This window comes from Amblyomma maculatum, chromosome 10, assembly GCF_055883805.1.
Source record: "Amblyomma maculatum isolate TAMU_Amacu chromosome 10, ASM5588380v1, whole genome shotgun sequence".
In the NCBI taxonomy this organism is placed as follows: domain Eukaryota; kingdom Metazoa; phylum Arthropoda; class Arachnida; order Ixodida; family Ixodidae; genus Amblyomma; species Amblyomma maculatum.
In genome coordinates, this window is record NC_139353.1 from 25,344,706 (window position 1) to 25,416,794 (window position 72,089).

At 46.5% G+C, this 72,089-nt stretch overlaps 2 non-coding genes across 2 annotated transcripts; one reads left to right on the forward strand and one right to left on the reverse strand.

Moving 5' to 3' along the window:
- Positions 1-43,650: 43,650 nt before the first annotated feature.
- Positions 43,651-43,723, forward strand: TRNAM-CAU (transfer RNA methionine (anticodon CAU)). Its single transcript has one exon. It is a non-coding gene; the product is annotated as a tRNA-Met (tRNA).
- Positions 43,724-47,219: 3,496 nt separating this feature from the next.
- TRNAM-CAU (transfer RNA methionine (anticodon CAU)) lies at positions 47,220-47,292 on the reverse strand. The gene has a single exon. It is a non-coding gene; the product is annotated as a tRNA-Met (tRNA).
- Between the last annotated feature and the right edge of the window lie 24,797 nt (positions 47,293-72,089).

The following is a 72,089-nucleotide window of genomic DNA, read 5'->3' on the forward strand; positions in this document are numbered from 1 at the left end:
ATCTATCTATCTATCTATCTATCTATCTATCTATCTATCTATCTATCTATCTATCTATCTATCTATCTATCTATCTATCTATCTATCTATCTATCTATCTATCTATCTATCTATCTATCTATCTATCTATCTATCTATCTATCTATCTATCTATCTATCTATCTATCTATCTATCTATCTATCTATCTATCTATCTATCTATCTATCTATCTATCTATCTATCTATCTATCTATCTATCTATCTATCTATCTATCTATCTATCTATCTATCTATCTATCTATCTATCTATCTATCTATCTATCTATCTATCTATCTATCTATCTATCTATCTATCTATCTATCTATCTATCTATCTATCTATCTATCTATCTATCTATCTATCTATATATATATATATATATATATATATATATATATATATATATATATATATAAGGTCAGGGGTAGTGTAACAAAATGTTTCTAATTCTTAAATTATATATTGTAATATTGTACTAATCATATCCTCATTTACGTCACCAGGCAACTAATCTTGAGGCGTGGTTGTACCTGAGCCGACGCACAAGAGCAGAGAAGAATGAAGGCTCGAAAGTACTGCAATGGGATCCTTATATCATCCAAGCCCATAAAATGATGTCACGGTGCTTGTTGGGAACCAACTGAGAGCCTCGCTCCATATATGCATGCACGAAATCTCACCTGCACGTTAGTTACACCGGCGCTGCCTGTCGGCCGCGATCGTCAGTCTTCGACGAATTAGAGTATATGCAGTCTTTGACAGCTGCAACGAACCGCAGTTTAGGCTATTTTCCTTTCCCGGTTCCCGCTGAGCATAGCGTGCGTACTCTATCACCTTGTACACATTCTGTATATGTCCCTAGACGTTTTACTTCTGTACAGAAGATAAGAAGAAGCTAGGAAACGGGAAATGAGAAACCTTAACACCATACCGAGAGACTGTGCGCCTTGCACCTTTCCTTCTCCCACGAAAGACAGAAGAGAAGGACGAAGAGAGAGAAAGGAATAGAGAAAGAAAGTAAGGACAGCTGGATGGCTGCATTATAACAAGCAGGGGGTGTAAACCAAAGAATGAGACAACGAGAAAGTCGTGGAACTCGAACGACGCCGTAAATTGGACACGGCTGATCGGTTGGAGGTGCGAAAAACAGCGGTGCATCTTCTCTTTCTCTCTTTGTCTCCTTCTGCGTGCACCCGTGCGTGCACCCGTGCGTGAATACCGACCGACACACGTCGGTCCAATCCATCCGTCCAACCATCCGTCTAGTACATGACCATCCCAGCAACCGAAGCAACCGCCGCCGCCACCGCCGCCTTGTGGCGTTGCCGGGAAAGAATCTGCGGCTCCGCATCAGTCGGCTGCTGTACTTGCTTCTGGTAATGCCGCCGGGTGCTGAACGAAATGCACGCTGTTCTTCTCTGAGTGATAGAGAGAGAAGAGTCCTTCAAGAAAGACGGCGTAGAGGTGAAAATGAGAAAGGAGGAAAGGGCGCGATCGACCGTAAGCGGTGATCCATTATCGCTCTGGCACATGATTGACACCCGGTCGCGGCGTTTAACACCTCAGCCCGAACACCTTTCTGACGGACGAGCGCGCGAGGCCTACTCGCTGTTGAGCGTCGCTCTAGGCGCTGAGACGAGCCAGTCTCTTGAGCGTGGCGGCGGCTGACAAGAAGAGAGGGAGTGTGCGGTGCTGTATGGTTCGCTGGAGTAGCAAGCTTTGCGATAACGTCCTGTGGTGCGACAGAAATCCCCGAAAATATTTCTCGCAAGTGACGTAGCACCGACAGAAGTAACATAGATTCGTTGCCAGCTTTTCTAAAGCGGCAACGGTATTTCACCCCCCCCCCCCCCCCCCCCACACACACACACCTTTTCGCGCGCCCTTTACCTCCCCCTCAGCCTTTCCAGGCCGCTCAATTTGGTGTACATCTTTCCTATCGTATTTTCGAGATTCACTGCTATATACTAGGTTTGTTTCCATTCATTGTAACGCTCAGCTTCTTGGTGCGAAAATTCAGTGGAGGCAGTCTATACCGTGTTTTGCAGCATAGAAGGCCCCGACTGAGCGTTTGTGATGCGTGCGTACAGCACCTTTATACCACACATGAGTGATGGATAGTCATGGGTGACTTGCATTCGCTATGAAAGGCGTGAACGCTCAAAAGCGTTAATTTGTGTTCGCGATCATGCATCTTGGCGTAGGTGGAAAGAGCTTTGTAAAGCGACTTAAGAATTCTCTGCAGAACCCTTAAAGGGCCATCTAAAAGAAAAAAAAAAGTACAGGTACTAAGTGTAATATTAATCCGGGATTTAACTCCGCTTAAATCCATTAGGACATGTGAAAGCCCAGTTGGCATGGTTTTGCTTGCGGCATAGTTGCGGTTTATAATTGAGAAGCTGCACAGGTTGGCAAAGTGTTCAACGTGTTTAGATGGCGCAGTTTTGGGAAAAGGTGCAGTATCTGTCACTGCTTAGCGGACACCTATACTTACAATCAACGGCACACAATTGGAGGTACATGTATAGGTCGCCGGTTCGAATCCGTGTCGAAAACTAGCCTCCACCTTGACTACATGGCAGCAAATGGATGCTAAATGAAAAGCGGAATGGTATGACGTCACCCTAAACGCTGCACAAACAATCTACGCGTCACTATTTTTATAAGGAAAGTACGTTATTACTACACCATACCGTATATAAAGTACCATACCATATTATACAATATTACACCATACCATACCATACCATACCATACCATACCATACCATACCATACCATACCATACCATACCATACCACACCACACCACACCACACCACACCACACCACACCATACCATATCATACCATACCATATCATACCATACCATACCATACCATACCATACCATACCATACCATACCATACCATACCATACCATACCATACCATACCATACCATACCATACCATACCATACTATGCTATGCCATGCCATACCGTGTCATTTATCAAGGAAAGCGGCAGTCTCAGACACAGAGGAAAAAGAGTAGAATGTTTGTACTCCTTTGTTCTTAGTCTGCATTGTTTTTTTATAGGCAGCAATCATCGATAGGAAGCAGCGGTGCAATCAACTGTTACCCTAAAAGGTATTTTTCGCTGCTACACACAGTCCCCAGTTTGTCCCAACCTCTACACGAACCTCCCGTTATACGCGCACAATCTCGGTACAGCGTACAAGCCCCATTGCAACTGCGGGATGACTCCCGAGTGCTTCTCTATCCGTCTTCGATTATCCCTTGTCACATATTTTTCTTTCTCTCCTCATCGCCAGCCACGTCAACTTCTCGTCGCAGCAGTTGCGTTTTGTTCTTTATAGCTCCGTCTACCGGCGCAGACACTGCGGGGATGGATAGGCTGCCCGACAAGTGGCAGCGAAGGTGGGTGTTGCTCGCAGCACCTTCTGCTGAAGTTCCTCCGCTCTCTCCTATCTTTGGTGTATGCCGGCTTAAAAACGCGCTCTGCACGCATAGTAGTAAGTGCCGTCTTTACAACACGCCCACAAGCGACACGCTGCGGTCAAGGCGCCGCATAAAGATGTCATTCTCGTTTGAGACGCGTGCCGCCTCTGACACATGCATAGCGTTGGTTTCGTCTCGCGACTTATGGCTACACATCTTAAAAGCCTCGACGCCCGAGTAGAAGAGCAGTTCGCTTTGAGGTGGAGGTATATAGTGACTCCATGCACACACCGCCTTCGCTTCTCGCCGCCAGAGTGAGCTGGTGTCAGGCGGACGGCCGCTTATCCCATTCATGTGGGTGGGGTACGCGGCGTGCGTGGCCCTAATGTTCTCAAATGACCCGCTAAGGAGAGTGATTGCGGCGTAGTAGATGGGGGCAGGAGAGAGAGGGGGGGGGGGGGGGGTGCTGGCGACGATAACGACGAAGGACACGATTGTCGAAACGATGCTGTCTGGTATAGTGTTTTCCGGCGCGTGCCGCTGGCAATCTCTTTCGGTGTCTACCTGTCCGACTGCAGGGCACGGTCAGAATAGAAGGGGTGTGGTCAATCTGCGACAGGCAGCGATAGAACCCCGCTGTGTGGGCCACTGAGGAGTTTGGAGCCATGTGGCTCGATTTTTATACTGTGCTGTACTGTCGAGCTCGTGAAACAAAACATAATACTCAGTGCCACGTAGTACTGCATGTTCATATGTGGCAAAAAGTAAGCGCCTCTACATAGCAGTGTCAGATTTAAGGTTGGCCAAGGGGGGGGTGGGGGGGGGGGCGGTGGCGTGTTGGCTCCGCACCTTCACCCTTAAAAGCGGTTAAATTCGCCATTACCAGACAGCAGTGGTGTAGTTAAGTAATACATTTTCAATAAGAAAACTAAGCGAAACGCTATTTTTTTAGCTCTGACACAAACTCATTGCCTGTATGAGATAGCACACACTCGAGGCTCTCAGGTAATCAATAAAGGTTTGCACATTCTGGTTATCCACTACACACTTCGGCAGCTTGTTGTAGCTTACAATCGTGTTGACAAAAAATGAGTACTTAAACGTTGAAACGCTTATTAAAACGTGTATTTGCGCGGAAAACATGGGTGATATATTCATGACTATTGATTTTGATTAGATTAAACAATTTCAGTCTGGCCCTCATGCGTCTCTCCTGGAGTGATTCTATAAGCCAAGAAAATTGATTATTTGTGTTACATTTGCAAATAAAAATCATGTGTTATTGCAGCATTCATTTCTTATATTATTCCCCGTTATTATATGCTAATTTCTATTATTTACTGCCCTTGGTGATCTCTGATGTCGAATACGAACATTTATGTATCACCCTTGTCCTCTTGGACATCCGACATGCCCCAGTATTTCATAAATAAAAAATAAACTAAATTCACCAGTTTCGTGTTTACACCATAGATGTAGTCAGTCCTTGACAAACAAAGTGATATCTTCCGTCCGGACAGCGGTTGTAGCCTCCCTGAACGGGTGGTGGTAGAAACATTTTATTGCCATTGGAAGAAATAGTCTGGGCGAAGCCCCCTGCACGGCACTTGGGTGCTCCCTTAATACATGGGAGACACCCTTATAACGCAAAAGGAAGTCCTTGAAGAGCAATCCTCCTCAGCAATCCAGAGCAATCCGGCAGGTCCCTGAACGGACCTGCTGGCATGCAGGCAGCCTGTCCCTGCGCCGTATAGTGCTATAGTCATGCTGGTGTACTCCGTCGCATTGCCGTTCTGTGCGCGCGGTATGGTGTGTCCATATGCCTGAATGCGAATCTTGGAGGAGTACGCAGACACCGACCACGTACGAACCCGGATGCGCTTTGGACGTCTTACGCGGCTCGCAAGGGGCGTAACAGAGGATCCTCCCATCGCGGATTTGGGAGGAGCTGCCGCATGCCTGTGCGTATGCGTTCATCCGAGAATGCAACTAACCCCCGCTCCACCCCCGCGGCGCAAGAACACACACACACACACACACACACACACACACACACACACACACACACACACACACACACACACACACACACACACACACACACACACACACACACACACACACACACACACACACACACACACACACACACACACACACACACACACACACACACACACACACACACACACACACACACACACACACACACACACACACACACACACACACACACACACACACACACGCGCGCACGCACGCACGCACGCACGCTTCTTTTCTAGCGTCTTCTCTTTGCGTTGTTTAGGCCTAGTGGAGGGGAGCTGGGAGCTGTGTAGAACAATAGCCAAGCCGGCGCAAGAACCATCGCCTCCGCGTATGTACTATGTGGTCTATACAGGCGGCGGAGGCAGCGGAGGCAATATGCGCGAGCTAGCGTGTATGCATGAGATAGAGGGAAGATAGAAAGCCGAGTCCCCGGATGTAATTACATCTCGCAGCCGCTGCGTGTACGTTGTGCTCGCGTAGGTACAAGGGAGGCAACGAGTGAAACAGTATGAGTGTTGTAATGTCGTGGCAAGCGTGTGATGGGGGAGGGTATTGCGGTGTGTGCTATATCTGGCGCGCCCTATGCGGTTGCGCGCGCTACGCCATATATACAGCCAAGACGATGACGACGACTCGTGCCTGCAAGCATAAGAGTGTGTCCGCGTGGATTAGGACCTGCGTTACCACCGAAGTAGTGCGATAGAGCACAGAGTGAAGACGGAAAAGCAAGATGAAAAAGGGAGAACAAAGAGGAAACAGCAAAGAAAGAAGAAGGCGTAAACAAGCCAAGTATTGTGCATAATTGCTATGTGGTAAAGAATGTTAAGACCCCCCCCCCCCCCCCTCCCTTTTTCGCATGCACGCTGTGGAAGTCGTGTGCCGAGCCTTGCATGCCGTAGGAAGGGGATTAGATGCCCTGTGCTTTAGGAGTCCGCCGTGATGCGGATGAAGCTGTCTCGGTGGAGTAGAGCAGGATTTAGCTTATGGGGGCCCCGTGCTTGGCTGTGATGTATACAGGTATCCTCGCGGTATTCGGAATGGGTCGGCTTCGAAGAGTTCGTTAACGAAGTGAAAGCAACCCCATTTTCTTATCTATTTCGTGCTTTCTTTTGCTGCTTCCGTGTCGACCCTCAATGCTGTGTATTTTCTAGCGCTAGAAAACTGCAGTATACAAAAACGAACGCTATAACTGCGGAACACTCTGTGCTCATAGGGAGGGGACTACAAGGACGACTATTGGAAGTTATGAAAGATAACACTCCCTTACCATTAAGGACCACCAGAGATTCCTCCTCAATGGAATCGTGTCATAAGACTAACAAGCTTTTTAGAGAAGCTGCCGGGGGCTCTTTAGGCGCTTTTCACATCGTACATACGCATAAATTAATCGAGCTAGAAAAGGTTTTGAATGCTCTTTTTATTTGCTTTTTGAAGACTCAGTAGAATGGTATTGAGAGGCTGGTAAAAATATTATTCTAGTTTAAAGGGAGACGAGTATGCTTTTAACTTTACTTGCACAGCGGTTTTGTCAGTTCTGCGACCACAATGTCCTTCTAGTTTGGGTGTCTATTGCAGTTATTGAAATCAAGCCATGCTCGAATACCTATGTGGTGATAAAAAATTCTCAGACTATCAATGAGATTTGTTATGTATATTATAAGCGTGAGCGTTGTTTCCTGCTGCATGACAAATGTTTGTGCAAAATAAATCCTATGTGTAAAGAAATGTCAGACATATTAATGCTCGTTTCTGAATCATTGTCACAGCTTAAGCAGCGGCAATCGCACCTTCGACCGTTATGCACACAGCTCCGGCCGATGATACAATGATACCGTGAAATGTAACAGCTTGGGTGGTGAAATCTAATGAGGCGCAGAAAATGCAGAAGACGTTCACGTGCGTGCATCGCTCTGCAGTGGTGGTAAAATGAGATAAAATAATGGTCAATTGCTTTAGTATTGTTACTTTAAACTACTTTAACACAAAGGTTGGAGTATAGTGCAGCGTCACTACCACGGTCACGCCACTCCATGCAACAACTGCAAAACCACGCAGCCTCGTACGTGCTCAGCACTGCGCCTACCGAAATTTCGTAATGCCACCTTGCTCCCTTCCCTTACGGCGTGGTTCAGGTGTCAACTGAAACAAGTGTGACAGATAATGCACCTTTCCCTTCCTGTGAACCAATTATTATTATTATTATAAACGACGTAGCATAAAGTTACTGCGAACAGTTTTAATGCCAATCAGGGCAATCGCGCAGACGCCGCCGCGGAGGATACAACCAAGATGGCGTTTGGCATTTCCGGCCATTTCCGGCAAACCCGAGCATGCGCAGTGATGAAATCAGTCTATTCCGTCGCTGACGGTAGCGGCGTTTTGATGTGGCGGGATGGATAGATGGAATAACATTTCGCACCCGTCAAGGAATCAGAGGGCGATGAAAACTTGAGTCTTTACCGGCGTCATATTTATCCTCTTTTAGCAGGCTGTAATCCCTTGCGATGGTGTCCGGAGCCAGATGAATGACTTTGTTTTAGTCTTCTTTCTGCGTGGCTGACCGGGAACTGTAATCTTGTTGTATTAAAAATATTGCGAAACGATCAGACATCCGAGGGGACAATACTGCGAAGAAATGTGCGTTCACCCTCGATGATTCCTTTGATGCTTTTACTCTACTGAATGCTTCCCTCTAAGCAGATGCTTCACACACGGGACAGAATTTTTGATGGCTGGAGGTGGATATGACGGCTTTGTTTCTGGAGGGTAGCATGGCTTTCCCAAAGCCTGTTTGAATTCGATTTCGCATTTTTCGTTCCGCTGCTGAACCGGCTCTCAATGTGGAAGCCTTGAGGGTTGTATAGGTAGGTAGTTTGGTGGTGGGTGATTCTTATGGAAGGTGAAGGAGGGCGGGGAGTTGGGCCAATGATGGCTTACATGGTGGCAATTTCGAAGAAGGAATGCATTTCTCTCCGAGGTTAGACAGACGTCTCTTCTTCGAATTATATGAAAGAGCACTGAACAAGGGTAGAGGAGCAGGATCTCCGAAGTTAGACAGGCGTCTTATCTTCGCATTATATGAAAGAGCACTGAACAAGGTTAGAGGAGCGGGGAGGGGGGGGGGGGGAGGGGGCGGAGCCTCAGTTCGCAAGTCGAGCCAACGTTTCGACAAGTGGACATGTCTTCACCTGGGTGAAAACGGCGACGACAAGTCGAAGGCAAATGACCTAGCTTTCTGGATCCGTTTTATGTCGACGTCTCAAAGGAAAGAAATAAACTAGAAACAGCCAGCGCACTGACCCCGATAAACAGCTCACGATGGATCAGCTTTCGTCGAAGTCCGGGCTCACTCCCTGCCGCCCCGGTCAGAGGTGTCGGGTGTCCCTAGAAGCCGCTCACTTCTTCAGGTTTTTGACCCCTTTCTTTCTTCCCAACATCGGGGGCAATTATCACAGCGAGGGGAACGTATGCATTCGGTTGTCCCGCACGGCGTCTATTTGCGCATGTCGTTACGTGTACAACGAACGCGAGTATACTTCACACTTGGTGCGGCCCGTCTCGCCGATCTTCGCGCGGCCCCTGCACTGTGCATGTGACTCCGAAGTTCAAGGAAGTTTGACAGCGGAGCGCAACGCTGCCCGGCAGACTCGAGATATAGAGTGAATACAGCGTGCATTGTCCGCCGAATGGAGTGTGTGTATGTCACAGTGTGCTTCGGGTGTCGTCCGCGTGTGTCGCCCTGCACGTGTTGACGTCTATGCGCAGCCTGAAGGCGCACTCATGCACTCTGTCTCAGAAAGAGTGAGCTCCAGTGGTACGCTGACACAAGTGGCTTTAACGCTATAGTGCTAACTATAGCCCTGTGACGGGGATGTGCCGAGTTTACAGCAAAACAGCAACACCCACTGGCATATAATTACTCTCGTCCTGAATACATACTCCATCGAGAAGTGAGGAATAGGACGATACACAGCATCCACAGCAAGAAAAAAAAAAAAAAAAGAAAAGACATGGATGTCATGAAAGAGCACCCCACTGAGTCGGCCTCAATACTCGGCTTTCTATGTCCGTTATACCCATTTCTTCCGAATGCTATGTTGAGGTGAGGGTAATGTCTTTGCATCTAGTACTGTGGACGGCAGATAAGAAGGGATTCAGCAGACACCGTGGAGATCATAAAGAGATGCACAGCGGCTTTCTCATTTCAAAGGATCGTGCATAAACACGAGTTTCTTAAAAAAAAAAAAATAACTAACCGGACACTTTGAGACGTTCCCCCTTAAGTCAAAGTCAAGTTTATTTCCTATCTAACGGTATACAGATGGAGGAATCGTAGAAAAAAGCTGCCCTTGGGCAGCTTGACGAGTCTACAATTACTCTACAATTACGAGTCTACAATTACAATTACAAAGCTGCCCTTGGACAGCTTGACGAGTTTACAATTACGAGTCTACAATTACGAGTTACAATTACAAGTACGTTGCCAGGTAAGACCATACGTCTGGTCATGGCAACCTTGCAGGCACAGCATTTGGGGCTTAATTACTTCTTCGACCGGAGCACCTTTCCGTGGGAACGCCGATAGTTCGCCGTACACGGTTTCAAGAACTGAGACTGAGAGGCAACTGGTGAGCATGTATATCGTGCAGAACTCAAGGCTAGGCAGCTTTAGCAAAAGCCAATCCTTCAAACGGCTACTTGTCTCCGCCCCCTCCCGAAACGTTTGACTCTGGCTCTCTGTAACGCAAGCAACAGAAGCACGTAGACTCGCTGCAGCAAAGAACAAATGAGTGCTTCTTTTGTCTCCTGCTCCTCCCATTTGACACACACACACTCTCCTCTACTTCGGTCTCGTGGTTGCGGTTCATCGGGGTCAAAGGGAGGTAAAAGTGAGGATACTCAGGGTGGTCGAAGTGCTGGCCTCTATGACCTTTGACCTTTTTCTCCTTCGTTGCCAGCGCATGCCGTGTAGCTGTGGGAGGAGTCCGGTTAGCTCTACACTGGCTTTTCTTTTGGGTGTTTTTTCGTTGCCTAAAGAGGATATTTCTGCCGTACACAGCCCCTTGTGCCTTATGTATGTTCGTGCGTTCCTATGCAGCTCCAAGAAACGAGCCATTCGAACCATCTATTTTTTTCAGGCCTTCTATTCCTCGCGGTTTCGACACCCTCTCTGCTCTTTCAACTTCGAATTTCGTTATATTCTACCGTTTCAGTCCGCTTGTTTTTGTACACATATATAGCGCATGCGTTTTATTTATACGGCACTAACGGTAAACTGTTTCTTTTCTTTCTTTCTTTCTTTCTTTCTTTCTTTCTTTCTTTCTTTCTTTCTTTCTTTCTTTCTTTCTTTCTTTCTTTCTTTCTTTCTTTCTTTCTTTCTTTCTTTCTTTCTTTCTTTCTTTCTTTCTTTCTTTTTCTTTCTTTTTTTTTTTTTTTTTTTTTGCATTTCGCCGCTAGCGTGTCTGGTATTGGCAACGCGCAAGCTGTTCCGTCTGTGTACTCGTATTGTTTGAAAGTTAACAGTCGATGTCTGCGAAGCCGTGTACGCCAAAGGGAAGATGGATGACTCGAGCGTGAACTCAAATGCCTGGCATTCCTTGTTCGCTTTGCACGAGCGAGTCGATTAAATAAATTGGTTCACAGGAAGGGAAAGGCGCAGTAACTGTCACACTTGCTCTGTGGACACCCGAACCGCGCCGTAAGGGAAGGGAGGAAGGTGGGAATGAAAGTGGAAAGAGAGAAAGAGGAGCCGTAGTGGAGGGCTACGGAGTAATTTCGACCACCTGGGGATCTTTAACGTGCGCTGACATCGCACAGCACACGGACGCCACTTCGTTTCGCCTCCATCGAAACGCAGCCGCCGCGGTCGGGTTCGAACCCGGGAACTCCGGCACAGTAGTCGGGCCGGAGTTCCCGGGTTCGAATTTTGAGGTTACGGGAGAGAGCTTGTGAGTGAGCGTGGCGGAGAGGCGAGGGGTGCACTTTACGGAGATTCTTGCGTCATGAACTCTTGGCATATGCGCCGTGTATACCAGTTGATAAGGGTGCGGAGACAATAGAGAATCGGAATTGGATTAAGTGAAATGTAGAAGAGAAGAATGCAAGCAAGGCAAACTGCAGTTAATGTGACGTGCTTTAACCTTTCTTTCCTTGCACGCAGCCAATGTTTTAATTGTATACGCAGTTCGTAATGTGCAAGATGCCAAGATGCCAGCTTATATGCATTCCGACAGCCAGAAGGTCTACAATTCTCGCAATAACGTATTAGAATGTTTCACCTTCGCACATGGCAACATGCACTGATACTGCAAACTTCGAAAATTTTGACGCGCACCAAAATTTGGCGTTTTCTTTATTTACTTGCCCCTCTAATTATGCTCTTTAGTAAATTGAAGTTCCAGTCCTTGATTCACGATTTCTAATCAAACAGCGCTTATTTCATTTTCTACCGTCAGTTGAAATACCTTATCCGTCGGATTTTATTTGTTTTTATAATATGGCCTCCGTTGTATTCGTTTTTTGTTGAGCTGGGGCCTCTCCTTGTAAATACCTTCCTCCGAAAGCGCCTTTTCAAGCTGTATTGAAAACTTTAACAAAGGAGAAAACATTTCCATGTCATTTCCATTTGCATGTCTTTTTTTTTTTTCATTACTGTTGGTTGTTTTAGTTGTGCTAGTGCGTAAAGTCATAGCCGGCTCAAGACGCAAATATGCCGTTCGTTTCAAATCGTTGTTGTTTCGTTCTTGAAACTAGTAATCTGTATCGGTAGCTTGCGATGTATAATCCTGCTTGGTAAAAAGCACGGACGTGAACAGACAACTCAGTCGCTTAACTAGCAACAGTAGGTTTAACATACAGAGGTAAATGTAAAGGTCGCATAAAACGCTGAGCGCGATTAGGGCTACAATCATTTACAAGACTTTCCTATATGGTCCATAGACAGTAGATTTCTATCTATAAGGTAAAGTATCTGCAGATTTTTGTCTGCACATTATTAGACGCTTGTCTATGGACTGCCCATAGAGAAATTTGTAATTGTCTATGTATAGTCTATATGGATGAAATGAAATGAAAGCTATTATAAACTTACTCTGTAGGTAATCTATAGATATTTTGTGAGATTGACCTTACGGCAGAGTTGCGCAAATCTGTTCAGGACAAAGAATGCCAGAAGCACTCCTGCTTTACCGGTAGTGTTCTTTAGTCTATAGCGATACGTGATAGTTACGAACTTCATGGCCAACTAGACTGTCAAAAAGTCTTCACGCAATGGAGCTGGGGTTGCAGGGACTGGCTACTTATTAATCGCCGACAGATTAGGACAGGATGGCTGTGGCGAGTACGATACATATGTCACTTAAAGGGAAGCTGAAGAGTTTTTCGAATTCATTAAGATGCTCACGTGTGGATGTGGGGTCCTTATAAATCATGCGGGTGAAATTTTTTTGCAGATTCATTGCTTAGGAGCGACGTAATCGCCGTTTAAATTTACGCGGTAGCTCCGCCCCCGCCGTCCGCCGAGCGCTGCTGATGACCCTGACGATGCGAGCCGAAACCGGATTCCGCGGAGTGATGACGTCAAAACTGGTGATCGTCGCTTCGCAGCCTCCGCGACCGTACTTCTTTCTGCGTGTGTGCCTGCATAAGCTGCTTGGAGCTGCACTGTGTTTCTGTATATGTGCGTTTTTGTTGTAAGGGACAGAAACGTGTACAGTATCGAGTGACGCGGTGGACCCATCATGCCGGCGTTCTGCGCAGCCTTCGACTGCACGAACACCGGCGCCCGCGACGATGTGATCTTTCACTATTTCCCGCAATATAAGAAGCTTTCCGCGAAGTGGGTCACTGCAGTTAAGCGAAAGGATTTCAAGCCGTCAAAGACAACAGTGCTATGCTACGTGGATCAGTGCTATACTACATTTGCTCGCCTCAAAATTCACTCATTACCAAAGGACGTTTCCAATACGTGGAGGTGCTGACACTTCGCTTTCGTTCGAGTCAAAATCACCGCTTGAGCCAGCATCGTTTCTTTCTTGGGGAGGTTTGCTCTGCATAGACCGATCCCACCGACCGATTTGCGCATGCGCCGGGTTTCCGCTTGTTGTAGTCGGCTGGTCAGCGCGAGCACATACGACTACACTCTCCGCAATCTCCGCTTCACATGAACTCAACGCATACTTCCCGTACCTCACTGCCGAGAAAAATTCGTTGTCATTATTACAGTGACTGTTGATGTTACAGTGACTGTTGATGCAAAGCAAGCGCTCCAGGGGCCTTAATTTTTGTTCAACCAGTAGCCTCCGATTCAGTTGTGAGGAGCTTGTCGGAAATAAATGAGGGCTGCGTACAAAAAATCGTATCACGGTAATTTATGGTTCTGGTAATTGATGATTGATTGGTGTATGATAGGCGATGGCGAAATAAATTATTGTAATTGACTGATGAATTAAAGAAAAAAATGAATAAATTTGATAAAGAGGGGTTCAACGGCGTCAAAATGCTAAGGATTAAAAGCCGATGCATGATGATGCTAACAGAAATTTTAGATTATGTAATTAATCAATTATTTAGTGACCTAATTGAAGAAATGAGAAATTAGAGAAAGGGGTTTCAATGTTGACAAAATGGTCGTAATCAAAAGCCAGTGTTTGATGATCTAATAAAGAAAATTGAAAGTGTGCATTTGCTCAAATATCTGAAGTAACAAAAACAAAAAAAAAACAATAAATGGGGTTCAAATGTGCTAAATTTCATAAAACGAAAAGTCAATGATTGATAGACTAATCAAGAAAATTTAGAGGGGGAACTGACCAATCATTTATTCAAAATAGAGGAAAAACTGAGATTATGAAGTGGTCAAATACACAAAATAAAAGTAAATGCTTGATGATGATAATGAAAAAATTAAAGCATAAAAGTGACCAAATAAATATTTCAATGATTGTATGAAATGAAAAAGTGCACTTAACGATGTCAAACTAATTTTGACACCTTTGAACTACCTTTTTTAATAACACAGGATTTTCAATCACTTCAGTTATTTTTGATCAATTACGCACTCTAAATTTTGTCATTTAGCGCCCTCTAGCATTGCCTTTTTATCCTGGGCATTTTGACACCATTGAACCCCCCTAACTTTTTGAATTTTGACTTCTTTCAAGTATTTCAGTTAATTAACCAATTACACACTTTAAATTTTCTTTTTTAGTATCATCACGCGTTGGCTTTTTATTTTGAGTATTTGACACATGTCAACCCACTTTTTCTAATTCTTCATTTTTGAAATATTTCAATTACTTAATAGATCTATTACACACTAAATTTTCCTAATGGCATGATCAAGCATTGGCTTTAAAGTACAAATAATTTTGACAACATTGAGGCCCTGGTTTTATTTTTAATTTTTTTCATTTAATTACACAATCTAAATTTTCATAAACAGAACCATCTAGCACAGGCCTTTCATTCGGATAATAGAACACACAAGTTTTCATTTTTCAATTATTTCAACTAATTAAGTGGCAAATTACACTAAATTTTCTAAGCATCATCAAATTGTCTTTTCATCTGAGCATTTTGAGACTATAGAACAATCCATTTCCCAATTTCCTTTTTTCTCAATTAATTACATCGATTCCATTAGCTCATCGTCACCTATCAAATGCCAATCAATTATAAGACAGTAGAAGGACAAATTACCAGCGTAAGGATTTTACGCAGTGCTCCTTTTTTCCGACATGCGGTGCCAACAACTATTACTTCTACTACTACAACAGCGCCGACGGCTATTTGGCCGAACGAGCTGTATAAGCTATTGCATAAATACATAACACTAGAGTAATATATGTGCTGTTACAGTCCCCATGAACGAGACAGATGAATGTTTCCAATGCACTAAGGCATACACACGAACTAAAAATTGTTCGGAAACACGGCGCGCAGGCTGTCCGGGCGACTGGAGCAGCCGGTTAACTACATGTACCAGCATGCACCGCGACAGCGGCAGCATCGTGAAACTGGCCGGTGGGATCAGTCTATTGGTTCGAACATATAGGCCATGACACCAAGATCCTCCGGGTAATCGTCCGTGTGTTCCAGAAGCAAACCAGCAGCATCAAACCACCGTGCGCCGGCGCCGCGCTTAATATGCAGCGGCGCGACCGCGCCGGGGCCCACCGAGCAAACACCTTTGTTGACGTCACAAGAGGCCCAACCAATCACAGGAGGCAGCGCGGCGCGCGAGGTGGCCCGCCGCTGCTGCTGGACTTTTCGCCAAAATAAAATAGGTTTGCGCTTTCCTTTGCCTGATTTCGATGAGAAATTCGAATTCCGAGGGTGCAAAATAGTAAAGTGCACCTCTTCACTCAATTTTTCCGGGAAACCTTTCAGCATCCCTTTAAGCAACAACGTGTGCTCCCTTTTTTTCTCGTCAATTTAATTAACTCAGTAATCTCGCCCTTTACTGACAAAGCAACATATCGGCAGCACTCCCACCATATACGGGCTCCGCACTGTTCCCGTTTTCGATGTGGGATCATCTTATAGGCAACTGGTGCTTTTGCGGCATAAACATTTACCCTGGGATAAAGAGTGGCCCGCCTTTGGTGCAAAGGCACCGACACTATGAAGTGAGAGAGAGAGAAAAAATAATCTGGGCCGTGGATATATTAAACTAGATGTTCTTAGCGCCGGCATTTCCTGCGTGGAACCGTATACCAACGAGCCGTTTTCGCTGTTTCGAAGAACGGGAAATTTCTTGCTTCGTTGTATACAGTTTGTGTAAAGTGTGCACGCACAGCACATCAAACGCAGAAGATGAGGCGTGGAGCGGCTTTCGAAACACACTTATTGTTCGCTTGCACCTCTCGAGACGCACCTCCCTCCCAAGAGCGGCGGCATATTTGCCGAGTGACTGCAACAGAGGTGCCTGTTTGACGAGACAACACTTCGGGGGCGAAGGCTGTTTTCGGCTTGTCTTGGCCCCCGTGAGTCCGCCCTAATGGACAGCTGTCCGCAAAAAAGGTGGGAGGAGGGTACAGGTTAAGTGATTCCCTCGGCGGGCGCTACGAGGTGCTCGGTGTACGGGGCGGCCTGGCCTGTAATCATTTCGTAACACTGGCAGGCTCTGCGGCCGACGTAGCCCGCTGAGCTGTCAGCGAAGACCGCTGCTCTACTGCACCTGCTGCTCTGTGCCCTGTGGTCGATGCTAGGCGGCGCGTGCTCTGTGGGAAAGCCACCGCTTGCAGCGCTTTGCAAACTGCGTACGTTTCAGCTACAATGATTTGCTTCCATTGTCACGAGACTCCGATGATGCTCGTGATGCAGGTTACGTTGGTAGGCGCTGCATTTCTTTACAGTAATCGTTTGCTCTTTTACTGCAGCTTAATCAACGTCGCAACCGCCACATCACACTATCGAGTCTAAGCTCTCACTATAATGTCTCACTGGAGACAGGAAGGAGAGTGCGACCTATATAGATTAGGTCACTCTGCTGCCTCCAGTGGGATTACACGAGATGCATCAGTGCACTGATTTATCGCGGAATCCCACTGGAGGCAGCACAGTCTTATGAGTTCTTCATTTTTTTTTTTCTTATGGAAGAGTAAACAAGTTTCGGGCAGCATGTTGTGTGAGTTTCACTATGATGGATGGTGTCATGCGCAGTAATTTGAAGCGTACCTTGATGCAACCTTACAGCCCGCTTCAGAGCTGAAGTGACTCTGAAGACACTGCGAGGCATGAAGTTTAGGCCCCCTTCAACCGAAGCTCGTGAGTTTGGTGGTTGCTAGAACAAAATGATTACGAGAAAATCAGGCACATCTGCCGTAAACGCTCGAACTATGTTCAGCGAACTATGAGCAGTGATTCTTTCGCCGTACATTAAACCACTCTGTAGCTGTCCAGCATATGGCGCTTTGGATGAGCTGTTTTTCAATTGGCGCGGCTGTGTTTTTTATTATATCGGTCACCCACACAGCTTCAGTCTCATAATTCATCTTCTTTTCCCGCTCTCTCTCTCTCTCTCTTTATTGATTTTCAGCTTATTTGTTACACATTTCTATTACCTACCATCTCTCATTCGCTACACGGCGGTAGTATACATACGTGTCGACATAGCGTCTAACTTATAGTCAATGACAGGTATGCAGGAAGTCTTCAGTATTGTACCTATCATCTTATGGCTCACGCGAATGTGTTGTGAGATTCATACGTGCTCAATACAATCAGACAAAACGTTTATTCTTTCTTTGTTGATGTTTCTAACTCTGACACATACATGAGAAGGATCTGTTGCTCGGAACTGTCACCCCTTCCTATATGCTTATAGCCGTCCCTTCGAGGTAACTATTGTGCCGTCATACAACATTTAAAAGCAGCCAATAGAAATTCGCTGCTTGGCTTAGAGGAACAAGCGGAGAAGGAGGTTAGTCGCCGGCCCTCTGATACAAGTATCCGGCTGCACTTCGGCCATTAGCGGCTGAGGCGTTGCTCTGTCATATGTGCCTCTGTTCCATACGCCCAAATGTTCTGACAATGCTAAATTTTCTATTTTGCCGTTTTAGAGAAAACACGCTCAATATCACGAACGCGTGAATTGGCTTGACACGTGAGGGAGAGAGTTGCACGCCGTTTTTTGTTACAAATGTCCGAAGACAAAAATCACGAAAAGGGTGGTATCCACAAAAGGTGAAGCATCTCATTTCTATAGTCAGTCCCGTGTTTTGCGTTTCCTTAGCTTTGCTTCCTTTAATCCGAGTCCGATGCATGGTACACCAACGCCAACCTGCGGCAATGCCATCACTAAAGCAGATTTGTGTAACTGTGGCTGCATGACTCACATCTTCCACCTTGTCCGCAGTATAGCGCCTAGCGTGCGCATCTTGTTAACCTGCTCGAATTATTCACGCCCTTTTGAGGTGGCGAACGCACCATCAACCATCTGTCCTTGTCTGCACCTATGTGTATCGTAAGCGATGGCCGACATCTGGCTCGCACGAGTCGACCGATCATTGGCCCTTCCCGTTGACAGCTGCTCGTACAAGGGCGATGCTAGATAGTTGAAAAGAAGGTGCGGCTGCAGTGGAGGAGTATATATGGCGATAATAATTTCTGGGACGGAAACGTACGTTACTGGCCAGTATATGCGTTTAAACTTCTATGGCTACGTTCGCGAACGTGAAAAAACAAACAAAACAAAAACAAAAAACACTATTTGCATTTTTTTTTTTTTTTTTTAGCTGCCAAGGCGACCTGCAAAACATCGTGAAATTGTAGAAGCAAAGTGAATGCACATCTGAGCTGTCATCGACGGTTAATAATTACGGTTAAGAATTAGAATTACGGCGGTGGCACAGTTAGCCCAGGGTAACGCAACTATTAATTGCTTGCGTCTTGGCTACGCTGGCCGCAATATGTCTGTGAACCGGGAGGGCGGCCGGTATAGCTTGTTCGGTGTGGTTTTACCGCTTGTCTACGCACGACCATTTTGCTTTCTTTCGGTTTTATTTTGAGGCGCTGAAAAATTCATTCACGTTCACTTCGCTGTCAAATTATTGAGCTTAAGTGCAACTATACTCTGTTTCATACATCAAGTGCAACACTGCCAAAGATAGAGCTTTTTTGTTTGCACTCCCCGCATCCGCGATGAAAAATAGTGCCCGCTCTTAACGAGAGGAAATAATAGTTGCTTTGTCTGCAAGCTTAATACATCTTACATTTGCCATCAACTTCATAGAAAGCACAATTTTTAGGGAGAAAGGATGGGATTTGGTGAATTTGTATGTTTTGTTTGTCGTTTTCTTTCGTGTCTCGTTTTCGCTGCCCCGCAACCCTGCCAGCTGTGGCCTCTGCGCTGCGCAACACAGCAGCCTTGACTGCCTCTTCGGAGCGAATTTTTTCTATAAGATGCGCACTGCTAAGATGTCCATGCACGCGAAGCAAGTTATTGCAAACGTGTATGCTCGGAATCGAGCCCGTTTCCGCAGAAACCACTCGGCCACAAAACGAGCGCGTAGGGATACGCCTTTTTTTTTTTCTTGCGGACTACTTGCGTAGCTTTCGCTGCATTGCATCTGATGTATGAAACGGAATATAGTTCTATGCACACTCAGTTCTGCAAAATCTTAAAACAAAATAATAAGTGTTAAACAATATGCCCTGCACGACACCCAGTGCAATTCGTAATTGACCTTATTCAGGCGCCGAAGTAACTCTTATGGTTTCCCACCTGTGGCCTTCGAGTTAGGCGAGTGATAGGGAGCTAACGGCATACTTATTCCCATCGTCGAAAGGGCCGTAAAACCTGTCGGCCTGCATCCGCGCACCAATAGAACACTACACGTGCCCGTCGCTATTAATCACGGAACACATGCTTTATATACGGGACTGGCTGGCTGGCAGGACATCTTGTTTGCCTAGTCAATGAAAATGCGAGGCTTATACTGCCTCGAGAAATCTTGCCGGGAACAACCATCTGTCTTCTCGAGCCTCGCGATCCCGTAGTCGGGTGTACAAATGGACGCCCCGTCCATTTCCTGCGGATGCGAGTGTTGGATGTGCGAGTCAGTGGGAGGTCTCTTGAGGTAATTTGAATTCTGTCTTGAGAATTTTCGAATTATTTTTATACGGCCGCATTGCGCAGGCGCTGCCGTCTTCGAGCGAGCGCTTCATACAAGAGCGCATCCAATCGGAGTGATAAACGCGACCTTCGTTCCGACAAAGAACACTGAGAGGAAACGCCACGCAGATGTGTACGCAGGCGTGCAAAAGCCTCGTTTTGCTGTGCACGCGCTGGAAGATTTTTTTTTTTGTTGTTGTTGTTATGAAGCTGCGCAATATATACGCCACGTGCAAGACCTTAATGCATTGCATGCACTGACGGCATTAGTCACTTGCTCTTTTCGCGGTACACTACCGCATTCTGTGCATGAGAGGGGTTCTTGTCTACTCATATATATATAACGTGTGAAAACGTAAAGCAAAAGCCTTACTGGCTTCATGAGTGGCAGAAACAGGAAAGTATACCGAAGATATTACCTGAATTCGTACAAAACTTGTGACGCAGCTGTTCCTTGTGCACCGTTCAAGGGGGAGTCACCCAGGCGGCACAGACGATCCGCCCAATATTGGCACTATGTTGGTAATATATTGGTAATATGCTGGACCGGATATGGACAATACACTGCCAATATTGGGCCAACGAATCGTGCTGTTTAGCCATATCATTCCGCGGGCCCTTCCTATGTATAGCATCCATCTGGTAGTCAAGTTAGAGCAGAGCGAACAGCGGGGCATGTCGGTATAGTGCATAAAAAGGACCAGATACTTGGTTTTGAGCCAAGTGCTCGTCACGTGTGCCTTTAAGTGTCTCGTGCTTTATACGCCGTTCTTTCATCAATATAAATAAAGAAGCTAGTTTGTGATAGGGACTCGAACCAACATCCTTTTTACCTCCACTATTATGCCGTTAGTTGCAAGTGTAGGTGCCAACCTGGAAGTGATACAGATACTGTGCCATTTCCTCCCCCAAGAAAACTAAACCAACTAAAGACGTTTAACGCTTTGCCAAACTCTGTAATAGTCTCCCAGTACTAAACCACCAAGCAAAACTATTCCAAACCAAGCTGAACAGAGCTTTAATGCATTTTATTTGGTTTCAGAAGAGTTATATCACAGCTAATTTTCAGGAGTCCTCCTCTACGACACCTGTTTCTTTCTCTTTTTTTTTTCCATCACGCCCACCTACCTAGTTTCTCTCACAGTGTAGTTGAGGTGTTCATCATAATGTAAGAGTTACTGGGCTTTTAATGCCCGCTAAAACAATTTTCATTTTCATTTTGATAATGAAAACGATCAATCGTATTGCATATTAGATGTCAGCCGTTAGGTCAAAGAGAAGAAGAAACAGTCATGGTTGAAGGAACAGAGTATGAACTGCGAAAGAACAAAAAGACGAGCTGTATTGTGTAGTTATTCGCAGCAAAAGCCTGCCCTTGGGGTCGAGAATCTCAATTTCGTTTCCCGTTCATTTCTTCCCCTTTCATCGGCTAAACTATAAAATACAGCCCCTGCTCCCATTTGCATATGTGTGCTCTATTCTCGCATCCGCTTCCAAAAGCGTGAAGGCTGTTAGCCACTCCACAAGCATCCAACTGCTGTGATTCATCTTTAATCTTGCGTCATGGTTGGAGGCGAGACGTATAATGATACATGTAATGGTACAGTCCGATCAGGTATTGCCCGGCTGAGAATAAAAACAGGCGTGCGTCGTGCATGTCGACGTCCGTAATGATTCGTATTCGGGACTCACTCTGCCTTTTGTACGTAGCAGCGGCGCTCGACGAAATGTATGCCTCGCCCCACACGCACGCATACGTCAAGTCCAGCTTGTCACATCTTGTCGAGCTCTTGGAAGTTGTAGAAGTGTAGAAGCATCAGTATCACGAGGCAGCCGAAGAACAGTGAGAAGAAGATGAAGAAAGCACACATCGAGTCTTGCGTGGCTGCTTCGGATACGCCACAGTGACTGTTGAAGTCCTTATCGACGCTCCTTGCGTACGCTACGTCGTCGAAGAAGGAAGCGTGGCCTTATAGCGCGATGGTAGGTGCAGTTGTACAGGGGCGGAACTTGGAAGGCGGAGCATAGTGGTGCATATCCGGGGCATCACAGAGGGAAAGGCACCCTGCGCGCGGCGCGAGAGCTCAAGCGCTATTCAAGAGCTATCCCGAGCCATCAGTGCAGTTCGCGTGCGCTTGTATCTATCGAATGCTCTGTACTCGCTGTGCGAATTCCCACGGTTTGATGTGAGCGACACAGTTTTAAGGTGAAAACCTTTCAAGTCTCATAATGAAAGTCCCGCGAACACGAGATCTACGCGCGAGATTTCGCGATATGTGTTCTCCTCGTCTAGCGTACCTGCCTTCTCCATGCATGGCAGCGTCCGTAACACCAATCCCATACTTTCAGGAGCACTGCAGCGAACGCGCGCAACGCTCAGGCTTTCGCGTTTCTTCAGTTCGGATTCTGCAGTGCTGTACGAAGTTTTTGAAGCAATAGCTTCACTACGCGAGGTAAAGCCAAGGTCACCGTGTGATTCCGATGACCTTCAAATAGCTTCGAGGTGAAGTTCTACCTTAAGCTACAATCACTTTGTGTAGCTATGTTCCCACCAATGGTCAAGGCCAAGGTCAAAGGTCAACTGACGTAGGAAGTAGCTCAACGCGTGAGCAGATGCGTGGCGAGACACATGATCGCTGACGTCAAACTCGAGTATATATAGAGGCGCGCCGCGCGCCTCGGCCGGTGGTGGTGGTGAAAACGTTTATTGTATATTTGGAGGTTTGACGCGGCAGCGCCATGGACTCGGAGGAAGAGCAACTGAGCAGCCGTGCTCGTTACGATCGTCGATTGGCTGCATATGACGATCCGGAGGACATTGCGTTGCGAGCTGAAAATTTATGGAGAAGAAGAGAAGGGGCTAAAGCCAAAAGAGCGGCGGAAACACCGGAACAACGTGAGGAGGGTCTTGCGAAATGCCGCCGCGACGCGATGCTGCAAGGTGTGAGCGACGAGCAGCACAGATGGCCGCCGGCGCCGCCACCGCTTCTGCCTCAACACCGACAGCAACAGCAATGATCGAATTAAGCTATCGCTTCACACTAGGTTTACCTGAAGCTAAACCACGGCCATATTTTTTTTAAAATCCGATTACTACTCACAAGACATCAGTTCGGGGAGAGGTTAAAAAGAAGTGCAGCTGTGCAGTATTTCGAATTCCTCATGATGTTTCGGAGGCGTGTAGAGAACACGCGTTATCGCACAGTCCAGAGCCGTCGGCGCATGGTGTGTGCCACCTGTCATACAGGGACGGCCTCAATACAAATTTGTTTTTCGCCAGTTCTTCATTCCCGTTCGCCCCAGTTTGCTTTAAATGTAAATGACAAGTCTTCCTCCATTTACTGTTCGTCATAGAAATTGACTTTGTGGCTCTTTCGGCCGTGTTGCCGTTTCATCGAAGCAAAAGGCACACTCGTCACAGAGATGTTCGCATTTAATGGTATTCGCACCAGTGGATTCAACTTAGTGACGTCCTTACAGAAAATGACGTGTTGGAACCATTTTGAAGCGTAGAGCGGCGTGGCGTAGCCTCCGATATCCGTATTGAAAAATAAGTATTCATGCATGAACTTCATTCGCAGGATGACCTGAGGCTTAAAGGGGAAGTTGGTGGGTTAGATGAGGGTGAGGGCACCAGACATTGAAATGAAGTCTAGCAGGGCACTGACCTTGCGCTTGGCGTCGGTATTTGGGCTGTCCAGTGTTTGTATGTCTGAATGTAGTGAACATATTTGTAGGGTGCGGAGGCTCACCGTACCAGGGCAGGTCCAGATTAAGTGCTGCATATCAATGGAGTCAGCAGGGCAGTTAGGGCAGCTGATCCTGGTTCGATGCCACTGACTCACGATACCCCATGTGTACGGTGCACCGGCTCGCACCTTGTAAGAACTTGGGTGGGCGAGAAAGACCAGAAGGAATCGGAGGGGTAATGTAGGAGACAAGGTCCAGCAACAAACCCCTCCGCTCATGCTTAAGACGTCTGACAACAGAGTCGGGTATCATGACGGGGATGACAGGATAAGGGGAGGGGGGGGGGGGGGGGCAGCGGTCCGAGTTGGACTGGGTCACGCCAATTCTATGCAGGCGGTCTTTTCTATGCATGCGGGCCAGTGGTCTCATGGGCAGTCCTGTTCCCTGTCCCTTGTGCGTGATGTCCAGATGTCCAGTGAATGCATACGGAAATTTGCGAAGTCTCTTGCAAGTAGCGGCAGTGTTGTTTGACGCGGTGTTGCACTGATGTCTTGTAAGAATGGGCGTTCAGTTTTTATAGCCTCGCTGTATGTGGGTGGTACAATCTGTTTCTTTGACGCGGAGTTATTTCGCAACTAAGTGCTTACGCCAAAATTTTTTTCTTCTTAGTACCGGTTCTCGTCCGAGAAAGGTATTGGCGCAAGCACTTAGGTGCGAAATGGGGTGGTAGATTTCGCCACTTGTGTTTTGCTTTTGTTTTGTGCTTTTATAACTTTTAAATACTCCGTTTTTGATCCGATCTCTTTGTGATCATGATGTGGGACGTACCTAATTGATGCGGGCAAATTCGTATCTGGTTCGGTTTGTTTTATGAGGCGTCACGTTTCAAAGCGACTCAGGCTATGAGGGACGTCGTAGTGGAGGGCTCCGGAAAGTTCGACCACCTGGGGTTCTTTCACGTGCACAGCTATTGCACAGTGCACGGGCGCCTTGCTTTTCGCCTCCATTGAAAAGCAGTCGCTGCAGCTACGATTCGATCTCGCATCCTTGGGTCCAGTAATCGAGCTTCCTGTAACCCCTGAGCCACCGCGGGCGGGGCCAACTTGTATCCGTCCCAATAGTAGCACTAAAGGAAGGTCCCGGCGGGACGGATACCGCTAATGATGAGGTTCTTGTGTTGACGCAATAGTTGAGTTCACTCCGCCGTTTCCCATTGAAATGACAGCCGCTACTGGCGTCGCGCAGATCTACTGATGTGCGGAAGACAAATGCATTGTCTGTATTTCCAAAAAGGCATTATAGCAAGGGCCGTCTTTATGAGGGGATAATGGCCAGCTTTCACTTCTTCCCAGTCGAACCCTCGACGAGCTATGTAACTGCGTACAGAATGAGACACCCAGCAAATGGGCTCTACCCAGTCATATGGTCGAGCGCATAGCAAACGCATCCCCCCCCCCCCCCCCTTACCCCGGTGACCGGAAGCTCGCAACTACACGATGCGGTTTATTTCACGGTTCTTCTGGAAGGAGCGTCCGGTGCTGCCATCCTGCGGGCCGCACCTTTCCACGCTGCCACTCAGTGTCTCCGTCGAGGGGTCCGGTTCTTTGTTTTGCGCTCTACTCTTGCCCACCGCATACAGCCCAAAGACGAAGGCGAAAATACGACCGTTGCTTCGTATAACTGATACCGGGGGTGCCAACTGGTCGTTTTGCCCTGATATATGTGGTGGGGGAAGCCGCGGCAGTGTTTTTGCGAGTCGAGCTGAGTTGCCGACACCGTGGCGGAGGTTGGGAATTAAGCGACAGGGGAAATTTAATTTATGGAGGCAGCGGCTACACGTGCGAGTGTGAGAGCTGATGAGAGAGTGTTAGTTGCTCTACAACACGTTGTTCTGTACATACCCCCAGCCGCGAAGCTCAATTAAATTGTTTCTTTTGTGTTCACACCAAGCAGCAGCTGGAGTTCTACAGCGGTGCGACGCTTCCTGTAAAGTGTCGCCGAGCACAATTTATGGGCGTACATTTCAGACCGCCACAGTTCACGGACACATGCACACATACGCGAAACAAAATTTTGCTCACTGCCTGTGACAAGGGCTGCGATGCCGATTATAGCAAAAAAAAAGAAAAAAGAGGAGACTTTCAGGTAGACGTCGTATAAATCATCGGTACAAAACTATTTGCACACTGAAAAAAAAAAAAGAAAGGAAGGGAGGAGGGACCGGGCGTAAATTGTATCGTGTTCCAGGTGATGGATCAGTTGATCCCCGCGTGAACAGCACTGGGATACGCGATACAATTAGACAGGATTGGGGTATTAGGTCATCGCATTTGTACAAGAGCATCTGCCTCGTAGTCGGGGGTTATCGGTTCGATTCCCAGTGTCGATCGATACTTATTGGCTTTCAATGGGCACAAGGTTGCTTCCGGTCAACATTGCTCGGCTATTCTGGGGTGAAATGCTTGGGACAGGGATAGCGGATCAAAATGCTGCTTTGATCTGTTGTTTAATCTTTAACATTGTCGCATGAAATCAAATTGTACCACGTGATTAATTAATCGAAGGAAGGCGGAATGGTGAGCCTGTTGGTAGGTCACTTTGTAAGGGCTTACCACCACCACCACCACCACAACAACAACAACAACAACAACAAAAATGAAGCCGCGGATACAAGACTTATCTGTATAGGGCATGGGTTAGAGAGATTGTTTTTGTTTTGTACGCAAGCTTGCCATAAGGCATATTATAGAAACTCATGTAAATGGTTTTCCGTGAGGAACCGGAGCAGGCTCCCGCTCTTAACGTTGTCGGTGAGCCGTTTAGAAAAGTCCTCTTCCCTTGTTGTGGCTAGTCCCACTTGCGCAGAATCTGTGTCCTTGATGCCCTTGTCCCTGCACAAGACAGCTGAGCCGTTTTGATAAAAGCAGACCATCGAATAAGGGCGATGCATACATGCGTCAAGTGGCACAAGGATTCTGTAAATAATGATTTTTAAGATATAATAATTTTTTCATTGCCTTATAAGCGCTACCGTACGCACGAAACCCTGTTTTGTTTTTTGGAAGACTTCAAGCTTTCCCTTTAGAAGCCTATAATGCCCACTCACTGCACATCAAGGAACATTTAGGTGTTTTTTTTTTTAATAGTGCCAGTTTTGTGATCTAACAGAACACACCCTATGGATTTGTAGTTCAACTTTCCAAATTTGTTTTGTGCATTACTGAAGTGTGTTGTGATATAGTGCCCTGTTATCATACGGTCTGCCAGTATTATTGCGCTTGTTTAGCATTTGGACCAATCACTAGTCTTAAGGCTATGGTCTTGCCACCATAGCTATGGGCCATGCCAAATGTATGTGTGCACTGGTTTTTAAAATTGCAGTGCACGATGTACGACGTCCAGTCAGTTCTTGCGCCTTTCCTCCATTCGCAACCTAATACCTTACGCCGTTAACGGGACGTCCGAACGAGCATATTGAGCTTGCCTACAACTTGCGTATGGACTAAACTCGTCCCGGAAGTAGATGAAAGAGGAAAAAGAGATGAGTCTCGGGAGAAAGAAATGCCTTTTTGGCGTCTGTAACCATTTTGTAGCCGCCAATTGCTTTAGATAGTGTTGCCATCTGCGCCGTGCTGTCTACCTTTGTTGAAAGCAACGGTGATGACAGCTGCTGAAGCGGGCGTTAGCGCCAAACCGCGGTAGTCCCTGCCTCGCCTAGGTGCATATGCATCCCGGCAAACAAACACACAAAAAAGCGTTTCGCTCTTCTTGTGCAGGGTGCCTCGATTCGTCACGCGTTTCCCGGGCTTCTCTGTCTGGCGTGTTGTTAGTGTCTTCCCGAAGCCAGCCTTGCGCGCTTGCTTTCCAATCATCGCCATGACTGGCGGCTTACCGCGGCACGCTTCTTTCAGCGCTTCATTCGTTCCACTTTTGACTTCATTTTCCCTCGCGGGTCGTTAGAGGCGTCCAGGTTTTCATTCACGGCGCATGCGCTCTTTGTGCACACATTCAGCTACCAGAGCGTGTGGTTTAAACGGTTTTTCGTTCCGCTTTCTAGAGCCCGTGTTTGATTGACTGAGCGACAGCAAGAGCCTGTTTATAAGCGTTCCTCCTAACACGTTGTTCAAACGAGGTGCGTTTTTACGCTCGTGCTACGGGTCCTCCTTGAGTCTTAGCTACAAAAACCTCTGCCTTCTTCCGCGCAGTAGTTGATAGAGCGCCTTCATTTTAGAGCAGTTTTGCACCCCTAGAGGTCAGGACGCTTACTGGGAACCATGTTAGAACGCGCTCGCGTAAGAAATTTCGTAAGCGTGCATCAATTGGATTGACGCTTTTGACGTCACTGTTTGAGTTTTTTATTTTGTTTTTCTTTGTAGGACGTACGCAACAGACTGCGCTGCACGTTCCCGTGTCATTTGGTGAATCCTGACCCTGTTCCAAGCTGAAAGCATTCTATACCGTTTGTGGTAGCGCTTGATCTCTTTTTTTTTTTTTTATTATGATTACCAACAGGCTAGTACTTCGTTATATTGCTGCAGTACGTGTACTGACGCTCAACATGGACTATATCCCTAGCGACAAAACGCTATGAGTCACAATATAACCTCATTCAGAATTCTCATACTAAACATATAGTAAACTCATATAAATCTCATATAATCTCATACAAATATCATTCAACGTATAAAAAATATATGAGATTGTATGAGATGTGCATGAGTTTAGTATGAGTTCAGTATGAGAAATCTGTGTGAGGTGATTGTGACTCCTACGATTTTTTCGCTAGGGATGAGGGACGCCTTACTGAGATCTACGTATTAGTTTTGACACCTGGGGTTTTTATTGTACGTAGAGGGTGATCCACTTTTAGCTACAACACGGTCACTGCTTTTAAAGCAGCATTGCGTCGGATGCAGGCGCTTATCGAAGCAAAACGATAGACGCGGAGGTGATGCATGGCATGGCCTGCCGCCATAGCTTTATGGAATGGCCGAGTCGCATGCAATGATGCTTTGAAAGCCGTGGCCCTGTTATAGCTAGAAGTGGATCACTCTGTACATCGACCCGGCTCAGCGTCACATGAGCGAAGTTTGGCTGCTACCGAATTGAGGCGCCGCAGGACTCGACCATGGATTTGAACTCGCGACTTTAGTTAGGATGAGATCAGCAGCTAATGCCAAAGCCACTTGGCCAGCGCGGCCGCTTGGTGCTTAGGAATACGGTGAAAGCATTTCTTGGCTCGTGGTGAAACTCTCGCATACGCGAGATTTCGCGGCCGCTTAGTGCTTAGGAACACGGTGAAAGCCTTTCTTCCCTCGTTTGGTTTCGTTTGGGGGGTTTAACGTCCCAAAGCAACTCAGGCTATGAGAGACGCCGTAGTGGAGGACTCCGAAAATTTCGACCACCTGGGGTTCTTTAACGTGCACTGACATCGCACAGCACACGGGCGCCTTGCTTATCGCCTCCATCGAAAAGCTGCCGCCGAGGCCGGGATTCGATCCCGCATACTTGGGAACAGTAGTCAAGTGCCGTAACCACTGCGCCACCCCGGGGTGAAACTCTCGCATACGCGAGATTTACTTGCGAGATTTGTTGGCGAGCTTGGTCCGCGGGATTCCGTGAGATCTGTTCTCCTCGTCTAGCGTTCCTGCCGTCTGCATGGCAGCATATAGGTCCCCTATATGCTGCGACTAGCGACGCCGTACCGCCAATCTCACACTTGCAGGAGCACTGCAACGAATGCATGCCAAGAAGGCAAAATTTCCACTGTGTGGCACGAGCCTGGGCCTTGCTAGCAAAAACTATGCAATGGGCCCTAGATGTACCGTGCGAAGCAGCAACGCTCAGGCTTTCGCATTTCTCCAGTGCAGATTCTGCGGTGCCCTCGGAAGTCTTAAATATTGTTACGTGGTGACAAGCAAGACGACGGCACAACATGGCGACAGGTGAAGGATGATATAATGGTTGGCCTAGCGCGAGGGCTTCCCTCGCGCCACTGCCGCTCTTCTGCGCAGCACTTCCTGGGGCCAACGAGCGATCGTCCCGATCTGTTCGTTGAAGACGGTGGTGGCGTGACGGTGAGGATGTTCAAGAAAAGATAGAAGAGAATGATGCGCTCGCCACCATGATGACGATGCCAACGATAATGCTTGGTTGATCCTTATCCCCTGGAGCTCTTCAGCCATCCGCCACCAAAGCATCCATGGGACCGATGGCTCGAGGTCGCGTCGGGCGGCTGGGCGGGGCGCGGGTCTTTCGGTTCTTTAGGGTCCGTCGAGTGTTTGCACTGTTCTGGTCTCAGGACAGTTCATTTGTGCGCCCTGTCTTGAGATCCGGGCTGGGGGCTGGGCGGCGGTAGTTGCGGCTGGTTGGGTCTGGGCAGGAAGGGCTGGGGCGAAGCTGCGCGGCGATATCCCAGGGCTCTCAGTCGGTGGTCCCGGCGTACGGTTGGCGTCAAGGTGAGGATGGGGATGACGTACGCCACACCTCCAACCAAAATGCTACGTGGTTACAAGCAAGACGACGGCATAACATGGCGACAGGTGAACGATGATTGAATGGCTGGCCTAGCGCGATGGCTTCTCTCGCCCCACTGCCGACCTTCTTTGCAACAATATATATATATATATATATATATATATAGGTGGGAGGATGAGGTTAAGAAGTTCGCAGGGGTCAAGTGGATGCAGCTAGCAGAGAACCGGGTTAATTGGAGAAATATGGGAGAGGCCTTCGCCTTGCAGTGGGTATATATCTTCGTGCGTTTTTTGTGTCGTTTTCAGTACCATCACTGCAAGAGCCGTTCCACCGCTTTGCTCCAAATTCATCAAATTTAAAAATGTCAAAATATAGCAGCGCCACATTTCAATCGAATGTCATTTCGTGCCCTTAATATCTGACTGATTTCTGGCGTTTCATACAAGTATTCTAGACCTGTACCCAGCGTGTGGCGTGGTATAAAATGTATGTATCGGGTATCAGGATATTGGGGACATCGGGTGCTTTTCTGCCCAAAAACGTCCGACTACAACAAGAACATGTGAACAGTCTCAAAATTCATCTTGTTAGCGCAGAAGGACAGGACACACAGAAGGAAGACACACCACAGGCGCTACTCACAACTGATTTATTGAAGTCTTAAATACGCATATATATATATATATATATATATATATATATATATATATATATATATATATATATACCGGGTGTCCCAACTAACTTGAACCAAGGGATACAAAATAATTCATTTGAGGTAGGTCAGTGAAACCAATTGCACTCAACTGCCAGCCTCCTTGCGCACTACAGGCGATTTTTTGTTTCGCAATTACTTAATTAGCTAATTATGTTAATTTTTCTAATTTATTAAATATCGGCTTTAGACCAAACACGTGAATTGGAAACTTGTAGAGCACCTTCAGAAACCCCCATTCCATTAATTGCGATAACAAAAGTCTCAGGTGTATCTTTTTTTCTGGGCTATAAAGAAAGCCCGCGAAATACAAATAATACCACGTGACTAGTGCATTTGTGCGCCGCGATTGTGGTGCTCTCAGTCGTGGTTTGAGCGAACGAAATTAGCTGCGGCCGTGTCTCCTTTGCCCCGTTAAAGCGGCAGGCCGATATGCCTGCGATGGCTTCTTCGCCCGCGTCCGACTGCCGGCTCACGTGATGGTGCAAGTAGCACCGAGAGCGGCGAGCCGACACCACCGGGATTCTAACAAACTCTCCTTCTCTCCCATCAGCGAACTTTACGGCAAACGGATGAGCGATAAGGTATCAGCCACTGAATCTGCGCATACAGGCTTGGGTAAAGGGGCGAGGTGACATCTGACTCGACTAAAATTAGCGCCGAACCTTCATTTGCTGGTTCTTTATCGTCATCCGCCTGTCGGGATGTAGGCTGCTGTGGTGCACAGGCCTGGCCAATATCGCGGTGACGACGGGCGAGCTCGAGCTCGCTCCAACCATCGCCAACATTTCTGCCTGCCGCTGCAACGGGACCATCGGGTCACGGCCGCAGCTGATTTCGTTCGCTCAAACCACGACTGAGAGCACCACGATCGCTGCGCTCAAATGCGCTAGTCACGTGGTATTATTTGTATTTCGCGGGCTTTCTTTTGAGCCCGGAAAAAAAGATACACGTGAGACTTTCTTTATCGCAATTAATGGAATGGGGGTTTCTGAAGGTGCTCTACAACTTTCCAATTCACATTTTTGGTCTAAGGTGAATATTTATTAAAATAGAAAAATTAACATAATTAGCCAATTAACTAATTGCAAAACAAAAAATTGCCTGTAGTGCGCAAGGAGGCTGGCAGTTGTATTATTTTGTATCCCTTGGTTCAAGGTAGTTGGGACACCCGGTATATATATTGTGGTTTCTACGTGGTCATAGGCCACCAACCACCGCGGGTTCGAGCGTCGCGCGAGCCGAAGCCCCGATCAGCCGTCACCACGCGCACACTGAACTGCAGCGCGCACTCAACCTCCAAAGGAAGGAGAGCACTGCGCTGCAAGGACACAAACCTCCAAGTTCACAAAGGAGACGTTTATTGAAACGCCATCCTCCAGCGGCACACACACACACACGCACACACATACACATATTTACAAACGCACATACGCACACATATATTTACAAACGCACATACACGCACGTACGCACACACATACACATATATACAAAACGCACGTACACACACATACGCAGTCACCGTGTCAAGGGAGCGCGCGAGGAGCTAGGCTCCCCTGCGCGCACGAAGTGACACGGAGTGCGCGCCGCAAGCACGCAAGGGCGTGCTGTGATCTCTCTCTCGCAGTAACCAAAGGGTTCCTTTGAGAGAGATTGGGCAACCACCGCAAGGTACGCCTGTCGCGGATCGTTGGATCACGATCGACAGGCTCGAGTTGCGCTCTCAGGTACGACCCGGAGCAGACGAACTCGAGTACACACTGGTCTGCGCGGACAAAGGCCGGCAGACAAGAACCGTTGCGTACGCACCTTGCGATGTCTCGGAGGGGTCTCTCTCTCTGAGCTCCGCTCGGACAGTCGCGCGAGCGCGGCTGTCGAAGCGGTGCCGTGTTCCCGCCAAAAGGCGCCAATGAGAACCACCACTGGAATGCCAGGGCGGAGCTGTGGCCCGAACGACAGTGACAAGTCGCTCGAGCCCCTCTCCGCCGCCTCAGGCGGGAGAAAGGGAACGGGGAGAACAACTGGGAAGCGGGCGGCGGCCGCGCAAAGGGCAGCCGCAGCAAGCCCGAATCCCACAATATATATATATATATATATATGTATGTACTCACAGGCTTGCGCGCGTACAGCCTAGCAAGTAATCCGAGTACAGCACGCAGAAAGTGGTTGCTCGTGACGCGAAAGAAATTCCATCTCTGCATTTTACAGAGCAACTGAGGTGTCACTAACACAATCTTGACCCGCTTTTCTGATAAAGAATGCCTCCAAAGTTTCACGGGCGGTTTTTTGCATACTTCTGCCTAGAATCTTAACCCCACGAAAACAAGGTCTACAGTTCTACGTGAGACCCACTTTTATTTTTCAGTGAAAACCCTCCCAACTGCAGTCTCGCCGCTTGTCAGAATGTAGCCGTAGTGCCAGGAGTGTTTCATTTCATTCGATGGCAGGTAGCCAGACTGCGTCGTAGCCTGGTTGGATTCCACGCGTTTCTTTACTCGAGCGCAAAATCGACCAAGGTCACATCGACCGATTCTGCTTTGTTTGAAGTTTCTGTAGTTTTTAATCGATTACGAATACCGCGTAGAGATACGACGCAACGTATACATACGCATCACTTATCAATCTCGTGTTTGAGAGTCGACTGGAAAAGATATGCAAAACCAAATTGGGACTAGTATAGAAACGATATTTGTTTCGCCACAGTAGCCACCATTTTTTTCTTTTACCCGTGCACAGTATTATTCTAGTACACTGTTACAGTATGAATGAGTTTTGTCCGCGAACTGAAACTGAAAGATCGCAGCACAAAAATAGACTTCTAATTCAGCCGTGTGCATAAATTGTGGCTGACAGGAGGGCTGAACTGCTTTCAGTTGTCATCACGGAAGGCCAGAATGTAAAAATTTAAATGTAGAAGTAACAGCAGTCATCCGTGCCTGCATTCGTGTCAAGTTCTTATGCTTCCGTGACGTCATCACCGCAAATTCTGGCGTTCTAATCAAAGGTGCAGCTCTAGAGATATGCTTTAGGCGACAGTCTATCGTGGTCCCTATAAAAAAGAATGAATAAACAAAACAGAGAGGACAATGTACATTTCCTGCCGCACTACTTTTGACCACTTGCGCAGTTCTTGGACACCCATCTCGGCCTGTGGTTTTCTTAGTGGCGAGCTTTTCTCTCTGCATTCGTGCTCCTCTGTATACGGGCGCCGGTGCCGGGTGTCAGAATTATAGATGGCCCCAAATTTATCGCGTCCCTCGGCGGAACGCCATTTGGTCGCGCGGCCAGCGTGAAATTAGTTTTCTCCTCTCCCACGGAGCTCCACACTGCGTGCTTCTGTGTGCAGCCCCATATGAAAACGAGTGCTGCTGGTGGATTACAGAGTCGAGCTGGCTCTTTTTGCTTCGCTCTGACGCATAGGAGCCGCGGTACACTCATTTGATGTGGTTCTGCAGAGCTTCCTGGGAAGTTGTGCGCTTGGTAGAACGTGCCCGAGCCGCTGGATGTCACTGCGGTAGGGAATCACCTGCTGCGCACTCAAGCAGAGTGCCCATAATCGGTTGAGAGTTATCCACTGCGGGCGTATGTTTCTCTTGACACGGCTATCTTTTCGTACCAGCGGAGTAAGTGTATTTTCTGACACGGATACCTTGGACACATGCCGCGCTGATCCAAAAAAGAAACGATGAAAAAAAAAAAAACCGTCCTTAGTGGCTCTTTTCGTTCATCCAAGTTCAGACGCATGGTGTACGTGCTGCGTTAGATCCGAGGATATATGTGTCCCCGGAAATCATGAATGACGATCACTATTTTATCTTAAGTATCCGCGGTAAATATTCTTTGTATATTAACACATTTCATTATTTTTGCATTCTAGTGTATTAATATGCGCGCACAAAGAGGAGTGTTAAAGATAATAGCCTCTTCACTCCGTCACCCACCGCGGTTCACAAGCTGTCTGCACAAAGGTGGGCTACCTGATGAATGATCATTGGTTCACAGGAAGGAAAAGGCGCAGTATCTCTGACACTTGTTTCTGTGGACACTTGAACCGCGCCGTAAGGGAAGGGAGGAGGGTGGGAGTGAAAGTGGACAGAGAGAAAGAGGAGCAGTAGTGGAGGGCTACGGAGTAATTTCGACCACCTGGGGATCTTTAACGTGCGCTGACATCGCACAGCACACGGACGCCTCTTCGTTTATATCGAAATTTAGAATAAACGTTTGCAGCGGAATCTGTGATCGTGGTCACGTCCTCGTCCTTTGAGCTGCTTACATATTTATATATCATCTCAAACTTCGACTTATGGTGCATAATCCATGCAGTCGACCAGCTTCTACATCTTCGCACCTTGTTCTTCCCTAACTTAACGACCACGCTCGCATCTGCAGAAGAGACCTCTCTGCACCCGACATGTGCATAGCCCCAGCTTCAGCTCACAACCTTCTCTCATCGTTCCACGTCTTGGAACGAGGCGAGGGCGGCACTCTCACAGAGCGGAAGTGCGGACCGTGGAAAAAAAGCGAAGCAGCCAGAAAAGGACCGTTTTCATTTCCAGTCGTCGTTTTGAGTCGGCCGGTGTATGCACATACAACCGGGGTCGACAAACAGGGTGAAATGAGAGGCGAGAAGGATGAAGAAGAGGCGAAAGGACAGGCGTATAATGTACGCGCGCGGCAGTGCGGTCGCGCCCGCAGGTTCATTGGCGCTCTCCCGCTGCGAAAATCACCAGGTGTTACTTATAGCACTTTGCGTGTGATGAACGAGCGCCCGTTTCCTCTCAGCATGGGGTGCTCGCGTACCCGGTCTGTTGCGGCGGCGCAGAGCGCGTGGAATAAATATAAGAGCGCTCTCCTCGGGAGGTGAGGAGACCGCACGAGAGAGACCAACAGTGGGATGCGTTTCGTTTTGCCAACGTAGCGTGAGGCCCCACTGCATGGTGCCGGCGAATGAGCGTGCTGCGCCGGTGGTACGGTTGTTTGTCGTGTGGCCTTCCGCTGAGGCACGTGAGGGTGCGAGTTGGACTTCGCGGATTTAACATCGAGCAGTAACGCGAGAACGGCTCCCTGCCTGCGGCCGAGATTTCGGGAGATAATCATGAATCTCTAGCTTTGGTCGAAATTTTTTCGAATCGCTCGCCCTTGACCCTGTTGTTCGTAGTACAACGGTGCGAATGAAGAGCGGGAATGAATGTTGCCTACGCCGTGGTGGCGCAGTGGTTAGGGCGCTCGACTGCCGTACCCAAAGGATGCGGGATCGAATCCCGGCCTCTGCGGCCGCTTTTCGATGTTTTTTTATTTATAGGAAGGCAAAGGCGCGGTAACTGTCTCAGTTTATTTTCTGTGGACACCGCAATCGCGCATTAAGGGAAGGGAGGAAGATGGGAGTGAAAGTAGAAAGAGAGAAAGAGGAGCCGTAGTGGAGGGCTACGGAGTAATTTCGACCTTCTAGGGATCTTTAACGTGCGCCGACATCGCACAGCACACGGACGCCTCTTCGTTTCGCCTCCATCGAAACGCAGCCGCCGAGGTCGGGTTCGAACCCGGGTACTCCGGCACAGTAGTCGGGCGTCTTACCACTGCACCACCCCGGCGGGGTCGCTTTTCGATGTTGTCGTTGTTGTGGCTGTAGGAAGAAGGAAAAGAAAATGCACGGGCCTGCTACTGGCTCTGTAGCTGAGCCACCTCCGCTGCCTCGTGCAGACGGCCTACAACAGATCAAAATTCGGTGGCTGGCTAGCCCCCGCCGCGAGCGGCGTTGGCCCACCGTCCCAACCCCGTAGGGCCAGGAACTGCCACCAGGACCTGCCCAGCGTTAAAGATCCCCAGGTGGTCGAAATTACTCCATAGCCCTCCACTATTGCTCCCCTTTCTCTCTATACACTTTCACTCCCACCTTCCTCCCTTCCCGAGGCAGTTCAGGGGTCCATACCGGGGTGGTGCAGTGGTAAGACGCCCGACTACTGTGCCGGAGTACCCGGGTTCGAACCCGACCTCGTCGGCTGCGTTTCGATGGAGGCGAAACGAAGAGGCGTCCGTGTGCTGTGCGATGTCAGCGCACGTTAAAGATCCCCAGGTGGTCGAAATTACTCCGTAGCCCTCCACTACGGCTCCTCTTTCTCTCTTTCCACTTTCACTCCAACCTTCCTCCCTTCCCTTACGGCGCGGTTGCGGTGTCCACAGAAAACAAGTGAGACAGTTACGCGCCTTTCCCTTCCTATAAATAAATCAGTTTAAAAAAAAAAGGGGGTCCACAGAAACAAGTATGACAGATACTGCGCCTTTACCTTCCTGTGAACCAATAATTCTTAAACGTAAACAACATCGCTGTGTTATCAGTCATATACGATAGTGTAATCTGCTTTTATTTTGTTTCTTTTCAGTAGCCGATCGCCTTATAATCACCGAGACACAGCAGCGGATGAATCACGACCACATCACGACGAGTGCCGCTGCTGATCTGAAGCGCGTTTCAGGCCATTTAGTTTACGCGTTTATAGCATTGCGACCATCTATACACAGTCCACCTTTGTCATTTATCCATTTTTTTTTCGGCCACAGAGAACCTCACCGAGCGAACTATAGCCGCCGCACATCAACACCGCCTAGACTACTCGGTGTTGCGCAGATACACATGGCGGCGAATTTTATCCGCCACAAAAACAATGCAGCAATAAAATTTCCTCTGCCGCTATTACCGCTATTAACCTGATCTGCTGTCACCATTAAGGATAATACTGAAGCGGGTGCACATACTGGTCACAGGTGAGCTTTCATTTTGCCACTAACGTTTTGCACAAAAGATAATTTCTACAATCAAAGCGCACAAATGTGTGGGACGTTAATTTGCGCACACGCCGAGCAAAATAATGTGGGCCTGTGGGACTCAATTTGTGCTCCGCTCCGCTCGACTGGACTCTTAAATTAGTTTAGAGTGGGCGATTAGCTCTTGGGCAAAGCAGAGCAATCTTGAAATGTCTAACAGCCGAAATAGTTTTCATCCAGCTCCTCCAGCGTCGTCTAGTGAGCAGTTGTGCGACAACTCCATGGCGGTATTTTTGCTCCCTGAAAAGCTTCCTGCATATATACACGACAGTGTCAAGTTAAAATTTTGCCGCCATGATCCTCGAAACTTCCCAACTTGGTCGGTTGGTTGGTTCAAAGGAAAGGAAAGGCGCAGTATCTGTCACACTTGCTTTGTGGACACCTGAACCACGCCGTGGGGGGAGGGAGGTGAAAGTGAAAGTGGATAGAGAGAAAGGGGAGCCGTAGTGGAGGTTGGTTGGTTGGTTGGTTCAAAGGAAGGGAAAGGCGCAGTATCTGTCACACTTGCTTTGTGGACACCTGAACCACGCCGTGGGGGGAGGGAGGTGAAAGTGAAAGTGGATAGAGAGAAAGGGGAGCCGTAGTGGAGGTTGGTTGGTTGGTTGGTTCAAAGGAAGGGAAAGGCGCAGTATCTGTCACACTTGCTTTGTGGACACCTGAACCACGCCGTGGGGGGAGGGAGGTGAAAGTGAAAGTGGATAGAGAGAAAGGGGAGCCGTAGTGGAGGTTGGTTGGTTGGTTGGTTCAAAGGAAGGGAAAGGCGCAGTATCTGTCACACTTGCTTTGTGGACACCTGAACCACGCCGTGGGGGGAGGGAGGTGAAAGTGAAAGTGGATAGAGAGAAAGGGGAGCCGTAGTGGAGGTTGGTTGGTTGGTTGGTTGGTTCAAAGGAAGGGAAAGGCGCAGTATCTGTCACACTTGCTTTGTGGACACCTGAACCACGCCGTGGGGGGAGGGAGGTGAAAGTGAAAGTGGATAGAGAGAAAGGGGAGCCGTAGTGGAGGTTGGTTGGTTGGTTGGTTCAAAGGAAGGGAAAGGCGCAGTATCTATCACACTTGCTTTGTGGACACCTGAACCACGCCATGGGGGGAGGGAGGTGAAAGTGAAAGTGGATAGAGAGAAAGGGGAGCCGTAGTGGAGGTTGGTTGGTTGGTTGGTTCAAAGCAAGGGAAAGGCGCAGTATCTGTCACACTTGCTTTGTGGACACCTGAACCACGCCGTGGGGGGAGGGAGGTGAAAGTGAAAGTGGATAGAGAGAAAGGGGAGCCGTAGTGGAGGTTGGTTGGTTGGTTGGTTCAAAGGAAGGGAAAGGCGCAGTATCTGTCACACTTGCTTTGTGGACACCTGAACCACGCCGTGGGGGGAGGGAGGTGAAAGTGAAAGTGGATAGAGAGAAAGGGGAGCCGTAGTGGAGGTTGGTTGGTTGGTTGGTTCAAAGGAAGGGAAAGGCGCAGTATCTATCACACTTGCTTTGTGGACACCTGAACCACGCCGTGGGGGGAGGGAGGTGAAAGTGAAAGTGGATAGAGAGAAAGGGGAGCCGTAGTGGAGGTTGGTTGGTTGGTTGGTTCATAAGAAGGGAAAGGCGCAGTATCTGTCACACTTGCTTTGTGGACACCTGAACCACGCCGTGGGGGAGGGAGGTGAAAGTGAAAGTGGATAGAGAGAAAGGGGAGCCGTAGTGGAGGTTGGTTGGTTGGTTGGTTCATAGGAAGGGAAAGGCGCAGTATCTGTCACACTTGCTCTGTGGACACCTGAACCGCACCGTAAGGGAAGGGAGGAAGGTGGGAGCGAAAGTGGATAGAGAGAAAGGGGAGCCGTAGTGGAGGTTGGTTGGTTGGTTGGTTCACGGGAAAAGAAAGGCGCAGTATTTGTCACACTTGCTTTGTGGACACCTGAATCACGCCGTGGGGAGAGGGAGGTGGAAGTGAAAGTGCCAAGAAAGAAAGGGGAGCCGTAGTGGAGGCTACGGAGTAATTTCGTCCACCTGGGGATCTTTCGGATCAAAATCGAAGAACTTCTCAGGCCAGCGGGACAGGTCGGTCACCGCCGCTTGTTGCGGGGGCTAGCCTGCCACCGAATTTTTATCTGTTGTAGGCCGTCATCGCACCCGCCACCGCTTTGGTGGTGGACGACGGCTGTTGTTGCGGCGCGCGTCTTTCTCTTCCTTTTTTCTTCTCTATTTTCTCTTCTGTCAGCACGAGGCAGCGGAGGTGGCTCAGCTGCATAGCCAGTAGCAGGCCCGTGCATTTTCTTTTCCTTCTTCCTACAGCCACAGCAACAACAACAACAACAACAATCGTAGCTTGCACCGGGGCAAGTCGTGTACTGGGTAACAGGCACCAACAATGAACCACCGTGACTGAGTCTTGGATTACGGGCCAGTGTTGCCGTGATGTCACACTGTCACACCAACAATGAACCACCGTGACTGAGTCTTGGATTACGGGCCAGTGTTGCCGTGATGTCACACTGTCACAATGTAAAAGCAACAACTCGTTAACACGAAAAAATAAACAATATAACAGGGACTATGCATTTTAAAATGTATAGAGGGGGATGAATAAAGTTTATTATCGATTGAAAAGGTGATGACGTTGGAGAGGGACCCTGAATCTTCCGGCAGTTAGAGCGGCTCTTCGGGACTGTGGTCCACCTACTGAAGCTGGCCGTATTATACGTGTCAGAGATTGCCAGCAAGGCTTCCTATTCAGTAGGGATGGAATTTGAGATAGGAGAGGTTGCTGGAATGGTGAGGTATTTCAAGGTAATGTGATATAGAGATGAGTAGAGGCACGTGCTGCGATAGTGATGGGGTTGTCGAAAAATTAGGAGGCCGTGAAATGAAATTCTTTCAGTTTAGAATTCGTGCCAATTACGACAGCTATGTCTCGCGTTAGGTGTTTTTGCGGTGGTGGGATTCTTTGAAGGCGGTAATGAGCAGAGGATGTTCTAAGCCTTGGGCGGCGACTTCTATAGGCGCGACTATTGCAGGTTCGGACTGGCTTATTAACATCCATGGTCGCCGCTGAGGTCGTTGCGACAGATCAGGTGGACATGTGGGTGTTAACCGGCTCAACGCGAAAGGCAGGGGACCTAAGAAAAAAATTAATATTACCTCCACCTGCTCCATAGCAAGACGAATCATATATGATTCCCTTTACGGAGCAAGATCAGCGTTCACTCTGGTGTTAGCTCGCGCCAAACGCCGTAAAATCTTTTGCCCCTTTAAAAGGCACCGTGAAAATTGCTGCCTATTACGCAGAAGGCGTGGCTGTAGCCTTGGAATCCACCTTTGCATTAGCGGTGGTGGTCAAGTGCGCGGGAAGTTAAGCTTTTCCTCACCTCTGTCGTCGAACTTGCGTCCTTTATTTGCATGCATCATGTTTTCTCGCAAGACAGAGAAGTGAGTGCACGCAGCACACATTCTATTCTTGCCAATCTGCACTGTCCGTAGCAAGCCGGTGAAAATTCAGGAGAACGCTTACGCGTCCCCACAAGAGTATAGACGGGGTAGCGCCCTTCGCCTTTTCATCCGCAATTTTTAAAATTCTGTAAATAATTTTTTTTTTAATTTCTAAGAATTATTGTTTCTGTAACATCCGTACGCAACCAAAACGCACATAATAAGTCACACGGACAACGCAACGTACGTATTCAATACGTATCCCTCTAACACGCTTAGTACCAACAGCCCATCGTGGATATGTGTGCAGTAGGAGCTACATATAACTACTATATTTACAAAACACTCAGCTGAATGTTTCACTGTACGAGCAATAAATTGAAATAAACAAACAAACAAAACAACATAACTAAAGGGCTGTAAGGGTAGACACCGTGTCAGCAGTGGAAACCAGTCAGGTGGGAAGAGATTTTCGTCGTAAATATCTTTTATTTGGAGCACCGTGTGGCTAAAACAAATTCTGGGTGAAGTAACGGGTTCAGCGCAGCGGTCAAACATGCGCGTTTAAAAAAATATATATGTTTTTCATCATCATATAATAGGACTCGTAATCAGCTTCAGTGACCACGAAGTGTCGTACGCAAGAAACATTGAATAAAGAGTCGGAAATGACGTATATAGAAATCGGATCCTCAGGCGCTGTCGCTTTTGGGAGTTTGGCGGCTTGCGAAAACATCAGCGAGTGGCCTTGTGGTATATTCGGCTCAGAGCCGTATATCCCCGAAGATGATATACGGCTCTATATATCCCGAATATCCCGTATATCCCCGAAAGGGATATAAGGCTCTGATTCGGCTATTGTGAGGGACGCGAACGCGGATATAAAGAATTTACTGCAGCCGAACAAACGCCAATCGGCAAAGTTGACTACAGCTTGTTTTATCCTATGTTCTCCATGGTTCTGAAGCATTTGCGATGCATGCGTTCTAGCACGACTTGCGTGTTCATTCATCTGATGACTAAATTGCGTTTTGGTGTGGTTATAGCGAGGGAAATTGTAAAAATAAAAAAAGCTTTATCACTGTACCAATTATACCTATACGGCCCCTAAACCACGTTTTAGCCTCCTGCTTTTTACGACATGTTCTTTGAAGATCATTAATTCACAATGGACCCGGCTTTGAGGACAGTTCTGGAATGACTGTTATTACATCTCACCCAGTAAGTTGCCCGGCTTCGCGACACACCACTAGGTGCTCGCTTTGTCAGCTAGACAGCTGTCTTAAAGCTCTAGTAAACGAAACTGTCTACCCAAGACGCATTAATCCTCGTTAATATTCATTTCAAGACTCACCAATCACATTACCAGGCATTGTAGCCAGATCAATTTTTGTTGCACTTATCCTTTAAGTGCCCCACATGTTTTATTATATGTTCATGAAAATATTCGAAGTAACGCAAAAAAAAAAACAAAAAAAAAAAAAAACTTGATCTAATGGATTCGAAGTATCGCATCGCTTTTCAAGCTAAATTTTAACTGCACTCTGCCACTGAACGGTCGAGAGTAAGTACCCCCTTTAATTGCACTTCCTTTAATTTTTCATAAAATTCCGGTGATTTTTTGCTTGCTACATAACAGGAAGCTGTGGGAATCGCACTATGTTTCGTCTTCACACAAATTCTCCAATTGGCTGCTAGGGGACGCTGCTCATAGTTAACGAATTTATAACAACAGTCAAGGTATATATATATATATATATATATATATATATATATATATATATATATATATATATATATATATATATATATATATATATATATATATATATATATATATATATATATAAAAAAAAGGCCGAGCACGGTGGAAACTTCCACCCCCACGTGTCAAAGGGGATACTCCATCTTAAATGGTGCCTCGATGAAGTTCGCCTCGATGGCAATAGGAGTTAGCAAGAGACGTCTGCAAGATTGGTGGATAAATAGCAGGGAGGGGACGCATGGAAGCTAAATCGAAATTAAACAAAGGTATTAAAGATAACTCGTTAAAAGTAAAGTCATTAATGCCCAAGAGTTACCTAAATTAAAAAGCATAAAAAGAAAGGTTGATCATGGTGATGACTATCACCATCTCGTTTTAAAGGCGAAGCTCTTAACATCCATCCATCTAACATCCATCCATCCATAACGGATGCATGCTTCTCGCTCATACCGCTGATGATGAAGACGCCAGGTTTTTTGCGAAGTGAAGATGTGACTCAAATATCGATTACCACGTATCGTAATCTTCGATGTTCAGTTTTTTTTTACTTCTTTTAATAAATGCCTGTACACTCCATGTATTGTCATGGACCTGCTTGCATAATACAACAGTGATTCTGGAGACTTTCAGCAGCAGCCCGAACATCCGCCTCGGTAGCGCAGTAGGCAGCGCGTCAGTCTCATAATCTGAAGGTCGTGAGTTCGATCCTCACCCGGGGCAGGCGGAGTCATTTTTTTCCCATGGAAGTATTCTGAATCCAGCAGTAAAACTTAAATATTTGTAACGTAAGCGGCCATGTTATTATTGATAAATTTCTCATCCATTTCAGCATGATAGAAAGCGGAGGTAGGACTAGGACGCTGTGGCGAAGGAACGTATACCTTCTGGCGTGCTTGTCAAACGATTGTGCGCTTTTGGCAACATTTCCGTAAGATCTGTTGATGTAGTACACGTTCGGCAAATAAGCCAGGGAACCCGGGTCCAACACCAGCTGTGGGTGGCGGTCGGGGTCGAACCCGCGGCATCCACTATGAAGCTTGATATCATTTTGTAAAGTTAAACACGTTTTCCATATCGCACTACATATATTCTGTATATGAAATCCTCTTCACACATGCTTCCTATTGAACTTTCCAGAGTTTGTTTTCCATCCGGGGAAAACTCGTGACACAGTTTAGCAGCGAGTTGTGCTTCAGATAACTGTACTTGTAAAAAATCACATCCGACCTCATGCAATCGCCGTTGGTAAACCTCAAGACGAAAATGTTAGCAGAGACGTTCAATAGGGTGACATTTTTTCTATAACTGAACATTTTTTCTGACATTTCTGACATAACTGACGTGTTCTCCAATTACCGTCCAATCTCGGTGCTGCCGGTACTTTCTAAAGGCATAGAAGAAATATTGCACATTAGAATTACATCATATTTTTCTCGACAAAACTTTCTCTTAGACTATTAGCATGGTTTTAGGAAGCATCGATCAACAGAAACAGCCCTTTTAACGCAAAAAGAAATTATCATAGAAGCATTTAGTAAGAAACATGTAGTACTAGGAATCTACATAGATTTTTCAAAAGCATTTGACCTGGTAAATCATAACATCCTTCTTTCAAAATTATACAGATATGGTGTCCGCGGAACACCCCACGCGCTACTGAAGTCGTACCTTACAAATCGAAAGCAGTACGTAGAAATAAATAATGTTAAATCTTCTTTGCAAACTATTTACACTGGCGTTCCGCAGGGAAGCATACTCGGGCCGCTTTTATTTCTCATTTATATTAATGATATGGCACACTGTACACAGGGCGTAATTTTTAACTCCTACGCAGATGACACCGCTATCTTCTTGTCCGGGATCACGGAAATCGACATTGAAGAACGAGCAAATAGCGCTTTAATTGACTTGGATCGCTGTGTGAAAGCAAATTGCTTGAAAATTAACACGAGCAAAACAAAAGCTGTGTGTTACTCACCGAAAGGAAAACATTTATCAGGTAGCATAAACATACGACTAGGAACCGAACAAATTGAACTTGTAGATTCGGTCAAAGTACTCGGAGTGGTATTTTCGAGCCACCTGACTTGGAATGAACATATTGACCATATTCAATCGAAAGTGTCATCAGCTGTTGGCGTCATGGCTCGAATAAGATATCTTCTACCTCCTAAAATCAAGCTGCTATTATATAATGCTCTCGTGTTATCCCTTTTCCAGTACTGTAGCCTAGTTTGGTGTACCACAGGAATAATCAATTTATCAAAACTGCATGTATTACAAAAAAAGAGCTGATTTCCATCCCACCAAAAAGCTTTTTTCCAAGTATGATATACTTTCGGTGTTCCAGTTATTTGATTACAGACTTATATTGACTTATAAGTCTCACATAAAATCAAATACCAGTTGTATAATTTCACTTGCAGACATAAAAAAAAAATCCTGGAAGCAAACAAACTCGACATAAAGAAAAATACCTTGTTCCAGTACCTCGCACATACGCATATACACAGTCACTGCATTATACTGTACCCAAATTGTTGAATAAGCTACATTTTGCCGGACTTGATCCAGTTTGCGTGTCGAACCACGATGTCAGCCTCTATTGTCGAGGAGAGTTGTCATGAATTTGTATATTTTGTATATATATATTTTTTTGCATCTTTGTGTACCATTGTTTTCTGTATCAGCAGTGCTTTCCCACTTCTTACCTTGTATCTTTGTGCTGTATTTTATAACGTTCCTTCGTTCGTACAGAAGGAACAGTACAACGTTTTACCCGTTTTTTATTTGTATAAACGTGTTTAGCTATAAACATGTGAATTGATTTTTTCTCCTGTCTGCTGCTCTGCCGACCTTGTAAGGGGGCCAGGACATTTTATTGAACCCCCTCATTCTTTTCCTGGTCGGAATTTCACTAACGTTGGTGTCCAACCTAATTTCAGTATGCGCCGGGGTGGTGCAGTGGTAAGACGCCCAACTACTGTGCCGGAGTTCCCGGGATCGAATCCCGACCACGGCGGCTGCGTTTCGATGGAGGCGAAACGAATTGGCGTCCGTGTGCTGTGCGATGTCAGCGCACGTTAAAGAACCCCAGGTGGTCGAAATTTCCGGAGTCCTCCACTACGGCGTCTCTCATAGCCTGAGTTGCTTTGGGACGTTAAACCCCACGAACCAACCTAATTTCAGTATGCACAATTCCAAGGTGACCTCCAAAAACGTGACCTCCAATCGAAACGCAGTCGCCGGCGGTCGGGATCGAACACAAATACTCTGGTACAGTAGTGTCTGTTGAGATTCCCAATTTCCTGTGAAATAGTGAATGAAGAATGGTCATTAGAGAAAGTTTTTTTCTTATTTGGATGGATATCACTAGGTGAGATATAATATTGAAAGTCAATATTTCGGAATTTCTTGTAAATAAAATACACTGCACGTCTCTGTACTCCTTACAGTTCTGAAACGCCGATTAGTCTGGGGAACACAGGATATTTCGACGTATTCAAGTTTCGTTCTTATGAGGATGTATATTTAAATTTCTTAATGGTGTTCGGTGTTCCTTCGAGTTTATGCATCAAGAGACCTAGATTTCTTCTTGCAGTTGATGCCGTCAGTCCAACTAAGCTGAGAGTACATTATAACACCTTGGTATTTGTAAGATGTAATCACAGGAATAGGGCTGCTATTAAGCGAAAAGTTAATGTTTAGTTGATTTTCCTCTCTTGTTATGTGCATAAACACCTTTTTATCCGCATTAGTCACCATTTCCCATTTGTCACACCACTGCATAACGCACTTGAGCACAGTATTTAGCAAGGATTTATCAGAAGTGTGTGAATCAGCTTATAAAGATTGCAGCCATCAGCGAACAGACTAATATTAATTCTGAGATCAATGGCGGATACTATATCATTAACATGATTAAAGACCGTAAAAGGCCAGGCACAGTTTCTTAAGGAACATCTGTGGAGACAGGGCTGTGAGGTACAGGCGCAATCTCCTAAATTTATCTAGGGTTCTTCAGATAGGTGAAAATGTAATGAATTAAGGGCTAGAGGAACCCTGTTTATCCTAATCTTAATGAATAAATTATTGTGCAGTAGGTTATAAGACGCTTTCTAAAGTAAAAAAATACTCTTGTCTTATATTGTCTAAAGTAGTATTGAAATTTTGAATATTTGTAACTTATTGTGTGAGAAAAAAATATGACTCCGCCTGCCCCGGGTGAGGATCGAACTCACGACCTTCAGATTATGAGACTGACGCGCTGCCTACTGCGCTACCGAGGCGGATGTTGCAGCTGTTTCAGAAAAGTGTTCACAACTAATTAAGCAGGTATGTACATGACACAGTACAGATGCCATGACATACAGTGGTATAGTAGTGCACGCACCTTTCAATAAATAAATAGTAAAAGGCCACACTGGCCCGCCGGAGTGATGCATTGGTTAGGGCGCTCGACTTCTGTGCTCAAGGATACGGAATCGAATCCCAGACGCGGCACCCGCATTTCGATTGAGGCAAAATAGAGTGGCGCCCGTGTGCTCTGCGATGTCAGTGCACGTTAAATAACCCCAGGTGGTCTAAATTTCCGGAGCCCTCCACTACGGCATCTCTTATAGCCTCAATCGCTTTGGGACGTTAAAACCCACAAACCAAACCAAACCAGCAATAGGGAGGATGGAGAACTGCTATATCCGAACGAACATAAAGTCGACTTGCGTTTCAAGTATAATACAGCCACTCTCCGTATATTGTAAATAAATATGCTCTTCTGGGTCAGCCTGAAATGTGTTTAGGTTCTTCCGGCTGTTTGCAATTATTTCTTTTTAGAAACGAAAAAGCTAGAAGAAATGTTGTGTGTCACAGCTTCTCATTTCTCAGCATTTTTGGTATGGGTCTGTTCTTTCTTGCTGTTTTTTTTTTATACATGCTCTTGTTACTACCTAGTGCTTTCTGTTCTTTTGCATCCGCCCTATGCGCCGCCGGGGTGGTGCAGTGGTAAGACGCCCGACCACTGTACCCGAGTACCCGGGTTCGAACCCGACCTCGGCGGCTGCGTTTCGATGGAGGCGAAACGAAGAGGCGTCCTTGTGCTGTGCGATGCCAGTGCACGTTAAAGATCCCCAGCTGGTCGAAATTACTCCATAGCCCTTCACTACGGCTCCTCTTCCACTCTTTCCATTTTCACTCCCACCTTCCTCCCTTTCCTTGCGGCGCGGTTAAGGTGTCCACAGGAAACAAGTGAGACAGTTACCGTGACTTTCCCTTCCTATAAATCAATCAATCAATCATCAGCAATGTATCAGCTTGGTGTTCCATTCGGAGACGTTTCCCTCCCTTATCGAAATTTGAGTCTCGAATTGGGTCCACAAGGAGAAGAGGATCTTTATGATTTTTCAAAGAACTTCAACAACCAAGAAGGACATAAATCACTGCCAAATGTAGGCCAAATAAGTGACGCTGAGGCGGCACCCGCCTGCTTAACAATAATATTAATTGGTTCACAGGGCTCATGGTAAACAAGGGCATTAATTGGTAAACAAAGGGCTCATGGCAACAGCCTCTAGGAGCGCATTGGAATAATTGCTGCGCTATTTGGACAGTGTATATTATTGAAGCCGTCTATATAATAAGTTTTTATTTCTGACAGGATTTGTAAAACACATACGAAGAAGTCATACATATATAGTCCAAACTTCATTCAAGAAGCAGATTAAAGATACGGCAGCCCTTATGAGCGGGAACAGATGGTTCTGGCATCGTAGAAAAAGAAAACAAAAAAAAAACATGGAAGCAGTATGCGGCGTGCGAAAACGCTCTGAAGAAAATGCTTACCAAAGGCAAAATACAAATCGGAAAAAAAAAACGACGAAAAAAAAAACTTTCAGTCACGGAGTAAAAATTTCATGCTTCAGTTTTACACCGATCGCTATCGCAGTCAATCAGCTAGCATAGCCTCGGGAAAGTATTCTTGTGAAGTTGTGACAGAGGCATTATATTGACAATTGATAAAAAAAAAAAAAAAGAAGTCAAGAACGAGTGAACGAAGCTTCAAAGTAAAGAGACATCGCGTGGTAGAAGGCAGAGAGATGTGCCCCCCGCAGAGAGGATGAAAAAGCCTCCGTGGGGGACGAGCGACGCGGACCCGTTTACGGAAGCTCAGAGCAACGCCGAGATTAGGAGACCTTCGGAGAGCGTAGTGAGAGTGCCTCTGTAGAGATCACTCTATTCTCGCCGCACGACTACGAGAAGCCGTCCAGGTTGAAAAGCTCGTAGTTGTCTGTCAGGAGCGGTTCTTGTTGCAGGAATCTCTGGTAGTGGAAAAAAAAGAAAAAGAAAAAAAAAAAAAAGAAACCGTATAGCTTGCTGATCCAAGGGAAGACGCTGTGTCGAGCATGGGGAGGAATGCAATGAATAAAAATATTACTTCAAATTCAGTTCAAATAAAACTAAATTTAACCCTGTGCCTAAAGAATATTCAAAGCACAGACAAAGACTATAGGCCCTATTGATAACTAGGTCCATGTGCGAGAGTAGGGCACATAATCGCAACAAAACAAAAAGAAAAAGTGCCTACCCTTAAATTCTCCCTTTAAGGGAATGACCCTACAGCGTTACTGACCCCCGATTTGTTTTACGTGCTGAGAAAAAGTTATGGTTTATTGACTTATTCATCTTGTTATTACCCACCGCGGTGGTTTAGTGGTGGGGGCGCTCGACTATTGAGCCGTGGTACCGATGGATTTGATCCTGACCGCTGCGGCCACGTTTCGATTAAAACTGACAGCATGACACCCGAGTACATCTGCGGTGTACGAACACGCTAAACTCCAGCCGGTCGATATGATTCGGGGCCTCTCCCCGGGAAGGTAAGTAAGTTCTTTTGCTTTCCAAAGACGATTGGTTCGGTTATGGAAGCAACCCGTGAATTCGAGTTTATTAAGAAAACTTCTGTTCAGTGGCTGCGAGGACGATTTAGTATATAGACATCGAGGGCAGTAAAATATCACCATCATCATCAGCATCATCAATATAAGCAAGCTGACTATACCCACTGCAGGACGAAGGCCTCTCCCATATTTCTCCAATTAACCCGGTCCTGTGCTAGCTGCATCCACTTGACCCCCGCGAAATTCTTAACCTCATCCGCCCACCTAACTTTCTGCCGCCCCCTGCTACGCTTTCCTTCCCTTGGAATCCAGTTGGTTACCCTAAGCGACCATCGGTTATCCTCTCTTCGCAATACATGTCCTGCCCATGCCCATTTCTTCTTCTTAATTTCCACTAGAATGTCGGTAACTTGAGTTATTTCTATGACCCACTCTGTACGCTTCCTATCTCTTAATATTACCCCTACCATTTTTGATCCACCATTTGATTTTTGATTTTTGAACCAGCGGTCTGAGCCAGGCTCAAGCTTGGCGCGTCAGTTTCAGGCCCGTGCAGTGCTCTCCACTTTTCCACTCTCCCTATCTCTCCATGCACTGTGATTGGTCACCGTGGTTTCGCTTTGACCACCCGTCCTCCGGTCATTCTTTTCCCTAAAATGGAGATATTTGTCTGCCTCCCATTTGGCTCCTCCCCGTCGATACTTCAAATGCCACCGCCAACACCGGACACTCTTTGCGTTGATCGGCGTTCTCACGCGAACACATTAATTGATATGATCAAGTAATATCCACTGCTTCATTCGAGGCGTTGATAGGAAGCGCAAGAAACTGCGAAATTCTGATTATGTAGTGACGCTGTCGTGTACGCCCAAACAGAAAAAGTTTCGGAAAACTGAAAGTCTTATCTATGATGATATCGTTGCAGCGAACGAGAAGAAGAAAGCAAGACGCCCTACATTCCCAGCGGCGAAAAATAAAAATGAACCTGTGTTCTGTCTCAACTGTACGAAGAAAAGGTGGAAAGAAAAGAAATTATTGGAGGCACTTAGACCTCTTTGAAGTGCGGCAAGGTGAAATTCTTTCCTGCGAGTCTTTGAACTCATGTGCCGCTTTTTCACTGATTTGCCTGTCTTTTATTTTACCCTTTCTATATTTTCCTCTTTTCTCACTTTTTTATTTTGCACACTTCCGACGTCCGTGACTGTTTTGAAATCTGCATTCTATATCGACGTCCTTGGTTATTTTGGCGTCTCACTGACGTTTTGGCACTAGTTAATGAACTGATTGCTCCACACCAACGACATTTTAAACATGGATGCATTTTTCACCCTCTACCTCATACAACCATTCTTCTACACATCAATCAATTCATTTCTCGGCAATGATGGTGTGAAACCCTCCGCGGAACCACAAATCCTGTCCACACTCATGAGTAAAAATGTTTTGTGCTCCGGAGTTGAGAAGCAGAGAGGTCTTTTGTTTTCCTCTTGCCACCTCTCACAGGTCGTGTTCAGCGGGAAGGGAAGACAGTAAGAGTGATCTGATTTCCAGGCACGGAGGTGCTGTGACAACCTTTCACTCGTTTTCCTTAAGCCTCCAGCGCCTATTTATTGGATAGTCGTCCGAACACCATGCGTTTAGCCGGCCGCGTAGCTTGTCTAGCAACGACGCGCGTTTACGGACAGGTTTTCTGTCAAGCGATCTCGGTGGCAGTTCGCAACTTACGACAAGGAAGCCGCCCTAAATTTAAAAGAGACTCCGCGGAGACACATGCGCCGCCGAGCGAGGACTTCGCTGAAGGTGGTGTATTCTCTCCAGGAGAAGCTGTCTCACCGATTTTCACATCAAAGTTAAGGTCACAATGTTACTGACACAGGGGTGGAGCAACTATATGTGGGGCATATAAGGTTTATACGCTCCTGTTTATAACAAAGGTTTATAACAGAGCTACTGTTTTCGAAGTAACATTGCGCTCGACGCAGGCGCATGTCGAAGCAGAGCGACGCAAATAACAGAGAGGCCCGGAGGTGGTGGCGAGCATGACCTGCCACTTAGCTTTATTGCTTGTCCAGGTCGGACGCAGTGGCGCTTTGAAAGCAGTGGCCGTGTTATAGCTAGAAGTGGACGAGCCTGTACATCCTTGCATCAACCTAAAGTACAAGCTTCGTTTCTAGCTGTGGTGCGGTCACACATTCATATTCATTGAGAAGATGGCGTAGAATCTTAATTTGCAACCGCAGTAGTCTCCGTGACGAAACAGGTCACGTTAATTTATGAGACAAAAATGCAAATAACAGGGTGTAATTTTGATCAGGATATCAGCTTCTGAAAATGAAAACGCGCATTGCCAAGAGCATGTAAGAAGTACTAAAGTTTTATGTTACGCGTATAAAGAATCGAAAGACAAGTTCTAGGATATGGTTTCGTTAAAGTATCTAAATAAAACAAATTTGAGACTTTAACTCGTGCATTTGGTAGTACTATTCCGCGTTAAGCAGCAGACGTTTCCATAGTGAATATCCCTTTGAGCGCTGACAGCTAGATGCCCCAATAGAGATTAAATAATGTAATCGAGAGAGCAACTTTACAATGCGAAGCTAGAAAAAAAAAAAAAAAAACATCTCGAGGTATACCCCATGTGGCAGTAACAACACTATGATACGGCAATGAACTGCAACTACAGTCGTAAGCAGTTGCCTCTCAATTCCAGTTGCTGTTAGCACCTCAAGAAAATAAACTTCATGTGCTACTCATACAAACTTTCGATATAATTTTGTCCTGGCTCAATCAGAGCTACGTCATGGTTGTTTCAACCTTGTTTTAAAATTACACAAACTTTCTTCAAATGTTATCTCTCCTATGAACGTTTCACATTTTTTAAGCACGTATTCTGTATTATCCTCTGGGACTTAGTACTAAACTTCGTCCCATCCATCTTGTAAGTGTGTGGCTTTCTAAACGGAGTATTTGACCATAATAACAAGAACAAAATGCGCGGCGGCATGGCACAAGAAACAGAATCATCGATGTAGTGCCGCTCCAGTTGTTTCCGTACATTCGCTGCTCAACTCAACTGCCTCATGTTCTGAATTAAAATTACAGAAAAGGGAGCATTAAACAACTATCGAAAGAAGAGAAGAAACTAGCAAACTACGCTGAAGAAGCGAGCGATGCATTGAGAGGCATGTGCGGCTGGGGTGGGGGTGGGCGGGAAGCCAGGGATCGCATTCAGATAGCCCGAAGGCGGCTCACTTCAAGTGAGGGACGGACGGCTGTTCCGCGCAGCGAGCGGGCTCGCCGGAATATAAAGAAGATCAATTTGCCCCGTCCAGGGCAATAAAATGAGACGTGTTGGACAGTTGGACGCTGAGACAAGACGAACTGCTGCCAACTTCTGCTCTCTCTCTCCGTTTCTCTAGCTTCGTGCCTCTCTCTCTCCACTCTCTCCGGTTTCACTTTATTCAACCGCAGAAGCAGCGGTCACTGAAAGAAAAGAAAAAGAAGAAAAACGAGTTCAGGAATGAACACAACGAAACAACCAACCTAAACGATCGGAAAGAGGAACGACGAAGAAAAAAACAACATCGGACGGAGTTCGGTGGTGGACAAGGAGAATTGTGGCTGGCTATCTGCGACCGATTTGCCAGGACATCGGACAGATCGAGCGACGCGTTCGGGGGACGAGGGCCGTTTGCGATAAGGAGAACGGAGAAGAGGAGGTCGCCTCGCATCACGCAGCCCGCTTGTGGGTGACACGAGAAGTGGGGTAAAGCGAGGGGGACGGGGGGAGGGGATGAGGGGCGTACGAATAGAAATACTGCCTGTTTCCAAGTGTGTTTTATAAGCGCTGTCAAGTAGTTCCTGTCGAATCGTGTATACTGCACGTCCGTATACAGCGAAGCTGAAACGGAGTCGCGAGTTATTCTCGAAAGATGCAACACCTGCTGTACATTATTCTCGCGTCACGCGTTGCTGACACCAACCAACCAAAAGCCAGCCAGCCTGCTCGACTACGCCTTGTGCACTGTGATGCGACAAATAGGAGACGCCGAGGAGTTAAAGCATCCAATTTGCGAACGCTGTAACTCTTCGCTAAATTTATACCCCCAGCGCGCAAACTCGACTATACGTTATAGCTTATATATACAAAGGCGCACGCCCAATCTCTCTCTCTCGCTCGCTCTCTCCCTTTCACGTACTCCTTCTGAAAGAAAGTTTATTCGATTCAGGCAAGAGTTTATTCCGTCCTTGACATATAATTGATCCCCAACCACTACACACCATTCGTTTTCGAGGAAAAGGAAGAGAGTATCATTAAACGATATGCGCGAAAAAGTGTGGCGAAAATAATCACGAAAAAAAAAAAACGCTAATGGTTAGTTATTAAAGTTCATTTGGGCCTAATTACGTACGCTTCATAGCAAATGAGATGCTTTAATGCTTATCCCACAAGTCAGACTTGCGGAACACAAAGCACCGAGGGAGACGTGAGTGCAGAGATTGCCAATGGGTTTCTCGGAAAAACTCTTCCTATGACGACTTATTGCGCCCCCCCCCCCCCCCCCCTCATTTATTTCTCACAGGCTTAACGCCTTATGGCGGAAATATTGTTTTCACTAGCGATACTGTTATTTTGTGCCTGTTGATGCCAAGGGCTACTTCATTTATTTTATTATTTGATAGAAAACACAGGACAATAAACTCACGATAAACCTTCATATATTGAACAAGAGAATATGCCAGAGATATTAACAAGTATATTTACATACATGTAACTCATAACCGCCTAATCAAAATCGTAACGCGAAAAAAAAAGTAATAAATGGCTTGACAGGCACACATTTTATACAAGAAAAATTTTCCATTCTTCTCCCCCCCCCCTTCCCCCCTTACACACACACAAGCACTACTGGGTTGAGCGATGCCGATAGATCGGCGAGGGGGTGCTCGCAGAGGTATATCGCTTTTGTTAAGGATAGTACCTAATGAAAGCCTTGCGGTTTTCTTTACTGACGCGGCCGTATTCTAATTAAACCACTTGTGGGGTTGGTTGGTACCACCGTGGTTGGTACACACTGTTCACAAGAAACGCTCACGGCGCAAAGAACGACTACCACGCAGACCGTATGACAGGCGGTGTTCAGTGGGCGGGACGGCAGGGAGCGCCTGTCCGGCCCACTACCTCACTGTGTGCTGGTAAGTCATTACGCTGTGAACATTTTTTTTTTTTTTTATCGATGTGGACCGCGAACCAAACAGAAACTAATTTCTTTAGCTCTGCTGCAACTATATACTTCCCCAGGCAAAGTACTGATGCGCTGTACTGTACCCCACTTCACAACTCCCGAAGAAACTGGTTTCACAGGGGCTATTAATTAAGGTGGGCAGTCGTCAACTCTGTCCAGGGCTATACGAGAGAAGTCCAGCGCCCGATATGGCAGCGCCCTTCGCCCTCTTTTAAAATCACATATATACTGCATATATTGTAACTGCCAGTGTGCTTTGACAATGTCGTCCAAACGGCTGACACGCTTTTGCGCGTGTTTGATGTGGTGAAACATATTTTCTAAGCAACGCGCCCATGGAGGCAAAAACATCTTCATCGCAATGTTCACGCCATAAATTTTAACGCTGGCAACTATATGGCATAACCAGAAGCAGCAAGCGCATGTAGTCATACCCAAACTAGTGATGCTTCCCGCTGCTTCCGGTCACAGCGTATTTGCGGCGCAATCTTACAGAAAATGTTACGTTAAGGAACTTTTGTCGCTACAAACAGCACAAAACGCGATAGAAGCACGAATACATTATAGAGGTATGTGTACGTACTAATAAGTTCACTGATATTTTACCTGTCTTTATTTTTATACGCAACTCGCAAGGAACACATCGAACTCAGGTCGTTTAGTCAATGCACTTACTCGCAGTTTGTTCTAGCGCCTAATTTTATGCACAGTTGCCCCAGCCTGGTATACCATGGAATGAATAATGACCACTTACAGACACGGAGGACAATCAGTGAGTTTCGTTTGTTAAGTTATAACTATTTAATTATGAAATTTAGAGAGGTTAAGTTGAAGCCGAAGTTAGGATATTCTATTTTAAAGTATAACATCCCTTGCCCTCCAGTCATCAAAGGAGGTTACACGTGACATCTTCACAGAATACGAACCATCTTTAGGACATTTCTTCAAGTTGAGAGAAAGCCTGATGATTCTATAAGTCGAGGCTGCAGATATGCGGATGATACCACTTTAAAGGCAGAAAGTGAAGTGGAACTCAAGAGACTTCTGATGCGCGTAGAAGAAGAGAGTGAGAAGTTTGGGCTTAAACTGAACATTAAAAAGACAAAGATTATGGCGTCTTGCCCTATCCAGTCCTGGAGCATCAAGGGACAAGAAGTGGAAGCAGTGACAGATTTTCTCTTCTTGGGCTCCAAGATTACTCCGGAAGGAGACTGCAGCCATGAAATTAGGAGACGCCTGCTTCTGGGAAAGAGAGCAATGGTTAGCCTTGACCGCCTAGTAAAGAGCAGATACATTAGTCTGCCAACCAAGATCCGTATAACTCGTGCTATGGTCTTTCCAGTTGTGATGTATGGATGCGAGAGTTGGCTTGTGAAAAAGGCTGACCGTCGAAGAATTGAGGCGTTTGAATTGTGGTGCTGGCGGAGACTCTTGAGAGTTCCTTGGACGGCCAGAAGATCAAATCAGTCGATACTGTCGACCATAAACCCTGACTGCTCATTGGAGGGTCAAATTCTAAAGTTAAAGCTCATGGTCATCTGATGAGAAGAGAGGAGTCGCTGGAGAAAGATTTGATGTTGGGAAAGGTTGAGGGTCGCCGGAGAAGGGGTAGGCAGCGAACGCGATGGTTAGATGGCATCCTCGAGGCGCTGCAGATGAAGTTATGTGATGTTAGGAAGAGAAACTGGAAAGCGTGGCGCGATATGGTCCATAGGGTCACGAAGAGTCGGACACGACTGAACTGAACTGAATGTAACAGCAATCTTTGATGGTGCCATACAAACCAGATGAATTATATGCTTCTACAGTTTTGTGCATAGCTCCTACTTTGAATTGTCAATCGCACCTGCCAGGCAACACGGTCGATATTCTCACCTACTCTAGAGTGGAGCGGTCAGTGGGACGCACACGAAGGAAAAAACAACGCAGCAGTAAATAGTAAATAGCAAGCAGAATCAACATTCGGCAGATTGAAATCGATACGTATAATGACTCCACAGTAAGCGGAAATTGTTATCTACGCTCAACCAACGCATAAGTCCCCCCCATTTATAAATGAGGAAAATCAGACAACAGGGAAAATGGGATTGTTTTGATTAATTAGGGTGAATTCAAACAAAGTAATAAGCTACACACATGGCAATAAACTATTGAAAAGAAGTAGTCCTATAATTTATGCTCACGCTGACAGTTGTAGAACATCGTCGTTTTTCTTCGGCGTCTCACCTGCCTTCCTCAAAATGCGGACCAGTAGAAACCAGCAGGTGTTTCCCATATCGACCTCTGTAAATCCAACTGCCCGCCCGCTGTGAGTATAGCGTTTCACGAACGGAAATAAGGAAGGTAGTACGTAATGATCAGCAGAACAGGTTTTCTTTCTTCTGACTCCAGAGCTCACTGAGACGCGTGATGCGCGGCCGGGTCAAAAAAAAAAAAAAAAAAAAGAAAAAAAAAAGAAAAAAAAGAAAAAAAAAAGCTCGTCCGCCTTCGACCATATATCCGACACGTTATATACGTTATGGGCTGCGCAGAAGCGGCCGCATGCATGAATACAGAGTAGCGGTGTCGACGTCTCTGCTTAACTCTTCAACGGCGCTAAATGAGCGGCACACATTCCTCCAAGGCCGTGACGAGAAATCCGGCTACCTATATAACACCTCCCCCACTACCCACTTACAAGCATGAAGCAGCATGCACCGTATTTCCTCAGATTTACCAACCACACGATCAAGCTCCGTCACGTCTCGGTCAATTCCGTATAGCGAATTAAAAGCAACGGAAACAATGTCGGCGCATTGAATTTTTTTTTTTTTAAGAGCGGTTCCACCAACTGGCAATGAACTAAACTTCTCAATTTTTTTTTATCAGCGCGCACAGTGACCGAGTTTTAATATTTTGGTCCGTCAGGTACATAGAGAGACAAAGTTCGCATTATCCGTAATAAAGAATCAAAAACAGCAGCAGCTTCACTTGTTCTCTTGTGTGCGGTGGTAGCTGCCCTACTAGACGCATCATCGAAGTCGATGTGCCGTGTGAATGGGAAGCCGATTTTACCCTTGACAGCAACCACGGTGCAAAACTTCGCCCTCAGTGGGTTTCTAAACCAGCCTGATAAAAAAAGATAGGCTTCGCTGGCCACTGTATTGTAGACCAGTGTGCCAATTTCGTATTTTTATTTTATAGCAATAGCTCCGACAATCAACTCAAATATCACGATATACTATGTACACTTGCAACTGTATGCGCCATCTTGGTGGCAGGTTTATTCACATACTTAGTTGTCCGTCGTTCACGCTTCCACTAGGATGTCGCCACCTTCTTCTCCTCTGACAAAGTTTCGCCAAGGACCGGACTGGGTGTTATTCGTTTTGAATATGTAGCTGCATCTCACACCTGAGGTTAAGAGAAAGGCGCTTATGTTTCACGTTCGAGTTTTTTTTACGGACGCCCTGTTTTTTCTGCCCTATATGGATAGCTACATTTGACAAAGTGGCGTCACGCCGTAACCTATAATACATGTCTTCGAACAGGTTGTGCTTACTTTCTCGGCTCAGCCCGGGCTCGTTCGTATTGTCTGACGCAGAGAATCGCCGTGTTCCGTGTTCGACGGAGAGAACATAGTGGGAAAGGGGATGGCGAGAATGCACCGGAGTCAAAAGACAGCAAAGAACGTGGCTCAGCAGACGAAAGCTACGCTAAACCAGATGCCCCTGTACGATATTCCGAGCTTAGTTATGCTAAACCATCTGTAAATTACTTTGGACATTATATAATACATTCGATCCCTATCCACGTCATACGATTGATCTGTTTAAAACTTGCTTAAGAACGAAATATATAGGAGCTGTCATTTAACGGTTTCACCAAAGAACTATGTGTAGACCTTCACAATACAAGATATACGCATGTATATTCGAGTCTGGTGCTATATATTCAGACGGCACCAACATACATTATATGTCATCGCCCGTGTGTCTACAGTTTCTTCACCTCTTGTTTTCTGGAAGGCGTAGAGGGGATTTCCTTTCTTGCAGATGGCAGATGTTATGTGCTTCGTAACGGCTCCTGCCTTCTTTTCTAAGTTTAGCGTTCATACTGTAAACAAGAACCAGAGAAATTATAGAAAGAACTATCTGCGATTCAGCAGATGTTATAAGTGGGTAAGGAGGCTAAAGGCCTCATTCGTGCCTTTGCATTGCATCCACTGCAGTGTGATGCTACCTATTGTACCTTTCCTGAACCACAAGTCGCCTATAGTAAACTGTAACCGCCTCGTTTATTAACGCGGCATCCGTAAAGAAGTCCACCGCCGAAGGCTTACCTGGGTTTCTAATGGCTTTAGGTTTCCCAAGACTTGGTGATCGACTTCCCCAAAGGCGGTAGCTCTGGTAAAAAGGTACGTTACCCTGTTTTTCACACCATACTAGCCACTACATCAATCGACTTGAAAATCTAGTCCTATAGAGTCACACTCTTTAAGCATCACTAGTTAGAAAATTTAGTTACGAACAAGTGTAGCAGCGGTTTGCACAGTTATGGTTAAATATGTAGTGATACCTCGAGTAGTCTCTGGATATGCTGTCTTCGAATTTTATAAATTAATTATATGCGCCACTTATCAGAATCCTAACCCTATCCTGTGTTCCTGGCATGATCGGGCTCGACAAAAACTGAATCATTTTCGCTCCTCCAGCTTAACAAGTGCTGGATAATATAACCAATCGCCACCCTCATCTCGCCTGCTAGACCCATGCATGAATACACACTCTGCACATATAAGTCGCATGACTACACATTACATAACTATAGATAACGGGCTTAACGATCCTCCTTAGCCGAAATGTTAACGCTGGGAATTTCAGCTACAGCTTACGGGGACATCGCCTTAGAGGCTATTTATCGCCAGCAAAGTCCTTCACGCAGCTTTTCTAATAGGAACAAGCAAACAAAAAAAATCGTACAGAGGCCCGCGCTCAATTCGGGTTAATGCGGTACACGCCTTCTCTTTAACTCAGTATACGGACTGCATGACCGCATCGAATTGGGCTTGCATGTCCGGCTTTTCCCCCTTCCCATGTTGTATAGCCGGATAAATGCGCGCGCGCACCGTGGCCTATATACAGAATATCTCGCGCCGATCTCGGCGTGCGGTTGCACCAGCCTTTCAGTCCGTGTAGTGGCTAATCACAATCACGAGCGACATCAATCGTCACGTAAACGAGCGTTCTGCAGCGAAGGAAAAGAGAACCTGTTACAAGCGAGGGGTGTATATGAATGCCTGCTTCCGCACCGGGTCCCTTATAAATATACGAACACCATCCACGAACAACCTTGGCTTCCAGCACAAGGGGTTCCGGACGATAATGCCAGCACACTGACGGAGAACTAATGACGTATGGGAAAATAACGCAGGCACAATTGGGAACCCAGGAAGGAATGCATGACCCTTTAGAGACTAGCAACTCATGATGATATATACATGCGCCAGGAGAAACCGGGCAAGCGTGCAAAGATAATGATTAATAAAGTAAAGAGAACAGCGACATTTTTATGGCAGTCGCGATGGCAGTGTTAAAGTCAAGCTATGCTTTCTAAATAACTCACAAATGCTAACAAAACTAGCGGTGTAGAATGTTCTGCATGATTTTCTGCCGTGTAGCCTTGTTTTAGTTTGCAGAAATTGTTCTCTTATAAACCTTGAAAAATAAGCCGGTGTGGTCTACGTAACTGGAAATCACAATTAAAGGCGGTAAATTAACCGCACTCGTTAATGAACGTGTTTCTTATTTTAGAGCTCGAGTTTTTGCTGCGAAGTTCAAGGCCGTCAGCATTTAGTACGAATTCATTTTATAAAATGTTTGAATTGACGTCGCGTATCGTAGTATGAAGGGGGAAAAAAAATTCGAAGCTAGAGTAGGCTTTCCCACATTTTTCGATGACAAATACAGTCGGCTGAATTGTTAACGCTGAGAATACGCTATTCATGGTCGGAGAAGACGGTAATGTTGGCGATGGCGACAGTTATTTTCGTAGCGGTTGAACCCGCGCCAAATCAATTTTATTAATGTTGAACGCGGGAAAGCCAGACCGCTATACGATCTTTTAAAAGTATATTCTATCTGAAATCAAGCTCCTGATCTGAAAATGCAGAAACTGAACTCGCCTCTAATGTTCACTAGCTTCAATTTCACAATATAATATTTTACTCTAAAACGAAAATTAATCTGTTCTTCGGGTTAATTTTGCTGAATAATAGATTTCGTATTGCACTTTGTCGCGTATATAATATAACATATAATTCACTAAGACAAATAGTACCCCCTTTATCATGGTGTGTGTGTGTGTGTGTGTGTGTGTGTGTGTGTGTGTGTGTGTGTGTGTGTGTGTGTGTGTGTGTGTGTGTGTGTGTGTGTGTGTGTGTGTGTGTGTGTGTGTGTGTGTGTGTGTGTGCGTGCGTGCGTGCGTGCGTGCCCGCGTACGAATTTAAATTCATCGGCTCATCGGGTACCCTTCGCTTTCGAGTTGTATTTGTTCCTAAATTCTGGGGAGAGTTGGAAGGGATCGAATATTGGGAGTATTTTTTTTCACCAAAGATTCGGATAAAAATCAGGGTATTCAGTAAAAGATTGGAACCTTTGCGCCTGTTCTTTACTATAAACCATTTACACACAGCGTTAGTGTTGGGGTGTACTTGGTTTGACCTTGTTTTGATTAAAAGGTCATTGAGCCGGAGTAAGGCGAAGCTCTGGGCTGTACGTGGATTAGTACAGCTATAGCTCTAAAACATGTTCCTTAGAAGGAGGAACATAATTTTTAGTATATAATAGGTTTAACCCGAAAATGAAAGACATTGTATATAACCAGCTGAAGATCCCCGAAGTCAGAAGGAAATAAAGATGTCTTGAGCGCAAGGCATTAAAACTCCGGCAACCATCCATGGGTGCGATGAACACACGCGGAGGTAGAGTCTGCTCACTATCCTGTTCCTGAAGATGTGTGAAGAAACCAGTCGACAGACTGATGGCTCACGCATGACGACGTAAAAACCGGCTGTCTATAGTAACCGAGTGGTAACAGAGCGGTGAAGTAGCTTAGCCACAGGAACTAATGGCATGGCTCAGGGGAGGACTTTAAGGCATGCCGGGTATATATGGCCTAGCCCTCCAGCATGCACAGAGGAAATTTTCTGGTATTGCAAAACTCCTTTTTCTCGCAAGTCAGTTTACATGCGTAAGTCGAAGGTGGACAGCTAGAGGAAAGCATTACCATGAGTGAAAGTGGGCCCGTTGCACAGTGACGGTAGAAATCAACTGCTATGTTGAGTATATTTAGGCACTGTCTTTGCTGCGCAGTTGTAAGCAATAAGAATGGAAATGAAATTTTACACTTATGCATATCGATATTTCCCGATGCACTGAACTGTGTGTATCACTTACTTGGATTCAGCCTTCCGAGCCAGTTCTTCAAGAGTGGTTGCCACTCCTCCTTCGTGTAGTACGCCCGCCGCCTGATAATTATCATGTTATATGACCACCAGCCATGGAAATAATAGTGTATTCGCTAGCAGATTAAAGGCTTTGGATGGCCATTGGCAATGGCTGCGTCATTATTTCAACCTTACATACTTCTCCCGGTCATTCAAGTTCAGAACGGATCGGAGAAGCCAGCGCAGGCTTTCGACCCCGCTCGCCAAACAAGGAAACGGCGACCTTTCCTGACCTACACCGAAACCCCAGCGCACCTCTTCCACATCCACGCTACCATGTCCCCAGCTCCCGCCCTGCGCTTCCTGGCGTAAGGGAGGGTGGGCGGCGTGAGTTCTCAGCAAGTGGGAACCGCCGCACGTGTTCCGGAACAGGAAATGCAATCTTCGCATACGCTAAGATTCAGTAGTAAAGTTTCGGAATCGCGCGGCCCATGTGCATGAATAAGCCGGCGCGGCGCGGCCACGCAACGATGAGGAGCACACCGGAGTGAGGAGCACACCGCATTGGGAATGGGGAAACACTAGGCTTCGCCTCTTCAGTACGCGGTTGGGCCGAGAAGGTACCTGGCCGATTGCGTGAGAAGGCACCGCGCACCGCGAAAGCTTAGGTGGGTGGGTAACTCCGCGCGACGACAAACACGCACCTTGAGAGCCATGGCGGCTTATACGCGCGTGTGAGCAGCCGGCGAGTTTTAATTAAAGGTGTGCGCCAGCTGAAGGCATTGTGTTTCCGCGCCGATTGTATATACCTCCAGGGGTCGTTAATCAAGGAGAGGTATAATCCAATTTCGCATTCGAGCCGCTCTATGAGCCGTTCAATCTTTCTCCTTGCGCCAAATGTAATCCGATTCTATCTTCGGTGTTGATGAGAAATGTGTCCCTTTGAATTGAAAACAAGGACTCTTACATTTTAATAAGCATCGCACTAAGAGTACAGAGACGTTGTACTAAGAATTTACTCTATTTCAGCGGGTAAGATATCAATTAAGTACTGTTAAATGTACCTACCTTTTATCTGACCATAAATAATCTCAGTGTGGGATGCTTACCAATATTGGAAAGTTGGATTATTATTTTCGGCATTATTTTTGGACAGTTCGCCCTATGATGAAAAGAAAAAAAAACGCGCTAAGAGTTTTCAAAATTAAATTAAGAGCATTATAACACATCATTTTTTTTTCCCACCAGTGTGACTGCTTCTCTTTTTCTTCTTCTTTTTTTTTTTCAACGTTTGCCGACCAAGGATACTCCTCTCCCGGCATCGAGATCCTGGAAGAATCGTTTCCACTGATATATTTCCCCCCATTCTTTTCTTTTAAGCTGTCGACATAACATTGGCAGTTTTATTGGTGTAGTGATGGTGATGATGGCACTGGTGGTGGTGGTGATATCAGCGCTCTTTTGACAGTTGAACAGTTGAAGCAACCAGGAGATAGTGCCAGATATACACATGCCTTCCCATAATGCATCTGCGTGCACACTAGTGGCAGCGGCTTCATGGCCTAAGACAGAAAGAAACTGAATAACACGAAGAACGCGCCACAATAAACAAAAAGACACCGACCCTTCCTGCATCCGCCTCCCGAGCGGAGTGAATGAAAAATCGACGTGAAAAATCGGCCGATGATTCGAGCGGGGGAGGGGGGTGCACCTCTAGAGCGACTCGAGCAGCGACCGAATCATCTCGCCTCCAGTTATCATCAATCCATTTAGGAATTGTTAACGGGAAACCACAAATCACCCGCCGCAGCCGCCACCAGCGCAGGACGTCACTGGAAGCGGCAGCGCGCCCTCCAGCGGCAACGATACGCACACGCCTGCAGATTCCGTCCTGCAAAGCACCGCGAATACACGCCCACCCGCCATTCAACGCGAAGAGAACTTGGCGCCTCTCAATCGAAGGCTCTGCTTTTCAAAACGCAATTGAAACGGAACGACATAAGGCCCGAGTTGAAAATAAAGTAGGAAAAGAAAAGGATGCTGGAGGCTTGAGGAAAAAGAAAACAGATGAGCCATGTGTGGGCAGCATCCCGCTGCGGGTCCGCGCAAAAGTGAAAAAAAAAAAAAAAAACAAAAAAACAAAAAAAAAACGTGACCAGCAAGAAGAGGAGAGGTAAAAAACGCGAACGGTTCAATCAAATAAAAACAAAAAAAGAATTATACAAGTGACGCTAGTGCATATGGATAGTGACACGAGATGGGAGAGAGCTCCGCTAGCGGTTTTCGAGCGAGGATCACCGCACCATGCCCACCGCATCGACTCATCAACCGGAACGCGAAGCGAACCGAGCACAATGCTCTGAGTGATCGCGTTCTGTCCGCACTCAATTCGAGGTCGCTAAAAAAATGAATCGTTGAAGGCAATGGGGAATGCAGTGTGGGGGAACGGAGTGCGGATAAAAAAAAGCGAAAAATGACAGTAAAGCAAGCAAGACAATGCGTTGTGGGCACGAATCGAAAAGCGCCACGCATAGTGCGCGGTTTCCAGCGCTGATCTGCAAAAAAAAAAAAAAAAGCAATAAAATTTACATTACGAGTACGCCACAACGAAGTATTACGAATTGTGCAGCAATCACCAGTTGGAAGTTTGCAAGCTACTTTATCATCTTATTTTACTTGATGCGCAGGAGTGGTCTGACAGTGCAAGTAAAGAATACATGATCGATTTTGGTTTTTTTTTTTTTCGTTCAGTGTTCTACACCTCTCATCGTCTTACTGATCGATGGATGTGTGGAGCAGAGAATGAATGTTCTGACGAGGATCGCGGCTTGTGGAAACGATCGGACGCTTGTTCTTTGTTGCCCAAGAAAAAGAAGGTGAGATGGAGATTGGACAGCGAAACCGGAAAAGGCACCCACATCTGGAAACAGGATCAAAAGAGATCTTTTTTTATGAATATCGTAAGCAACATCTTCGAGCAAATACAGAATCGATAGTTCATCTTCAAGTGAGCCTGCTGGAGTTTAATGCTTGAATCTGCTCCTTTAATATGAGCGCCCGAAACTCTATAGTTCTTTTGAAAGTGCTATAGGAGCATCTGTTGATGGGGTCGATACCGCGTTCATCAAAAACGGAAGACTTCGAGCTCAGTTTCAGTTCTCTTTACAACCGTCTACACAGAACAAAAACAAATGATTAAAAATAGTGCGAGGACATAAAATAGAGATATAAATTATACAAAAATATTAGTGAGGCAAGATAATAGACTTTAGGCAGGATACAAAAAGTAGAGTGAGCGGTACACGACTTTTCCGCAGTAAGCCGGGTGATTGTTTCACCACCCCTCAGGTTCCGATGTCAGACAACGGTAAAGCATTACTGGGTCGGCAATATTAGAGAGATTTAGCTTACCGTGATCCGCCACCGTGACTCTCTACCGCATTCGGGCGGGGCGCACAAGCTGATTGGTCCCGACGCGGCAGGTCTATGTGCCGACATCAAGTATGTGGCGCCATCTATCGGCGTCAAGGGGATCTGGGCATGCGCAGTGGAACGCACGGTGGCGGATAACGGTAGCGGATCGCGGATCACGCTAAGCTAAATCTCTCTATTGAACGTAGACTTTTAAGCAAGAAGTCTAGGGCCATCCATTTCTAGTTATAACATGATCACTGTCTTCAAAACACCATTGTGCCCCGCTTAGCCGAGCAATGAAGCAAAGTATGCAGTCTATGGAAGACCCACCGCCAGGTCGCTCTGTGTCTGCATCACTTTGATTCCATATGCGGCCGCGTAGGGTTGAATTGCGCTTCGAAGACAGTGACCATGTTTCAGCTAGATGTGGACGACCCTGTACAGCCACGGCCACTTCTAGCTACAACAAGGTCCCTGCTTTCTAACCCGGCCGCGCAATAAAGCTGAGTGGCAGGCCACGTGAAGCAGCACGTCCGGCTCGCTCTCTGCTTTTATCGTTTTGCATCGATGTGCGCATGCGCGCGACGTAATGTTGCTTTGAAAGTAGTGACCATGTTAGACCCTGTACATAGCAGGCTGCGAAGGTTGTTCGTTTTTCCACATTGAGAAAATACATAATTATCATGGCGTGGCTCATAGCGACACAACGCCACCGATGCCGGCCCAGAATTCGAATGTAGCTGCGTGAACAGTATAGGCACCCTGCGCCTCTAACTCCGGAGCGACATGCGCGCCACTCGCGGCGGCGAAGGCGTCCCTGTCATGAAGCCTTGAGCAGACGACGGCGCCCGCAGTGCTGTGCCGTGCGCGTCGTCATGAATGAGCTCTGCGCCTCTTTCTCGATCACAAATTCCGCATAAGAACAGCCGGACACACTGCTGTGTTGCGGGCTGCAGCAATACTTACATGGATTCGCCTACAGGAGCAAAATTTTATGGCTTCCCAAAACGACATCTGGAGACTGAACGACGGCAGAGTTGGATTCGCCTTGCTCGTAGCAAAAAGTAAGTTTAAGCTCCGTTTTTTTTTTGTTATTTTTTTACGCACATGCTGTAGAAGTAGGCATTTCTTGAAGCCTTAAAATGCGCAAAAGGGACGTTTCTTGGCATCTGCCGTGCATGTTGCACATTCATGACGTTGGATAAAGGCGCCGTAGATCGTTCATTGCATGCGCTAGCTGAGTGTGCTGGTTAATTGTTTTTATGTTTATTTCTGCAGCGAAGATGGCACGGATCGGGTGCCTTCGGCGAGATCCAAGATATGCAGCAGCCATTTCACGGGAAATTCAAATTCGAACCAAGAAGGGCACCCGTCCTACTATTCAAGTATTTTCCCCTGTCTACAAAAAAGCGAAATTCACCCAAAGTACGGAACAGCACAAGGCGAACGGCACACGGACGAGCACAGACCGTAGCGCGGTGGCCGTACACTGCGAGACATTCCAACGCAAGAATGATTTGAAAAACAAAACAAAACAAAAAAGCATTCGGCTGGGCACAGAGCCGCGCTCACGCAGAAGACTCTTGCTGGAATCATAGTAGGCGCAAGGAAACATAAACATGTACCCAGGATCCTTCCACGCCCCCCATCCCCTCTTACATCTACAGGCTACGTTCGTCGGTGACCCAGCGAATGACTACTCGCGAGATAAAAAAACAGGTAAGCTGCAACTCTCCTGTATCCTGTCCCTTTTCTTTCCGCCGTCCTCAGCTCGGGTGCTAAAGATATTAGATACCAGTTGCCACGGCCGGCAACATTCTTTTACAATTCCTCTTTAATTATTTTTAATAAACTACCACCACCTCCACCACCCCCACGAACTCGCTTGCAGTTACACCTGATGAAGGAACCAAGTAGGTTCCGAAAGGTAGTGTTTTTTCCCATTTTTGTCGCCGTTCCCGTCTATCACATTTTAAGTTGCAGGAATGTAGCGGTAATACGGGCCGGTTGTTACGTTGCAATGCAGCCTGCAGTAGCGCATACCTCTATAGTCTAGACTCTAGAAAAGCGTATCGAACCTCCTCGTTAATAGAGTGATTTAGCACACCGTGATCCGCGATCCGCTACTGTGATCCGCCACCGCGCGTTCCACTGCGCATGCCCAGATCAATTTGATGCCGATAGATGGCGCCACATACTGGATGTCGGCACATAGACCTGCCGCATTGGAACCAATCAGCTTGTACGCCCCGCCCGCGAGCGGTAGAGGGTCACGGTGGCGGATCACGGTATGCTAAATCTCTTTATTATTATCGAGTGACAAAAGCAGACCCAACTCAGAACAATTAAATGGCAAATTCCCGTTGCGACGGGGTGGAGCGGGAGGTGTTGCTTCTCTCTCCTACACCATCCTCGAATCACATCCCCAACCTCAAGAAGCGCCACCTACCTATCTCCTAACAATGTCACCTTTTAGAAAACATCTGTCACACGTGTAAAGCATCGGAGTAAATATCGAGGGCAAACCACCTGCTTTCTTAGAACCGTCGCCTGTGATCAACGTCTGATCGTCCTGTCACTGTCCTTTATTTCCTCTTTCTTCGTGAATGATCTCTTCTCTCGATCTCTGAGAATAGCCCGATTTCAGTAGTGGTGAGCCGCATGCATCGTAAGCCTGTTCTTAGAGTGACGACGTTAATTTTATTCTCGCAGTTTTCTCATTCCATCGCGAGCGAAATGTTGTCCGTCCCGTGTGTATGCTTGCCCAGATTAGTTATAATCCATGAGACCTATATACATTTAGATGAAATTAGATAGACCTTATATATTTACTTACATAGTAAACTATAAATGCAAATACTACCCGTGAACACTAACTATAAATCGCTGTGAACCAGTTATTTTATAACAAAATGTGCTGCAGCCTTCGAACGTGCAAGCTTGCCTTAGCTTATGCGCTTAACCGGGAATGGTATGAATGCCGAACAATATTTCTCACGTGTGTAATAAAACACGAAATACTGTTTATCCTCATTAATTTTCTCTTTATGTAACAGAGCCTTTTCTACTCAAAATCATATTGAAGACGCGCAAATTTCGAATGCAGCCGGGACATTAGAACGGAGAACGAAACCCGGTGCTTCAGCGCCGGTTGCACAGCAGAGATAGCAGACCTGTCGGTCTTCTCGCCTCGGCGGTGTACTCTTTCGCAAGCTGTTCCACTCATCGGCGCTCGAGACAACGATTGAGCCTCGCGTTCTCACGCGTGCACCGCGCCATATCCCTTGCACGCCAACCGACCCTGAGAGCGAATATGACAAATGGTGAACGCTCTCAAAGCGCGGCCAACTGCCAGGTCATGTCCGGTGTTGCTGGCGCACGCATGAATCATGCACTCACCGCACACGATTTGTGTATGTATATAGCCGCGTATGAACCAGCGGGTGCGGATTGCATACTCGGGCATAGTAGTAGTGTGTATGTGTAAACACAAACTCCATTCAGAAACTGCATATACATAAACTCGGTTTTCGCGCCTCTGCAAGACAAATGGTGATCCGGAACCGGAGGCAGATGCGGACGCTTTTGGAGTGCACGGAGGAGGTCGGCACGAACATAGTCGATCGTGTTCTATGTGCACTTGCATGTACGCTGAGAGTGTGTACCAGGTACGATATATGTACCGCTGAAAGCAGAGCAGCACTGTAGGATGGTACACAAAATGTATATCTCTATTCAGTTCCAAATGCCTTCTGACGCGAAAAAATTCTACAAGATTTAATTATATTCTAGATTTATTCTTATTGCCATAGCTTCGTCGCCGCCCCAGACGTCACGATAGTCGAAATCCCTGGAACCTTTCAGCCGTCACGGAGGACGAAAACGATGGGGTACCGGTAAAGGAAGGGAAGGGTTACATTGCGCTATACTCAGGTTAAAGACCTTCCTCTTCCCCCCTTCTCCAGTGTGTAGAAGCAGGCCAGGCTCTCTTTACTGCCGACCGACCTCTCTACCTTTCTTCTGATTAAATTACTCTCTCTCTCTCTCTCTCAGAATGTGGTTGCGCTTGCCAGAATGCTCCTTTCATCTTTAACTTGGATAATTCACCTTTCACCTGCACCTTTCACCTAGATAATTTCACAAGCACGGCCGTGTGATGAAATAAAAATTATATCTTATATGTTTCAAATCCGTGCCCATATTCATGCCCAAGCCTTTGTCTGTGTCCAGAATGGCAACCCAACCACGTGGGATGTTGCACCGTTTGATACTCAACTGCAGGAGGAACAAGAGATGTAGAGCTCCGATTGGAGAAAGCTCTGTGTACTAACTTAGAAATGTTTATTTTGATACTTTGAATTCGAAATTCCGCGCTATAACTTGGCGTCTCCAAGCAAGCCGAGTGTGCCATGGAAGGACACGTCATCGACGTACGGCGCCGCGCCATGCCGGCCGGAAACTTGACCACAGGCGCAGCCCGATTTTTTCTCAGAAAGACAGATATGGACGGGGAAACGGAAGTTCTGCGTGATGGCCCAGTGACAGGCGCGGGGAAGTTGGGTTTGCTGTCGGCGATGGGGTTGTCGGGAGAAAAGAGGTGACTGGCAAAGAGGCGTGAGACCATTTCCTCACACTGGATGGGAAGCGCAAAGGCGGGAATAATGGGGGAAAAAATCGGGAAGTAAGGAGGACTATATTCACAGTTACCCGAAGAAGCAAATAAAAGCAGGGAAAGAAACAAATGCGACAGCTAAAAGCTTCTGTGCGGAACACGTCACTGCAAATAATGAAAGGAGGTACAGAGAAGTCAGGGAAGGGATGAGCAGTCCATGAAAAAGGAGAAAAAAATTCGGGGAAACAGAAAGCAAAGAGCGATTCACTTTCGCTTGTTCTGATATCATCGCCGAAATCTGCAACATGCGTCCCCGCGAAACATGCATGTTTGGGAGCGCCAGCATGTTGCTTACAAGTTACCAGTGCCTTCATTATTCACGGTTGCTCCGTGAGCCATCGCATGTCGCAACAGCTGTGATTCTGTGAAGGCCTTTCGCTCCTGCCCAATGAAAATGGCTACATATGAATGAATTCATAACTAACTTCGGCGCCTCGGTAAACTCAAGAAACGTGTAATATCTTTGTTCTCAAATGTGTTGTTCGCCAAATTTATTCATGTTGTTGCTGTTGTTGTTGTTGTTCCCAGGCTAGCGGTTGCCGCTTCTCTAAGTTGCTTTTTTATGATGGTTCGGTGCTTTTCTATTTGGTTGGCATGTATATGAGTGTAATACAAGCGGAGAGGTAATACAGTTCTGGAATCACAATGGATTGTAATAAACAGAAAATTTGCCACCAGAAAGTAACTTCATCCGCAGATGTTGCACTTCTTAAGAAGTTGAAAAAATGACAACTACATGACGCAGAAGCACGAAGAAATATTTGATTCCCTCATTTAGTGCCTGTGTTCGAATTCGCAGGTTGAAAGAGTAAAAGTTCGAATAGCTTAAGGCTATAGTTTCTGCTCGCAGAACTGCATGGATTGGTTAACATAACTCCTGAAACTCTCGTTTGCACCATATTTATTAAAGATGCGCCGAAGCGTGAGCTACAAAATGAGCAAGATACATGGGGAAAGATAAACGCTTGCGATAGTTAACCCTAACCGTAGACAGCATAAAGTGCTTATTATAGTTAAATGCTAGCTTAGAGGAAAGGGGAGAGGGGAAGAGTGTTTTAATTTGGTTCTAAATCCCTGTAGGTGCCTGCATATATTCACGAAGTTCCATCGCGTAGTACTACTACTACTACTACTACTACTACTACTACTACTACTACTACTACTACTACTACTACTACTACTACTACTACTAGTACGAAAAATAACAACGAGAGTAAGATTGGGATGGAGCGCATTTGGAAAGCACTCCCAGATTATGACTAGCAGCTTACCGGTATCGCTCAAGAGGAAAGTATACCACAGTTGCATCTTGCCTGTACTTACCCATGGGGCTGAAACGTGGAGGCTAACAAAGAGGGTTCTACTACTACTGCTACTACTACTACTACTACTACTACTACTACTACTACTACTACTACTACTACTACAAGAACGT